The sequence below is a fragment of the Sphaerodactylus townsendi genome, linkage group LG01 (genome assembly GCF_021028975.2).
Source record: "Sphaerodactylus townsendi isolate TG3544 linkage group LG01, MPM_Stown_v2.3, whole genome shotgun sequence".
NCBI lineage: Eukaryota > Metazoa > Chordata > Lepidosauria > Squamata > Sphaerodactylidae > Sphaerodactylus > Sphaerodactylus townsendi.
In genome coordinates this window covers 94666088-94731571 of record NC_059425.1, presented here as the reverse complement: position 1 = coordinate 94731571, position 65484 = coordinate 94666088, and the positions used below count along the sequence as shown (strand labels likewise).

At 44.6% G+C, this 65484-nt stretch overlaps 1 protein-coding gene across 1 annotated transcript; it reads right to left on the bottom strand.

Annotated features, from left to right (window-relative positions):
* Positions 1 to 9592: 9592 nt before the first annotated feature.
* Positions 9593 to 31350, bottom strand: LOC125437574 (solute carrier family 22 member 2-like). Its single transcript, XM_048505278.1, has 11 exons — positions 30934 to 31350; positions 30474 to 30577; positions 28508 to 28662; positions 27553 to 27721; positions 22877 to 22991; positions 21448 to 21554; positions 18159 to 18373; positions 17205 to 17313; positions 13085 to 13197; positions 12226 to 12325; positions 9593 to 9713 (listed from the first exon to the last, which is right to left on the bottom strand). Exons 1-11 carry the CDS (start codon positions 31348 to 31350, stop codon positions 9593 to 9595), a joined length of 1725 nt encoding a protein of 574 aa, XP_048361235.1.
* Positions 31351 to 65484: the final 34134 nt, after the last annotated feature.

Here is a 65484-nt window from a genome sequence, read left to right as displayed (position 1 = left end):
AATGGCACCTTTGACCCAGATGTTTTACGGGCATGGACTTACTGGTTTAAGGAGGAAATTTGGCAAAACTCTAATATTTGTATGTATTTCATATTATGAATCCCAAAACGTTGTGATGAAAATGTTAAGTTAGAAAGCAAAAATGTTGTTTTGAAATCGTCCTCTGAGTGCCAGAGAAAGCCTGATCTGCTTTCACAGTCTGATCCACCTCCCAGTTATACTCTGCAGACAGCTCCTCCGCTACTCTGCACCCTCCCCAACAGGCTCTGCCAGTTCTCACCCTCTGCCCCTCGTGAATGACTCGGCACCTCCATCCAAAGTGTAGGTTGTTGATACGACCCTGAAAACCCCGGTCGAGACTCCTGTTTCCATTTACCCCTTGTTCAGCAAACCACTGTTTTTCCCCCCCCTATGCCTCAAAGGGCTGCTTCCTCATCTGTCAGAACATTTCGCATGAGGCCTGGGACCTTCAAAGATTTCCTAAATTGTCAAAATTAAAGGGCCAGTTTCCAGTCAGCCCTAAAAAGTTATTTCTACACTTAATGTAACTTCTTTGCCATCCACCAGCCAACTTGGGAAGATGTCAAAGCATTAGCCGAGTTGGTGTTTCTTTGTGAAGTAGAAATAACTCAGAAGAACTCTTCCAAGATACCAAAGAGAGCCCTGCACAGTTTCTCCAATGCTTGCAAGATGCCATTAGACAGTTTACCTCTGAAGATCCTGATGGTCCAAACACCCACCCTGCCTAACCCTACCCCCACTGATGGCAACAGCTGTTAATGATTCAGACTGAAGGGCCAAGTACAGTCCACCCTGAGCCCTGGATAAAGTGAGGGTGGCAGATCAACCCATGACCTTTTTTTTAATTGATACTGGAGTAGCTCTCTGCTGTAAAACCTCACCCCTTTCCCATCACTGGAAAATGTAGGATTTTGGTCCAAGGGAGCCACAGGAACACAGTCCACCATTCAGTATCAGCCTGTAGATCTCTCCCAAATTGTGATACCCCCCATTTTGAACTGAATTCTATCTATTTACCTGAAGCTTGTGTGAATCTATTGGGATGAAACTTTTGCATTCTACAAAGGTTGTCATTGAGTTTTTGGGAGATGAGGCACAGACCACCAGAATTCTTTTGAGAACAGGAATAGATTTCATGGCGAGGAAAGACGCCCTCCAGCTCCCTATGTGAAGGAGCTGGCTGATTGGGACTGGTCTAAAGTTGAGCCAGGAGTCTGGGACAATGGAAAGCCAGGATTAGCTGTCACTTGTCCCCCCAGTTGTGGTCAAGCTTCGCCCGAATGTCACCCCAGTGAATATCAGGCAGTACAGGCTGAGGAAGAATTTATTACCTGGTCTAGCAGTGGTCATTGATTGACTCCTTTGAGGGGTGTTCTCCTTCCTCTCCGTGCAGAAGATAGCCCCTAGAACAGTCCTGGATCTTGGCCGCTCAAAACCATCTTAGTGAAGTGAGGATGGTGCATGACCATGCAGCCATAAATGCCTGCCTGTACTGGAAGACTTGTGCAAAACGCTCCTGGATCCTATATCGTTACTCTCCGCCTTATGTTCCAGAACTTATCTACTATACTCGTCCTTTGACCAGAAAGATGCATCTCTCTATGTTCCCCTGCACCCCGATAGCCAGCTCATCTTTGCCTTTACCTACCATTCGAGGGTCAAGAAGCCAGCAGAGCCTGTTGAAGGCGCTCTGCCCCAGGGTTTCAAGAACTCCCCGGTTATTCTTTGGTCAAGGCCAGCCCGAGATCTGCGTGAGTGGGCCTAGACCGGACAGCTGCTTGTCCTGCTGCAGTATGTTGATAACCTCCTTCTGGCAGCTGAGAGTGCGAAGGAGTGCCATGCTGCATCAGTTTCTCTTCTGAATTTTCTCTATGATTGTGGCTATCAGGTCTCCAAAAGAAAGCCCAGTTGGTTCAACAGAAGGTTCGCTTTTAGGTCATGATCTCTGCAACTGGCAGAGATCCTTGGCACCTGAGCGAAGTTGAAGCCATCAACAGGCTCCCAATCACAGTGACTCCTCACTTCTAACTGTGCTCCTTTCTTGGCTTGGCCAGCTATTGCAGATTGTAAATCTGGGACTATAAGAACATTGCAAAATCTCTATAAGATCCTGGACGACAGCAGACCACCAACGACTTCCCTATTTACTCCAACTCGCAAAGTCCAGGACTGGGTAACACAACTGAAGGCAAGACGGCTAGAAGCTCCAGGTCTTCACCTCCCAGACCCAGAGAAGGGTTCGACCTCTACACGCTGGGACGGGTGCCGAAATTGATGGCAAAGAATAGCCTGTAGTGTCCTGACTCAGCCTTCCTCCATGGGACCCTCGGGTGATTGCCTACTTCAACAAGCGCTTTAGATGACACAGCCCTGACTGGCCCGCTTGCTTACAGGCAGCAGCTGCAGCCCTGCTGGCCCACAGGCCCAGAAGTTTCCTTTAGAGAGTCTATCAAGATCCTGTCTCAACACTCCATTAGAACCATTCTTGAAAGTGCATGGACCAGTTTGGCTAACTTCGCCCGCCTGATGAGATACCAAGCAGTTCTCTTGGAACACCCAGAAGTCTACATTAGGAGACCTCTGTTCTAAATATCAATCCAGCTACTTTCCTTCACCCTCTTGGAGCAGAACCTAATGACACCATGAAAGATGCCCCTTCCAAAAAAAAAAAACGCATTGTGTGTTTGTCATTGACTACCAGACAAAAGCCAGACCAGACCTTGAAGATGTTCCCTTATTATATTCAGAGATCCTTTACACTGATGGTTCCAGTTTCATGATGGATGGCTCCCGCCACACAGGATGGGCAGTAGTAAATGAAAATGGCATTCCGGTCAAGTGCTGCTCCCTTCCTGCCAGCTGCTCAGCTCAACGTGTCGGTGCTTCAAGCCATGTTGCAAGCCCTTAAAGTCTCTCAGCTGAAAAAGAAGTCACTCATTTATACAGACAACAAGTATGTCTGAGAGGTCCTGCATGCCTTTGCCAACCTCTGGCGAAAAAAGACTTTCTAGATCAGCCGGATTTCCCATCCGTCATGCTGCTGCAGTCTCCCAACTCTTGGAAACTGTAAGACTTCCAAAGCTGCTATCCATCGTCCATTGTGGGACACCAAAAAGAGAGAGACACTCTAGTGGGCCAAAAAGAAATCGAAGCCGCTGACTTGGCAGCATGCTAAGCAGCCCTTCTGCCCCTCTTAGCCGATGACTCGTGTTGTGGCAACAGTCATCTCCTTCCTGATGATGCCCTGTTCATACAGAAGCTGCTGAGGAGGCACTTGCCGGTTCCCTGGGATAATGCTTGGCTCTATTCATCCTGACACCACGCCACTGGATTCCAGATGCCCTCAGATCGTTCCATCTGTCAACAGTTACACGCGGTTCCATCTTTGGAGAAGACAAACTGATTGAACTATGGAAACAGTACTTCCAGAGTCAAAGTCCTTGTTCGCTTCTTTGTTGCACCCATATTGTTCAAATGTGTCAAACTTGTCAACAGGTCAACCCAGCTCACAATCATCCACACCCCAAGTACTCCCCCCCATTGTCTTGTCCATCATCTGCCTCACACCCCGGAGAGAAAACTTAAATTCTCTCCATTTGAACGTGTGTTCAGTAGACCTTTGGCCCTTAAAGGCACCTGGCAACTCCAGAAAGGCGGGAGTTAAAATTGGAGAGGTATCAGAAAAGAATGGTTATGTCTTTTGTCTCGCCCTGGCCCTGTCGCTTTCTCTCCCCTGCAGGAACGTCCCTTCAACTTAGACGGGTCCACTTCATGATATCAAGCCTGTGCCCAGGATTGGGTGTGGTCACCAAGGTTCCTAGAGCCCGAATTGACCGCATGCCTCTGTTAGATGATTCAGTCAAAGATCTCCAGTTCCTCTTCAAGCGTCAGCCTCCTACAGTTCCTGCTCCTGAAAGTCCTGAGACGCACCTAGGCCGCTCAGGCGAACAACTGCATCCCTCTGAAGTCTCTGCACCTGAAAGCCCTGAGACGCACCTAGGCCGCATCAGGTGAACTTTCGTGACAGCCCCCAGCATCCCTGACTCTTCTAAGATCCCTGAGACGCACTCCAGGCTGCTCTGTAGGTGAACTACTCATCAGCTGAAAAGACTGAACTTCTATGACAGGAGGTCCCATCCAGAACTCACACTTGGGATACCTTTCATGATCCCAATACCTGGGATATTTGTTTATTTAGTAGTGTTCACGTAGACAACCCCATCCCCGTGTTTCTAAATAGCAGGTATTCCCCCATCTCCCACCACGTGCTCCTGTGGGGCCCCCCAACAGAATTCCTGCTAACATTGGGCTAAGTTCTGTGCGACTTTGCACCCTAGAAGCCCCGGTTCTGATCCCAGTGTGCTTGGGAGACATTGCCCTTGGTCTAGTCACTTCTTAGCTCCTTTGGCAGTAAGCTTGTCATGATGACTTACATTTGAATTCAGATCCTACTCTAGCTCTCTTAATTTTCCCTATGACTGAAAGCAGCGCTTCATGCAAGTTTAACCTGTCCAATTGCTGCCCCAGATTGATGAAAGAGACCATGGTAAGGCTATTGAGGAGATCACTGACTGCATAAAGAACTGGCTCCATGTTCCAGTCCGGGTGGGACTGGTGTTCAAGATACGGGGCTAGGAGGTTTCTTGAGGTCTCTGTTCTCAGCAGATTGATAAAAAAAAGATTGCATTTATTGTCTTATGTGCAGGGGCTGGTTTTCTGTTTGTCCCCTGTCTGATTCCCTGTTTCACTCGTCTCATCTCTAGGGTTAAAAAAAAAAAAAAAGATGCAGCTGCATCAGATACCCCCCCCACCTCAGCTACTTCCAAAACTCAAGTGGTTCCAGCTATGGCTCTCAGAAGAGTCCAGAGGTCCTTCAAGCCTCCTCATTCTGATACCATTACCTTAACCCCAGCTCTGTAGGTTACTGCATAACGAGAGTCCTTTGGAGGGGGAATTGTAAGGTGAACCCCAAATTGTGATTTTTTTGAAAGGCCTCTGCTGCTTCCAAACCCACAGAGAAAAAACTTGAAAAGCATTTTATTTTCTGAAAAGCATTCTTTTGCAAACATGCTAAGATGCCCTGGACCAAGAAACTTGCCTTGCAGAGACCAAGCTTATTTATATCCTGTACCTTAGAGGTGTCAAAACCAATGCAGGTTTCTCTTAGGAAATACTCTCTTTAATGTTGTGTTCTTGTGATTCTCAGAAAGCCACCTGCACTCTTCTCCTCCTGACCCCTAGGGAGCCTTGCTTCATGGTTATTTGACATGTAGCTATCTCAAAACTGTTGCTTGAGTCAACAAACTGGTATGGCAACCCCACCATTATGCGGAAAGCACCCAAATTTAGACAAGACATAGACAGGAAGAAAGAGGAGGTGAAATATAAATAGCCAATCATTAATTCAATGCTGCTTGTTGACGTATCATTATAAAAATGAATGTATTGCTAGCAAAATTCGTCCTGGACCCAACTAGATCTAGTTGTAAGAGCTCTGGTAATAAACTTTCACTGATTTTTCAACCATTTGCCTTTTTGCAACTGAATCGCGTGGTCTTGTGACTGACACTCAAGGGGCAGAGTTGTCACATTTACTAAAACCAATAAAATCCATTAAAAATAGCGGTCAGTGCAAAAATATCAGGCGTCCCAAAACCCAATTTATTTAAAGGCCTCCCTAAAAAGAGGGAACGGCCAGACTCCCCTCTAAGAGGGTAGAATAAGATGGTAAAATAACTGTGTAAGGGAGGGCGCACACTCAGCGACTGGACATTCCAAAGGCCCGGTGGAACAACTCGGTCTTACAGGCCCTGCAGAACTCACCAAGGTCCCGCAGGGCCCAGACAGCTGGAGGAAGAGTGTTCCACGCAGGCCGAGGCCAAAGAAACCCGTCAAAGGATCCCACTGGGCCCATGTGGAGGCCAGCCGCATCATTGAGGGGCCAGGGAACCACCAGCAAATTGGCCTCTGCTGAATGCAGAGGCCAAGTAGGGGCATATGGGGTAATGCGGTCTCTAAGGTACGAGGGTCCCAGGCCGCATAAGGCCTTAAAGAGTCAGAACCCACACCTTGAAGATGATTCTGAATTCCACTGGGAGCCAAATGCAGCCTGGCTGGCCAACACACAGGCTTCTGGGATGTATGTATCACGAAGAGGCATCCCCTCGCGAGCAAAGCTGATGCCGCTGCATTTTGGACCAGTTTCAGTTTCCGAATCAAAGTTTACGCCAAGGGAAGGCCCGCATAGAGCCCGGGGAAGTTACAATAGTCCTAGCCTGGAGGTGACCGCTTGCATGGATCACAGTGGCTAAGGGTATCCTGGCCTAGAAAGGAGGAAGGAACGAAAACGCCAGTCACGCCAGGCCTGACGGAGATGGAAAAACGCAGTCCGGGTTACAAGGGCCACCTGGGTCTCCATTGAAAGAGATGAATCCAGGTGGACCCCCAGACTGCGAATGGAGGGGACCGGCGCCAAAATGGTCCCCTCCCACTCCAGATTAGGAGTTAGGGGGCGTCTGTCTGAACTGGCAAGCTTGCAGCAGCCTTGCCAGCCCAGATCGACACTGGTGGTGACTACCTCAGCGGGGGGGGGGGGGGGGCACGTAGACTGGTGACCCCGCAGCCATATTAGGAGTGAGGGGATGGTGGCCAGCAGCTGGCTCACTAGACCAGATTGGGAGCAGGGTGTGGGTGGATGGATGTATGCACTGGCAGGTCCACAGTGGGCTCTCCAATCCTGATTGGGGGTGGTGTTGTGTGTGTGTGGGTGGGTGGGTGGGTGGGTGTGTGTGGGTGGGTGTGTGTGTGGGTGGGTGTGTGTGTGGGTGTGTGGGTGGGTGCCTCAGCTGGATCATAGACTGAATAAGCCCTCTCAAGGGACTGGATCTGACCTCTTTGCTGCATGTTTGACATTCCTGCCTTAATGCTCTGGGATCTGGTATGGTATACAGGGTGTCATGAATACCCTGTCCAGAGGACTGAGGCAGAACCTGAGGATACAGTGCAGCCAGAATTGGCTGCTCCTGGGGAAGACCAGGCAGTCTGATGACATACAGGTGGAGGAGCCTGCAGATCCTCCTAGGGAACCCAGTGATGAGCCAGCTGTGCATAGGAGGCAGAAGCAGAGGCTGCTACTGCAGAAGCACAGAAGGAGTGCTTGTTTGTCAGCAAGATATGGGAGGTGCAAGATATGCATCTGATGTGGATTAACTCCTTGCAGAATTCCAGCCCCTTGGACAAGGCTCTTTATATAAGCCTTGCTGTGAGCTTGCTTCTGCCTGGGTACAAGAGTGTTACCTGTAGCCGCCGTGTGCCTGGTTCTTAGTTGATTTCTAGCCTGCCTTGACTTATTGGACTGTTGGTCTGTTGCCAGGCTTGTGCTTGCCACCTACTTTGCCCTGCAGGGTCAGACCCGGCCACACCCCTGCCTGCTGGCAGCACAGAGGGTTTGTGCCTTTGCTGCTCCACCTAAATTCTGCCTGTGTATTAGTGAATAAAACAAATATTACAATGACACCATAAGACCCCAATGCTCTCTCGCCTCCTTAGGCAAGCAATCCTGGTCAGTGCTAGGCCACAGAACTTTGCGCTGCTCAGAGAAGTGTGGACAAACATAATAGTTAGATGGGGTATTAGATAGACTCAAAAAATTTGCTGTACCAATTGTACACAGTGCATAGTCAAATGGTAACAATTGCTTTGCTTAGTTTTGCTTGTTTTGGCTGACTTAAGCACATTGCAAAAAAGCCTTCCATTTTCACTTCCCATTTTTTTACTGTGGGAGAAATGTTGTAAGAGTGCTGTAATAGCCACATCTGGTCTTCCCTGCTGTTATGTTTGTGTGTATAGGACTATCCTTTGCTGATGTTCTTTTCATAGTCTTTCCTCTAAAAAAAAATGGTCAGAACGATTATCTTTAATTTTCATAAACATCTGACTTTCAGCCATCTTTTCTTTTAGGCCTTTTTTACTATTTTGAACATGAGATTTAAAATTTTGCCATAATGATCTTTCTATAAGGTGAATTATTATTGTTATACTTCTCTGCATTTAAGGCCTGTATTCATGCAGATGTTCTACTGATGGTATCAGAATTACCCTTAAATGTGAAGCTGATTAAACAAGATGTTGGACTGGGAGAAAACAGGGAATCTTAATAGGGCTGCCTGTTCTGGGTGGGGAAATACCTGGAAATTTTGGCATTGGAGCTTTGGGACTGGATAACGTCTGCCCTGAATGGCTTAGACTTAGGCATGTCAGCTTTGGGTTGGGAAATACCTGTAGATTTTGGGGGTGGAGCCTGAGGAGGGGAGGGTTTGGGGAAGGGAGGGATTTCAACAGAGCATAACACTATGAAGTCCATTTTCCAAAGCAGCCATTTTTTCCAGGTGAACCCTGTCAGCTGGAAATCAGTCATAATAGCAGGAGCTCTCCAGCCGCCACCTGGACACTGGCAACCCTAGAATGTCCCCAGGGAGCATAATTTGCCGCATTGGGAGCTTCACATGTGCTGAGGGGTACAAAAAAGTCCCCCAAGTAGGACAAATAGCAACCTACAAGGTTGTTTCAAGTTCTAAGAATGTTAAATGGAAGAAGAGGCTCAAGTCCCTTCTTCCTGCACACCATGGTCCTGATTCTAAAACTGGTCCCACACAGTAGGCAACTTGCAATTGCATGTATTGTGAATCTCATGGCAGATCCAGAACTGACCTGGAAACTGTATATTGTAACTAATCCCTCAACTACCACTGCAGTATTTGATCAAAGCACTTAGAAGCTTGTCATAAGCTCTGGGATAACATCAGGAGGTATTCAGTACAATTCTATTCAGGGGCATAACTGCCTAAAATGGTGCCCAGGGAAAACACAACAGGTCACCTCACTCTGGGCACCACTTGGACAGGTCACATGGGGGTCATATTATCAGCTGCCCCCTCATTCCTTGCAATTGCACCCCTGCTTAAACTCCACATGGAGTTTGGGATCAGGGGTGCAGTTGATTGCTGAGCCAGCCAGCGCAGGCTCTCCCTGCACATGGAATTCAGAGCAGGATGAGCCTGTTTGGTGCTAGGCTTGGCTTGGCCCTACAGCTTCAAGCCTGCAGTTTAAAGCTCGACCCAAGCCACACTGAGTCCAACATTAAACTGAGCAGTTGGGTTGACAGGCTCCGACTTCAAGCCTGCAGTTTAAAGCTGGACCTGGTCAAGCTGAGCCCAGCATTGAACAAGCCAGACCTGCCCTAATCTGAATTCCACATGGAGTTCAAGGCACAGCAAGTCCACACTGGTTGGCTCAATGTTCAACTGTTCCTTTGCTCCCTAACTCCACATGGAATTCAGGAGGGGCTTAGTTGGTGGGCAGCTTGGCACCATGTGCCCCCATGTGACCTGCCCATAAATGGGGGCCCTGCCCCCTCCTTGCACCCCCACTCATTATGCTACTGGTTCTATTCAGCTATGCGTTTTCTGAACAATCACTGCAGTAATGAACAAAGAACCAAAAGGGAATACAGCACCAAAATGGAACAGAACATTTAAATGATTATCACAGTCTACATGTATCCACACTTTCCTCATTTCCCTCTTCTTTTATCATCAAGAGAAGATTCAGGGGACAGCAGCTGTTCCAAGTTAGGCGCTGTATCTGATCTTTGAATCTGGAGATGAATGGTTTTATCTTTGTGCCTTCCTTGCCTGTGGAAGTAAAATGAAAAAGTAAAAAAGAAACAAATCTCTGATAATCAGAGTATATCAAGCTAAATATTCAGTTATCTTATCTTTCAAAGTAGCCAGTACTGATTTTGTGTGTGGGTGCGCTACCAAGACACTGCTGACTTATAATGACCCTGGAGGTTTTCAAGACAAGACACATTCAGAAGTGATTTGCAATTACCTACCTCTACAGCACAACCTTGTTATTCCTTGGAGGTTGTCTGTCGAAACACTAACCGGGGCCAACCCTGCTTAGCTTCTGAGATCTGAAGAGATCATGCTAATCTGGGGCTTTCCAGGAAAGGGCAGCTAACACTGATGCTCAATTTAAAACAAATTGCCACAATAAAGTCAAGGAACCTCATATTTATGTATGAATGTATGACCCTGTTGTGATATCATGATCCCCCAAACAGTCCTGTTGATGAGAAGCTGTATCCTTATTCACTTTCTTCGGTGGGGCACTAATTAGATGTAACACCTTGTTGCTATCAGAAATTCTGCAGCCAGAAATTCTGCAGCCAGAAATTCTAAGCCTCAAGCAATCTTTGGAGCATTGCCCTTTTAAGAAAATCATAGAGACAGGCTGCCCGAGAGGCAGCTTCCCTGAAGCCAAGCCTCAGAGCCTGCAGGGAAAGTAAAGAGTGAGTGAGGGGGACAACGGCTGGCTGGCCAGTGGGCGGCGGCAGCGGTGTCAGCGAGGGGGGGCAGGAGCCTGCTGGGCTCCCCACAGGCGTGTGCCCAACAACATGGGTGGCCCCATGTCGCCATAGGCGGTACGTCTCTGCCTGGAATCCATTCATGGATCTTTCAGCAACTTGACTGTTTGACCAATAGAGAGTCCATGTAAGTCAGGGGGAGGGAAAGAGAATGAGTCAGTTGATGCATAACTGACAGGGAAGTTTTCTAGTCATCGGTGTAATGCATAGATCTTTCCACTGAAAAAGGGTGGCATTGATAGATCTGTCTTTCTAAAGTGTCTGCACCAGTCTCATGGGCTCTTTGCTTTTTTGGCCCAAGGGCTGTAAAAATGTACCATCTATCTGTGAAGATTCAGGTATCTCAGCAAGCAAAATGGAATGGTGGGGTGGGAACAAGGGCTGTACATAGCCAGACACACTTGGAGCAAGCCACACTCCAGCAGTGCTGCCTGCCTCTCATGAATTTGCCTTAGACTTAGCTGTTGACTGTGAAGGTCTTGGAGATGACTGGCACAGGCCATACCTGTTGACTTCTGCCCCACCACTAGTCCCACCAGGGCTTCCAGTGCTTTGATTGCCTGGATGGAGCTCTGGCCCTGGGTGCTAACAGCCACTGTTGCCACATGCACCAGAGAGGTTGCCTACCCCTGTGGTAGATCCTGTTTTTCAAATTTTTCTGTCCTCTGACGTGCTGTCTCCTAGGCACAGGGTTAAACATTTTTCTTGCACAGCCTGCTAGCATTACAAATGAGGGCAGGTAGAAGCAGGAAGATGCTATACTTCACCTACTTGTCCTCCAGCAATAGGTAGTGCTGCATGCTGAGGAGGGGGGATTTTGGAGGCAAACCTTTTGCTTGACTTTCCCAACACAGCTAGGTAAAACCTTGCTGAGGATCTGAGCTCTCTCCGTCTTTAACTGTCCTTAGCAGTTGTCTCTCTCAGTACCCTTCCTTAAAAGCAGCGCTTGAGAAAAAAACTCAATTTGGATCACTACCACTTAAAGTAAATTATCCTCTTGCCCCTCAAAAAGCTCACCTACAAATTTCTGATAGTCTAGTGTTTGGGTGTAAGAAGAAATCTTTAAAATGAGATGACCTCATCCTCCCCCAAACTTGTCCATGCATAGTCATTCCCTTTCTCTCCCCCCCCCTTAATATTTGTCCAGTTCCTTTTTTAAACTCATATGCTGCCATCAGCTACTGTGCTTGGTTGAGAAGAGTGATGTGATGCGGAAAAGTAGGGCTGTTCCATGATTTTTTCAAAAATTGGAACTATTACTCATTTGAGTTTTAATTGATCAATTGCTTAAGGTTGCATAAATGTGCTTATGAATAAAACATTAGTTCTGGAGGAGGAGTCTATATTTTAAAAAGAGGATCCACCCTACAGGCATTTGAAAGGGCGTTTTTTGAATTTCTGTAAGAGGGGAATATTCTTCTAAGATAACACCTGTGACTCTGTACAGTTTCTGACCAAATGGGATATAAGATAAAATCCACAGTTTTACTTTCTATTTAAAAGAATTCTTCTTTTTAAAGTTGCCCAATTAATCAGGGGCAACTTTTTTGGTCTGAAAAAAGTTTTTAATCAATTAATCTACAAAATGTGCAGCTCCACAGGAAATAATTACATTTTATTTGCTTTAAACTGGCTCTCTGGTGCTCCCAACGCTATCTTCCTCTCTCTTTTTAAAACAGTTTCTCCTTCATATATGTGGTTGTGCCCAGTGATATTTAGAACATTTGTTCCTTGTTAATGTACTTCTCTTTAGGATATGTTCTGTAAGTCCATACCTGTGCATATTTTCAGCATCTTCAATAGTTTCTGGTAATTTTTTTCCTTTTGTTTCAGGTAAGAGAAGCACCAAGCCACCATCAATTAGGCCAATAACAGCTTCAAACAAAAAGCACAAAGTTGAAATGAAGACATGCTGTATAGAGTGCACTCTACTAGCTGGCACTAATGTAATTCAACAGTTTATTAATTTTTACAGTGCAATCCTTAGCAGATTATTTCAAAAAGCTGAGCTTTGACAGGTGTAATTCTGCTTAAGTGGTTTGAATCCCCATTCTGCCATGGAAAGTTGCTGACCGACCTTGGGCCAGTCACACATTCTCAGACTAACACATCTCAAAGGGTAATTGTGAGGAGTAAAAATTGAGGATTTAGGCCACCTTAGCTGGGAACAAAAACTGAGTATGAATGAAGTAAATGCATAAAATAAAATTCTACCATACCCACCACTGCTGCTCTGCGAGTAACATTCTAACGTCCATTCTTGTCTATCACTCCAAATGATCCGCCATTTGCATATTAAGTATTGATTAAATTGGGTTAACAATATAGAATAATATAAATTTATGACAATGGGATTTAGGGAGGAACTTTAACTGAAGAAATCTAAATAAATTATTGGACTGTAATATACGTACTTCTGAGGTAAAAGAAGACAGGAGTAGACTTGCTGTTAAATCAACAACTTGTCTGCTTGAATATTCACCTGCTGTGGAGGAGCCAATTCCTGTGTGAACCTATTCACCACAATGTATACCTATACCTGCAGTTTCTACAGCACAGTGTCCTATAACAAATTATCTGTATATGTATTTTTGGTACGTTCAGTCAACCTTCAGAACAATATAAGATTCTTACCAAAAACAACAAGTGGCAACTCATGCCAGACATCTGCCAGTCGATAGACAAGGAATGGGGTTATAATTCCACCAAAATCACACATGGAAGAGCAGACGAGAACTCCCAAATTCCTGAAATGTTCATGTGTAATTTATATACTATTCAGTGCCAAAAGGAGATAAACAGTGAAATCCTATGCAATAACTTCAGTCTATTTATTTCAGTGGGCAAAAATTGAAGCAATTCTGCATAGATCACGCTATTAGTCCTCCTGTTACATTATAACCCATCTTTCAACCAACCTGCCCCTCTCTGGTCTATAGAAGCTGCTCAAGAAATTCCCCAGAAAGCACTGGCGTAATGCCCATTGGGCAAGGTGGGCAGCTGCCCAGGGCATCACCTTGTGGGGGGCATCAAACTGCTGGGTTCGTTTTTGGGTATTTTAGTGGTTTTCCATCTTTGGCCTGCAGGGGGCGCAGTTTTTAGGCTAGCGGCACCAAAATTTCAGCGTATCATCAGAGTTACCAGTGCAGCTAACAAATGAAAAACATACATAATAAAATCATATCTTTAAAGCCATTGAAATGCATTATTAAAACTATTGACACCTAAGTTAAAATACACATACTAAAACATTTTTAAAAAAACAATTTGAACACAGACGGAATGTATGTATCGAGCATTACGTCAAATAGGGCTTTAGACACTGATTGTACCGTCCCGCGGCTTCTTTTCATATCCGGTGAAAACCGAAGATTCTTAGAGCTACAGCATCTTATTACTGATGATATCCTGAACTCCTCGACGATAATCCTCAAGATCGCCCATATGATGTAGACGTTAAAGGAGAATCAGGAAAGAGAGGGAACTTAGAATTCGGAGTCTGCCTCAGCATAGAAATAACTTGTTATGGTACTGACTGGGAACACTCAAGCCCTTTTCCTTCCTATTACCTTCCTTCGCGTTCAGAAGCCCCCCTCCCTTTACTTGCCAGTCCCATACTGCCCACTTCTATCCTCTTTCCTCATAATACAGTCATCCCATCCTCCATTAGCTCTGTCTACTCTTCATGTCTCTCACTCAAAGGACCCATAGCCTATCCCTTTGCTATGTCCCATCTCTCCCCTCAACATCCTTTTCTCTGCAGCTTTGCTTCAACACCCAAATATCTTTTCCCTGTCCCCATCTGACTCCTTCCTCAGCTCACCATCTGGAAGTGGCTTTCTGGCAGGGGTGTCGAGGCGGTCTCTGTTGGCAAGCTGTAGCCCTAGACCCGGAAATCCTACAGAGTTGGATGCCCCCCTCCCCATGGGCGGCCACTCCACCACGACCAATTTTTTGCACCAGGGCATTGGTGCCTGCAGGAAGTGCATTCCTTTTAGATATAATCAGCACTTAAAATCTGAAGCGCCATAAATGCATCAGAGACTGTCCTCCAGCGGCACTCCCCATGTTTGGTGAGGTTTGAGTTTCAGGGGGTCTGAAAGATATAGGATCCCAAAGAGGGGTTCCTCTATCTCCCATTAGCACTAATGGAAGGCCCAGATGGGGCCGGAACTACAGTTTCAATGAGGGTCTGAATGCTTTGAAACCTGCAAATGGAACTACCAACTGCAACGCAAACTTGGGGGGGTATCATTTCGACTAGGCAGTCTCCTCTAAATGATTTAGGGCGTGCCCTGAAATTTGAGACTGTTGCCTGTTCTTCGTGGCAAAAATGCCCCCCCGAACATGCTAGAAACTTGCCCAAGGATTCTTGGGCAGCAATTTTCAGGGATTGCAGAACAAGGATTCTTGGGCAAATTTCTAGGATGGGGGGGTACAGGGGTGATCTATTTTTGATGTATCAGTCTCAAAACTTTCAGGGAATCATCTGGAGACTGCCCTAATGATACCCCCCAAGTTTGGTGCAGTTTGGTTCAGGGAGGCCAAAGTTATGGACCCTCAAAACTGTAGCCCCCATCTATTAGCTCCCATTGAAAACAATGGGGGATAGGGGCACCCCCTTTGGGAGTCCATATCTTTGGACCCCCTGAACCAAACCTCACCAAACATGGGGAGTAGCATAAGGACAGTCTCCTGATGATATGCTGAGATTTTGGTGCTGATATGTCTAAAAGTGCACCCCCTGCAGGCACCAATGCCCTGGTGCAAAAAAATTGGTCGTGGTGGAGTGGCCGCCCATGGGGAGGGGGGCATCCAACTCAGGTTTTGCCCAGGGCTACCAGTTTGCCCAGGGCTGCCTCGTTACACCCCTGCCAGAAAGCCACTTCCAGATGGTGAGCTGAGGAAGGAGTCAGATGGGGACAGGGAAAAGATATTGAGGGGAGAGATGGGACATAGCAAAGGGATAGGCTATGGGTCCTTTGAGTGAGAGACATGAAGAGTAGACAGAGCTAATGGAGGATGGGATGACTGTATTATGAGGAAAGAGGATAGAAGTGGGCAGTAGAAGGGACAAGTAAAGGAGGGGTTTGAATAAGAAGGAAGGTAATAGGAAGGAAAAGGGCTTGAGTGTTCCCAGTCAGTACCATAACAAGTTATTTCTATGCTGAGGCAGACTCCGAATTCTAAGTTCCCTCTCTTTCCTGGTTCTCCTTTAACGTCTACATCATATGACTGAGGATTATTAGAGGGTTCAGGATATCATCAGTATGCAGATGCTGTAGCTCTACACCTGGTTTTCACTGGATATGAAGAAGTCATGGGATTGGCACAATCAGTGTCTAAAGCCCTATTTGGATTGTGACAAACATACATACCCTATGGTTCAATTGTTTTTTTAAAAATGTTTTAGTATGTGTATTTTAACTTAGGTGTCAATAGTTTTAATAATGCATTTCAATGGCTTTAAAGATATGATTTTATTATGTATGTTTTTCATTTGTTAGCTGCACTGGTAACTCTGATGAAGGCAGAAAGGTGGGGTATAAATTCTGGAAATGAATAAAGGCAGTTAAGATAGATGAAGGTAAGGATCGTTTCAATAAAGAGGTGCTAGTGGTTGGTGGGTTCAGCTGTTGTGTCGTTCCATCTGTTTTTCTGGAAGGCTATGCTCCCCTGAAGACTTTGGTTTGCAGTCTGGGTATACTCTCTGACCAGGACTTGCTTCTGAATAGGGTTGGCACTAGTAACCAGGTGTGTGTTTTACTATAGTCTGTCTCACAAAAAGATATTAGTAGAGTTGTATATTCCTCCACCACAGAACTCAACATGCTGGACCTTCTTTGTTGTAGAATGCTCCATCTGGGTCCTAGTGCCTACCTAGTCCTGATTCCTCCTCGATATCCATTTGATAGTAGTTTGATGAACTATAAATGCTCTTATATCAAAGTACTATGTTCAATAAAGCACAAAAGAATGGTTTTGATAAAGGCAGTGCATAAAAACGAATGATAATTCTCGTATTTATTTGGGACTATATTCTAATGTGGAAGCATACAATTTTCATGGCAGCTGCACCTCAACTGACAGTACTAACATCTTTTTCTGAGACAGAGTATAGCTCCGGATATTATTCAGCTGTAGCCTAGCTCCCTTTCCCCCTAAGTTGTAAGAGAATCAGGAACAGAAAGCATTTGGATTAAGTTGATTCATTATTCTGTCGGGTGATATTTTAATGGGCTTCTCTGTTTACTCTGTTGCTGGTCAATTGTGTATTTATATTAATTGCTGCTGTTTTTAGATCGCAGGGAATCATTCCTACGTTTTGCTGGTTTATGGCTTTTGTAAGTTGCTTTGGAGCCATCTTTGTAGTAAAAAATGGTGTGTCTTCCTCAAAGCTGTTTCTCTTTTTAAAAGCCCCATTATCAGGGCTCTCCCAAGAGCCCCTAAGCAAACTTATAGCTTTTGAATTGCCTTCTATAAAACAGTTAGTTTTAAACTTATTTCATATTGAAAAGAACACGTACATTCCCTTGATGCATCATTACCTTATGTGAGTCCTATTGTCCCACTGATCATACTACCATTGGAAATGTCCGACCAATTGTATAACTGTCCTTTAACAAATACACGGTGAACAACAGCTCATAATAAAGAATGTATGATATCAGACTAGAACTCTGCTTGAGTAGCAACTTGCACTTTGACAAAGAGCACTATTCCATTCAAGAATATTTGAAGATGGTTCACTCACCTGAGGAATGTTGGGTATAGTTCTGCATTGACTAAGCAAACCATTTCGTAGCACATTGTTATGCCCATCCTGCCTAAGCAAGCTGCAGTAATTTTAAGCCAATGGAGATCTGAAAAGACACGACGTTAAGTTGGTGAAGGCTTGCATGGTGTCCTAACATTTTCTGTGTAAAACTGATAGTATCATTTATGTCTTGTTAGGAATTTTAGTTTACAGTGCAATTTTGCTCTCCATGCAGATTTTTTGCTGATATGGCATGGGATATTTGTCAAGAGGTTTAAAAAAAGGAATTGAAAAATTCACAGAAACACACGTGCTACGACCATATGTTTGCCAGATAAAAGTTGTTGCAGCCCAATTTGTACTATAAAATTGTAATAGCCCAATTTGTACTATATTTCAAGAAGATTGTGTGATCCAGTTGACTAAAATCCTCTAAGGATTTCTTATGCTAATGTAGCATGTACAGGATTAAAGAGAACATGCCCCAAATCTCATGGCTCTGGCTCCAGTCACAATTAGCCTTTTCTATAGATTGTAGACGAGTGCAGAATATTCAGTCTATATTAATACACAATGTACCAGCTTTGAATGACATTTGCATTTAAGTGGATGAGTTTCTGCAATATATACAAGCAAAAACCTTTCCCCCCTAATGCCACTTCTATTGACAAAGTGGGGAAATCATACATGTGTCCTTTATAATTGATACTGCACTCTAAACACTGCTGTAAAGACTCCCCTGTCTCTCTGGATTTGAGGGGAAAGTTGGTGGCTTGTATTAACAGTGATCTTTGGATCCAAGACAGTGATCTTTGGATCCAAGATATTAGCTCCAATTCTATGTGCACGAGTGGTACATGCCAGAAAAAGACAAGTATGATCAGAAAGACAACTGTGTAGCTTTTAAATGTAGAGGATGGGTAAGTGAAGAAAGTGCTGCGAAAAACTCACCCTCAGGGACCAGGGCTGTAATAAGGCAAGCAGTTCCTGCTGTCAGATTTGCTACAGCCCAGGGATAGCGACGACCTATGCGATCAATTGTGAGTATCAGTATGAGGGCAGATGGAAATTCAACAAGAGCTGAGTAGAAAAAGTCCAAATAAATGTTGCCACCAGCAATTCCCATGTGCATGATGAGGCCCTGGTATAGCACAGAGCTTGTAAACCTATACAAAGAACAAAGGGCAAAGAAAGAAAGCTTTTCAGCCAAGCAGTAATTCATTCAGAACCCTCAGCAAGTCTTACTGCTAACCAGGTTCCCAAAGTAGGGGACAGTTTAAAAACAATGAGGCAAGATCTGAAAAAGAGGAGCACGTACAACCCTGAGAAGAAGGATCTCTACTGGGTGAATACACATACACTGCAAGTACACATGGGTCTCCCAGTTATTAGTTATTTAGTACAATGTTGTCCCATCCTTTCCCCCAGGAACTCAAGGGAGCATATATCATTCTCTGCTCTTTTATCATTTTAATTTCACACCACTCATATGAGGTAAGTTAGCCGAGAGGGACCAAGGTCTTCCAGCAAACTTCGTGTCCAAGTAGAGATTTGATCCTGGATTTTCTAGTTCTCCGTTCAACACGCTTACTTCTTTCTCATGAATATGGCTTAGGAACAGCAGGACTATACCTGGCAATATCAGGAATTTTGGGGCGCAGGACATGGGGAAAGCGATGTCACGAGATGTATCAACATACGTTTGGGTAAAGATCTGGAAGTGATATCACCATTTCAAACAACGATCTAAGAATTTTCATTATCTCTATGGTAAAAAAAACCTAGGGAAATTCCTAGAGGCTTCTCAACACACCAATGATACTAATGGGTCTTCATCTGGGAATTAAGTCAGCATATCATTTGAAGTTGCTCCCCCCCTCACCCCCCTCACCCCTGCTGCTCCATTGAGTAAGGAAAAGGGATAAGGAGCAACTGTGGGCATTGCCCACCAATAATGGGTAAATTACAACCCTAATCTGACTCTTTACAAAATGCTATACCCTGCTTTACATTTCTTTAACTCTTTAAGCTCATTAATTCCGAAGACTGTATGCTCTGCTGATCTGATTTTTTTGACTAGAAGGGCCAACAATGGCTAATCCTTCCTGACACTGTGAGGTAGGTTATGCTGAGAGAGAGCACAACTTCTGAGGCCCACACTTGGCATTAAATACTTTCAATGCTGCCAGAACATATGGATGACCTGATTTGTGAAGCACAGAATTGCTGAAGCACTATTATTGGCTGCAGCAAGTGCCAGTTGTCTGTGTACTGCCCAGCTAAGATTGCTAGTAAAAATAATGCCCAGATATTGAAACTGTTTAACTTGCTCTATAGATTTATTGTTAATAGTCCACATATGTCTAGTGAATCGTCTGGAGAACACCAGTATTTTGGATTTCTCATAATTGATTTCAAGTTCATTTGTCTTACAATATTCAGCACAGTGATCTAGGAGACGAGTAAGGCCAACTTTAGTGCATGAAAGGAGAATGGTGTCATCTGCATAAAGTAGAGCAGGCACATGTTTAGAGGTCAATTTAGGTGCATGCCCATTGACCTTTAGAAGGGCTGGCACTAGGTTGCTGAGGAAGATGTTGAACAAAATAGGGGCCAGTGTACAGCCTTGTTTGACTCCCCTAGTAGTAAGGATGTTGGGTGTAAGGGGCCCATTTGTGGCACCTCTAATTTTACAGTTAGTGCCAGTTTACAGTTGTTTTATTAAAAAGAATAATCTAGGGTCAATGTTCAGGGCAGAAAAATTACTCCAAAGTAGTTCTCTTAAGACTGAGTCAAATGCCCCTTTTAGATCTAGAAAGGCAACAAAAAGTTTGTGGTTAACATGAGTTATATATTTATTGGCTAAGTGTGATAGAACAGATGCATGATCAAGTGTTGATTTATTTTTTGGTGAAACCAATTTGCTCCAGACCAATTGCTTTTGTTTGTCTAATCCAATCCTCAAGTTTCAAATAAAGTAATGTGGCATATAATTTACCTGTAACTGAGAGGAGACTGATAGGACGATAGTTCGAAGGTTTAGTAATGTCTACCTTTTAATATATAGGAACAATTATAGCTGTTAGCCACTCCCTTGGAATGAGGCCTGTGTTGTTAACGTAGGTAAATAGGGAGGCCAAGAGAGTAGCCCACCATTCTGGAGAGGATTTTAAAATTTCAGGTATTATAGCATCTGGACTGGAAGCTTTGCCTCTTTTTAGACCATTTCAGAGAGCACAACTGATACAAGTTGGGTTGCCAGCTGTGGGGTCAGAAATACCTGGAGATTTGTGGGGTGGATCCTGAGGAGGGCAAAATTAAGGGAGGAATTTAATGGAACATTATGCCATAGAGTCCACCATCCGAAGTGGTCATTTTTTCTGTTGCCGGGAAATTCAATCTAGATCAAACCAAGTTTGAAAATAAATTGCACCTTTTCATCGAGGTTTGAACCTCCCCATCGCAGCATGTTTCCAGTGAAGACATCTGGGCCTATCTCAGATTCAAGAAATGTAACAATCCCCACTACCACGTGATCGGCTTGACGTGTCTCTTCTGATTGGCTGTTGTGCTGTGTTGGGGAGGGACCTTTTTTTGTTCTCCCGCAAAAATGTGCTGACATTATGACATCAGAACGTCAGCATGTCATCACGTCTCCCCCACCCAAGTTTCTGGTTGGTTCTTGTTCTCTTGTGATCTCGCGAGAACAGCACCGCATGCACTGATTGGTTGTAAGGCATTTGCATCACACTCCACAGCGGGAAATTTGAACCAAGATTAGACCCCCAATCCTCCCCTCCAAACTGGATTGAAGATGTATTTTTTTTAAAGTAGTACTTTCAAGCACGTTCTGCAAAGCCGCGGGATAAGGGGGAGAATGAGCACCAGAACCAGGATGAATCCTTGTTTGTCGATCAGGCAGTGGGAGTTCTTCCTGAATCCTTGATATTTCGCGTGAGTATCATGCGATTAATTGATCAAGGGGAATCGGTCAATTTGTTATAATAGCTAGAAATCTCCAGCTTCCACCTGGAGGCTGGCAAACCTAGATTTAGGGTGCTTCTCTGAATCATCAGATACTTTATGGTATTTATGGCAATACTTGAACACATTCTACTGAAGAAATGGGGAGAGAACAGAAGAGCTCCACTGAGACCCAGAGAGAGACTTGTTCCATGAGATGAATCATGCTCATGGAGGATAATGATTTATTTTAAAGTTTTCTATGAATGTCTCTTACCAAGTGTACATTAAAATGAATGTATGTTTCCTTATCTGTGGTGTCCTCACCAGATCTAGAAATGAAGGACCTAGTTTTTCACTAACTTCTTGATCAGACTGAAGATTCTAGGATAAACAAAGTAAGGTTCAGTATCATGTGTACATGTAGGAGGGTGGGAATTGGAGAGATTTTTGAGTCATGGTATCAGGCATTCCCATAAAACCTTATAAAAAATTCATATAGTAACTTTTTCAAAAGCTACATGGAAAATTAAAAAAAACTACTAGCAAGGGTTGATATTGCAATTGTGTGCGTGCATATGCTGTTTAGTCACAGCTGACATAACAACTCTGTAGAATTTTCAAGGCAAGAGATGATTGGAGGTGGTTTTCCATTTGCCTGCCTCCCCATGGGCTGAGAGAGTTCTGAGAGAACTATGACTGGCCCAAGATCACCCAGCAGGCTTCATGTGGAGGAGTGGGGAATTGAATCCAGTTCTCCACATTGGAATCCATTGCTCTTAACCACTATACCATGTTGACTTTCTAAAATGTTGACATTACCTTTACCTTTAATGACTCAGGGATTTTGCATACTTTGTGTGCACACATGTGCAATACCCTATACCTCTTCCAAGTATCTTTAGCCCTTTTACTTTATGCAGTACTTTTTTAAAGGCACCAGGCAACATGTTTCTAACTAGTTGCTTAACAAGAAATTGATTTGCTCCTGGATTCCAGTATAATTATGGTAAAAAGATTCAACAGTACCAAAATGAGAGATAGGCAGGCATTTGCATTCTGGCATACTGAGAAAATCCAGAAACAACTTTGATGTGCTTGGCTCAGATCTGGACTGATTATGCTTTTAAAGCATTTCACTGGTCCTGCAAACATCTTAAAGTACAGCATGTTTCTCTGAGCTGAAAGGACAATTACTCTTACATGAAGTGATTTGAAGACTTCCTGTTGTGCTGCTCTGCTTGCTAAATCAGTCTGACTGAGACAATATTTAGTTGTCATATCAAACTTCATTTTATTTGTGATGGATGCAAATGGGGGTTGTCTGTCATATTTTCATTCTCATTCCCACTTTTCCCTTTTATGTCCAGAGCACAACTAAAAGCTTGGGAACTCTTGAATCAAACTCCAATTTGTCATGTTAGATGCCCAGTCAAATTGGAGTTTGTTTCCACTACACAAAATGGAGATTCTGTATCACAATTTAGAATCTCTGTTTCTAAGAAAAAATATGATGGAAAGAAGCCTTCCCAAACCTGGCACCTTTCAATCGTGCTCTGCTGCACACAGGAGGAACAGGGAGTGAATGTGTGAGCATGACAAACTATCCATGTTCATGCCTGTTCCATAGAGGTCTGTTGTGATGCCTTACATGTGTAGCCTAATATTCAAACTGTGGCTTAGTGCTCAGTTTGTAAGCCGATTACCTCCATAGATGTAGGCAATTTTTTCTTGTTTCCATTGGCAATACGCTTAATTATTTTCAGAGCTTTGTCACTTTCCTTCTGGGCTATCAACCATCTTGGGGACTCTGGAAGACACCTGAAAAATCAAGAAATTGGGCATCATTAGAAAACATGGCACTTTCAAGTGACAACTTAAGTGTCACAAAAAGAGATATTTCATTTAAGCATCTATATCCCCACACTCACAACACAGCATTAATCAGGGGTGGGGGGCTGACAGTGCCCAGGGAGCCAACTAGTCGTTATACTGGGATACCTCGGAGATGCCCCACCAGGAGTTATACCAGCGCAGAGTCCCAGTGCTTCCCCTGGCCACTGTCACAGACCTGTGGCAGCTGCCCATCTCTGGGCTGGTGGCATAGGCCCTTGTACCAATATGGAAATTGGTAGCAGGAGTTAGTTCCCTCCCTAAGCCACTTCAGTCTGGGAATGCCTCCTATCAGCAACAAAAAGTTGCTCCAGCAAAAAGCACAGAATAGCCCATAGGCACCCATGTGACCCAAAAACATAAATCTCCACATTACCCCCCTCCCCCCAGCATGGTCCTGTTCATGCTAACTACAGGCACAACTAATTACCCCTTTCCCCTGTGGTGGCCAAACCCTCTCCTGAGCACCCAATTGCTCCCCCCCCCCGCCCTACAAAAATCCCGGCCAGGATGTCCCATAACTCATTAGGTAGAGTGCTCAGCACAGGACTCCGTCTTAATCTACCTGCTATGTGAAGTTAGAGAGACCAGCAGGGCACTCTAGCGGTAGACAAAGCACAATGAGACCACTTATCCCTGCTGAACAAGCACTGAGTACAAACCCTCATGAGGGAGAGCAAAGTCCATGCTTTGTGACTAACATGTCTCACTGCAGAACCCTAACAGGTATCTTCTCCTTTAGAGGCTTAACCCAAAGGAGCAACTGCACACTGACAGGTGAGCAAGAGCCAGGCATCCAGACTTGCTTCCCAGTTCCCCTCACATCAGGCTGGGTGCTACCCTGGCAATGCAGACTCCCACAAGCAAGCCCAGCATTGCCTTCATGCAGGGGTGGCCATAGTCACTACCTCCCAATGTCAAGGACCCCATCATGCATTGGGGAAAGATCTCAGGAAAGCTTACTGGGAGAAATTCTGGGGGGATGCCTTCAGTCTTGCACTAGGCTGTGAACTCATTCCTTTGCCAGGATTCCCCACCAGTGGCAGATTGGGATCTGTGGTGATTTGTGGTATCTGGCAGCTGTACCACTTTTATCTTGGTAGGTTAGTTTGCTGAACAGCCCTGGAACATATTTGCTTACAAGATCAGGGCCCTGTGCAGCAGCTGCAGGTGGAAGTGCAGCAATGGAGTAATCAGGATGGGTAAGTATAGTTTGGATGGCACTTGCAACTGCTTCAGGAAGGGCTCCAGGTGAATTCCCTCATGGGACTGGAACTGCAGACCCTGCTAGGACACCACAGACATGGCTGTGCCCAGGACAGAGTCTCTGCTGTTTGCCATCACTGTGCATATCTCTATTTTGATTTTTGTGCAAAGGCTATTTCAACAGGCTAGAACACAAGACCATAACAGTTTTCCCCCTCCCCCACTCATTGTGTCCTTCCAGTCAACCTCCTGACGTGTCCTGCCTTGGATAGCTTCTATCCTGGATGGTCACCTCACTCAGAAGAAAGCTGCACCAGGGATGGCTCAGCCTTTCTCTTCATGGCCTCCCCATGGGCAACTTGATTTATGAGACCCCTCCATGAAATTGCAGTTCAGTAAAGATTCTGTTGTTCCATAACTTTCTCCCTGTTGGTTTGTTCATGAGGAGATACTAGCTTCACTCAGCTCACTGTCCCACTCCCCCTCTCCACATCTGTGACCTCTCTTTAGGGCTGCCCCTTCACAGGTCCCAGAGTGAGGGCTATGAGCCAGGGATGCTCATGCTGGGTTGTCTGCAGTTAGTTTCCCAGGTGCCTATATACATCTGTATTGTTTAGCTGCCCAACATAGCAGGAGTCCAGTAGCACCTTGGGAGCTGACATCACACACAGGTCCTTGGCCACTCCCACTCCCACAACTTTGCTGGCTGATGGGTCTAGGGTGCACCTGGTGGGCAATCAGATGGAGGGGGGGCAGAGCCAACAGGATAAAGCTAGAGCCAACAACCCCCATGCTCCATCTGAGCCTGGCCTTAGCCAGGCTTGGGTCAAGCTCTAAGCTGCCATATGGAGATACTAACAGGTATACCAGGCATCCAAAATCAGATGCAGGCCCAGGAGAAGAGAGAGTCAGTGCCATAGAAAGCATCCTGTCCACCTTAGAGGCATGGGCTACTGAGATCCTGGTGGCCAGTCACCCCCCCCCCCCGACCATTTCATTGTGCCAAGTCCAGAAGAGATGGAGTTCAGTAATGGGGTGATTGTCCTCAGTGTCCAGGGTGTGGAGCAAGGGACCAGAAAAGTGAGGTGGTTATCAGTAGGCTACAGTCATGGGGCCACCTAGTACAACCAGACTCAACAATTCAGCCACTGCCCTCTGCTTCCCTCCAAGCCTCTTTGCCCTGACATTCACTGCTAATGTTGTGGACCATCTTCTCATGCTGACCCTCTTTGTGATGAGTTGTGGTGGTTAGGACTGACATCCTCTGGTTCCCTCTGGTATTGCTTGGTCCCCAGAGCAAGTGGCCTCCTCAGGTCCTATTGCTGTTTGTCATGGGGTGAGTAGGTATGGTGCAGACATGGCCTATCAGTCTATAGCCCTCCCCTCCATGTCCTTCAGCTGTGACATGCGAAGGGTCTGGTCCCTAGTCCTACCCGTGTGCAGTTGATTCTGTCCATCACAGCCTTTCTGCAGCAATTCATATCCTATTTAGGTTGCAACAACAGAGTTTCTCAGGGCACTGGTGTGGTGGTGGCCCATGCAGCCCTGCTTCTCAATCTTTTGATTGTCTCCCAGCCTCTGCTGGAACCCATTAGAGAGTCGACTAGTGCCATCACAGGTGTGTCGGCAGCTGCCCACTGTGACAGATGCAGCCCTCAGGATTGTGCTGCCCATATCTGACCTGTTCTGTTTGCCTTCCTTTGCAAAGTAAAATGACATTTTGGAGACTAATGTTGTTAAATAGACGTTTGCATTCAGATAATGACTAACCAAAGAATGAGCTGAGCATTCCCTGTTTGTTATCTTTGGAAGGACAAGCTAATCTTGAAGAAATTTCCTCTGACTTTTGGACTTGCACTGACTAGGCCAGGTTTGACCCTTCTTCTGGTGAACTATAAAATCTGTGGCCAAATTCCACTTTATCTTCTCCTTTCCCAGTGGTACCTTTTAAGTTTTGTTTTCCTGGGACAGTGATAGGCCAGGAATAGGAAACAAGGGAACAGAGTGGATTGGGAAATACATGCCTGACAGGCTTGTTGGCCATAGTGTCACCCCTGACTGAAATTTCTATACACAGACCTCTCCCCACATACACTGGCGGCAGAGTGAGGACTGTAACAATCAAGAGATATCCAATCTACAGAAAAGCCTGGAGCCTCTCAGAAAAGAGGCAAAAGCTCCTCCTTAGATTCTCTGTAAGGTAGAAAGAGCTGATTCGCCCCTTCAGAGGGGAGCACAACAGCCAGAGGGCACAGCCTGCCTTGCTTTTCAGCTAAAGGTCTTTTTTGCCTCTTCCTCTTATACAATAAATCACACAGCTCCACAACACCAAGCCCTGGAAAAAGCCTTTTACTCCAAAGTTGTGCAGGCATAGGAGAGCATGCCGATACAGTAGGGGGCAGACTGGGATCATTCCTAGGGGTGGAGCCAACTTTAGCTGGCTTCCACCAGGGTTTCAGCCCAGCAACACCCCTCTCCCCAGTCATAGACTTATGCCACTGAAAAGTGTGGCATAAGTCCTTTTGTGCAATGGGATTTTTCCAGGCAACCAGGGGTGTATGTGTGTGTGCTTTGTTTCTTGGACTTCCCGTGTCACCTGAAACCTCTTTGGAGACGGCATGGAAGCAGCACCATCCCTGTTTGATGCGTACTCTGACTTGGACTGTAAAATATTCCTCTGTAACAAGTTCACCACTTTCTTCTTTCTCTGTACAGTTTGGAAGGAAGACTCCTTTGGGTGAATGATGGAAGACCTGAACATTTCATCCAGATTTAAGAAGGGCGAGGAGCTTCAACTGAGAGTTAAACAACTGCCCAGTTGTGCAATGATCCTGAAAACATGCCTTGAATATTTCTGTGCACATTCCTATTGTCCAGGCTCAAATTATACATCATCTAACGGCCATTTTACATATTTAAAACACACTATTATACAGCGATGAAGGGAGGGGGGAACGGTGCCTGGGGCATGAACTGCCTGCGTGCGCCCTCCCCTCCCCTCCCTGCCCTGCTCCCGACATGCTCCTGCCTCCCCACGAGACTGCAATGGCGGCACCCATGACAAGCTGCTCCAGATGTCCCCATTGCAGCTACGCACATGCTATTATATCCCTATGAGTTCAGGTTTAGGATATATGACATATGGATCAAAGTTCAATGCCGTGGGAGTATGACCTTTCTGGCAAAAAAAATATGATGTTCAATTTCTGGTTGCAGTTATAGATTTGTATAAACTTTCTCATACCAATACTAATTTGAGGGATGTAAGAGATATCTGGTTTACCAGTAATAGAGCAAGAAAAGGAAGTTTGGTAATGTCACTGCAAGTTGTAGCCATCTCCAGTGGGGAACTGCGTAAGCTATAGCAGCAAGTACAAGGAGTCCAATTGTAAAGGCCACTTGGTAAACAATGCCAACCGTTCTTCTGTAGCTTAAACCAACAAATTCTGTAACTTTAGAAAGGCAGAGAAATATCATCAACACAATGCAATAAACAGGAAACAAATGACCCCTATGAACTTACAATACGGGGCTAGATCAAGTAAGATTTTTTGCCAATATGGAAATCTATTGATCGTTCAAAATTATGCTTCTACAAAGTGATGCAGAGTATCTCTTTAGTAAGAAATCACTCAAATTCAACAGTTTCGTCCTGTTTCATGATCCAATCCCAAGCAATTGAAAACATAGAATTCAAATCGATCCATCTGGAGCTCAGAAACAAGTTTGAAGATGCCTTGTATATTTTCTACCTCTCAAAGCTTATTAATGCTGGGCCTGACCTACACCTAAATGGGAAACCTCTGAGAACTTACCATTTATGGTACTCTGAGCTTCTTAAAGTAAGGGGAACATATTTCACTTTTAATATATTAAAGGGAATACAGTATATGCAAAGTGATGAATGAAGCAGCTATAGACTGTGGTTAATGGTGGCAGTTTAAACAAATAAAAAATAAATAAAAGCTCCCCATTCTCCCTCCGGCTGCCGCATAAGTCTCCCCTTAGAGAGTTGTCCAGCTGCACTGTAGTTGCGCTGCAGCTAGCCACAGCATAAATCCCAGGCTCAGGATTGTAACCTAGTTACTTAGAGTACTTAGTCTGCATGAATGAATGAAGTTTCATTTATTTTTCCTTGCATTATCCATCTGATCTCATAATTTCCTACGCTCAGAGTTGTCAGATCAAAGCTACTAAGTGATTTCTTTAAAAGATCATACAACTTTAAACAGCCTTACTCAGAATATAGCCTGTTAACCAGCCCCCTTTGCTGACCAGTCCTTGTATCAACCGGAAGATTACCATCCACGTGTAGTTAGGTGCAAGTGCCATGAGAACACCTGAGACCGAATTGACAAGTATGGTAATCAACAGGCACCGTTTACGGCCAAATCTGCAGAGAGAAAAAAGGCACCTGCCATTACGATACACATAATTTTTTCTTACCCCCCCAAAAAAGTTTGGAGTCTTTTTCCCATTTACATTTCCCAACTATTTTAGTTACCTTCCTCCTGCTTGTTTGAGATGACAAACCTGTGTCTGCTGGTCTCCATCATAATTCCAGCAGCAGGCTTGGCTATCATTTGACTCCATATGTTGCTAGCTATGTGCCACAGTATATCCTTTTTCTTTTCTTTTTTTTTTGGCTGGATGACATTTTTCAGAGAATGGGAGATGAAATGCTAGAGCACATTGAACTGCTTTACTGAATCAGATGGTCTATCAGGAGCAGCACTATAGGCTTTGTCTGAAAGTAGTTTTTTAGGTTCTCAGGCAGACTCCACTCATATCACCTGCTGCCTGATCCTTTCAACTAGAGATGGCAGGAGTTGAAGCTGTGGCCTTCAATGTGGAAATCTGGCACTTATCCCAGCCATCATCCCATTAATTTCACTTGCATATCTATTAACTGATCTTCCAGACTTTCCTGGGATTCAAAAAAACCTGAAAGACCTATTTTACAGAGATGACAAGGTAACAAAAGAAATAACTGTATACCTTATGGTATAGCATACGGAGCAGCAGTGGCGTAGGAGGTTAAGAGCTCGTGTATCTAATCTGGAGGAACCGGGTTTGATTCCCCGCTCTGCCGCTTGAGCTGTGGAGGCTTATCTGGGGAATTCAGATTAGCCTGTGCACTCCCACACACGCCAGCTGGGTGACCTTGGGCTAGGGTCCCACAGCTCTTTACTGCGAGCTCTCTCCAGCCCCCCACCCACCTCACAGGAGTGTTTGTTGTGAGGGGGGAAGGGCAAGGAGACTTATAAGCCCCTTTGAGTCTCCTGCAGGAGAGAAAGGGGGGATATAAATCCAAACTCTTCTTCTTCTTCTTCTTCTTCTTCTTCTTCTTCTTCTTCTTCTTCTTCTTCTTCTTCTTCTTCTTCTTCTTCTTCTTCTTCTTCTTCTTCTTCTTCTTCTTCTTCTTCTTCTCCTCCTCCTCCTCCTCCTCCTCCTCCTCCTCCTCCTCCTCCTCCTCCTCCTCCTCCTCCTCCTCCTCCTCCTCTAAGGCCACTTTGGCACTCTTAAAACATAATCCTGTATTCTCCATCTCTTACATTGTACGAATCTTTTCTCTTAATGGATGGACAAGCCTTGAATTGTGATGGTGGAAAGTGTTATCAAGTCACAGCTGACTTATGGCAATCCTGTAGGATTTTCAAGGTTAAGTGACATTTGGAGGTGGTTTGCCATTGCCTGCTTCTGTATGGGTTGAGACAGTTCTGGGAGAATTGTGACTGGCCTGAGGTCACCCAACAGACTTCATGTGGAGGAGTGAGGAATCGAACTCTGCTGCTTTAACCACTACACCTGCCAGCTTACATCCTTGAATTGGGCCACCTATTAGTAGTGGGAGTCTACAAATATTCAAGGAACCAGACATGATGGAAAAGTAAGCAGTTCTTAGAGAGCAAAGCGATGCCAATATTTTACCCACTCCATAGTGTCTTAATCAAAAATCAGTTGCAAGCAATTTTTTCCAGCATTAAATTTATTTCTTTGGGAAAAGTCCCTGGAGGATATCTAGTTTCATCCTATGAAAGAAAGAAAGAAAGAAAGAAAGAAAGAAAGAAAGAAAGAAAGAAAGAAAGAAAGAAAGAAAGAAAGAAAGAAAGAAAGAAAGAAAGAAAGAAAGAAAGAAAGAAAGAAAGAAAGAAAGAAAGAAAGAAAGAAATACCCCACTTGGACATAAAAAGCCTGACCTACCTGTCTGCCATGTATCCAATGCATATGGAGCCAAAGAAAAATCCTACATTCACACATGATTGAAATAGATCCAGCTTCCAGGCATCCTCACACACCAGATTAAACTAAAGAAACATACATCAATGTTAGAAAATAATACATGAAAGTTTATCCCTGTCCTATTATTTTGCCCAATCACAGTTTTCATCCTTAGCTTGGAGATGCTATCAACATATTCTTTCTGCTCAGGTTGAGCAAGATTTTAATAAATGTGAAGCAATATTTTAATAAATGTGAAGTTTTTCAGAATCTTTCAGGGGGATCTCTCTATCTTTCTAAGCATGTTCCAACTTCTTTCATATCAGTCCCTGATATTTGGTCTTTATGGGCATTAATTTTTTCTCTGAAGAATATGGGGCTCCTTGGTTTGGAGATGTATTGTCTGCAAACACATAGATAATTTTTCCCTCAAGTTCCTTACCTCGCTTACAATGGATGATCCTGAGAAGTCATAAAACCAGCCATCTTGGCAAGCTGTAAGAGGAATATTGCTTTTGTTCCCATAAATCGTGAATGCATCCAGTGGATTTGTGCAGTGCAGGTCAGTTTTATTCCAGTCCACATCATACCTCCGGCAATGACTCATGAAACTATCCCCATGGATCTCTCCTTTTGGGAGCGTATAATTCCATTCCTCTTCAAGACTCCAACCACATCTGCTACTTAATTTGGCAACTCCAGGGCTCTGACAGTGGTGCTCCGGTATAAAACCTAGGAAGACAATACCTACATAGATGGGTGTGAAGGCAGCAGAAAGCAAGCACAGGACGAAAAAAGCTCTTTTTTGGTATAACTCAAACTCCCCAATGTGCTCTAGAATGTCATCTAAGGTTGGCATTCTTGCCTTTGAAGCAACTCATTAAGAAACATAAGTGCATGTGCTCTCTTCATAGCCGCACTCTGCATTTCACTGGCAGCTAAGTTGTTTAAGTAACAGCATGGAATCAGACCAAAAGTCAAAGTAAAAATGTTAATTCACTTTGTAAATTGACAAACCATGTGTAACTCTTCAGGTATGCATGCAGTTACAAAACAGAGGTGTGGGAATTCTCATCCCTGCCCCCATAGGTTAAATAGATTTGAGCATGTTAAGCATCCATAGCATTCTCAAGTGGGCTAGCAGTTCAGCCTGGCCCAAGGAAGAAGAACAGGGGGGTGCAAAAGGCCTATGCTTGGGGCGGGGAGGGGCATGATGTCCCGGGCGGAGCTGTGGCGGAGGCATGGCTGGACTGTGGAGGGGGTGTTCCAGAAGCGTTCCGGGGCAGGGCGGGGGTGGGTGATGCCGCAGCAGGGGCACAGGGTGCGCACGTGCCCAAGGTGCAGTTTCCCCTCGCTCCGCCCCTGCCTATGCATCCTTTGTTAATTAGAGACTGCTTTTCAATAACTGGAGAGTTGGGGAGAGGTCTTGGAAAGGAAGGCTTTGGGGCAGACCCATAGCCAAGGTGGTGCAAAAGGGGCGGTGCCCCATCGATCATTTGTCATGCCCCTCCAATCAGCACTACGGTGTGAAATCTGTCACAGATCTCCAGAAGAAAAATTGGTCTGTAAATAGTGATGAATGCCCCCCCTCTCCAATATACTCCCAATAGTGATGGATGCCCAGCCCTAATAATTTTCTTCTGGCTATGGGCCAGGTTTGGGGAGAGGAGGACCTCAGCAAGATATAATGCCATAGAGTTCACCTTTCAAAGCAGCCCTTTTCTCAGGAGGAATTTATCTATGTTGTCTGGAGATCAGTTGTAATCCCAGAAAATTTCCAGGATCCACCTGGATACTGGTAACCCAAGTCTTAGGCCTCTTCCACACAGCACAGGCAGAGCAAGTTGCAGTCAGGATAAAGTAACCCACTCTTCTATTTTCGCGTTTGCATGCCTCTGTGCAGGCAGCTAACAGAGCCTGTAGAAACAATGTGGGTTGTTGTCGTCCCTCTGCTGCATAGCTATGGGGGCAGGCAGGCATGGACCCCCACAGCCATGCTGACATCACGAGACGTCCCTGTGACCCTGCATGGCCATGCAGTTTAAGAAAAAGGAAAGAGTGGTCAATTACAGCACCTCCTGGCCAGCTGTTCGCTCGTGAGTGGATAGCACAATTCTCAAAAAACTCATTTTGGGGGAGTTAACCAGGGGCAGCCTTGCTTTAGGGGTGGGATCCGTGCAAAGTCCCCCCCCCAAATGATTTTTTCCCATCCCAACCCCGGGTTTATTGGCCCATGCGGAAGGGGCCTTAATGATTCATTGGTGTGGTGGATATACGTATATACTCAAGTATAAGCCGACTTTTTCAGCACATTTTTATGCTGAAAAAGCCCCCCTCGGCTTATACTCGAGTATATACGGTAATTCCAAGATAGCAGCTGGAGCTGGGGCTGCTGTGGGGAAACCGAGGCATTTCCCTCCTAAGAGTTATTGGTGTGTTGCATTCTAGATTAATACAATTCTTCATACAGTAGTTTACTGCCAAATACTGATGTTGCAGAAGACAAAGACTTTCTTTGGAGCAAAGTTTAGGCTGGCATGGCTATGAATCCCAGAATTATTCTACATTTGGAGGAAAACAGTGGTTCATTTGTGTTCCTAGAGTGCTGGAAAGCTGCTCATCCCTAATGCAAACTCTGTTAAGCAACTCTATCTCATCTTGCTCCCCAGTCTTCTGTTTTTAGCTGCTACTGAATCAAGTTCGAAGGCTTATACTCGAGTCAATAAGTTTCCCAGTTTTTTGTGGTAAAATTAGGTACCTTGGCTTATATTCGGGTCGGTTTATACTTGAGTATATACGGTACATATTTTAAAAATTAGGTGGCTCGGCTTATATTAGGTGCCTAGGCTTATAAAAAAATTAGATGCCTCGGCTTATATTTGGGTCGACTTATACTCGAGTATATATGGTACATATTTTTAAAAGGTTTTGTAATATAATTATTAGCATGATATGTGTGGTAGCTGTATCCAAGATCTTACCAGTTCAGCCTAGCCAGAAAGAGAGCAACAGACCGCAACTGTGGGAATGGGTAAAACAAATTGTCTGGGCGTGGCCGTGGCTCCCGGCACCAAGCCCGGACTTGCATGGGTGGTTGGGTCGCCCGGGGCCCGGGCGACCGACACGGACGTCACTATGGTGGGGGGGGGGGAAATCTGGAGACGGGATGCAGCGCATCCCAGTCAAAGCGGCGTCGGATGGATCGGGAGGAGACCCGAACAGGCAAACAGAGGAGGCGGAGCAGAGCCCTAGGCTCGGCCACGCTCGGTTCTCAGCTGGGCAAAGACGTAACGATGCAAAGGGGATTCAGCTGGGGAGGGGGAGGAATATAGGTGCCGGAAAGGGATATAAGGGGAAAAGTAGCAGCACTCGGGAGCTGCCGCTGCAGCGGGGACCTGGAAGGGGGAACGAAGGAACAGGCGAGGGAGAAGGGCGAGTGCTGGAAGGGCGTGGAGGGGGTTTGCATGGCCAAGGGAGGGAAGGGAGAGAGCTAAGCTTCCCCAGCCAGCAGGCCCTCACTCCGGTGAAGTAACCGGGCAAATGGGGGGAGTACCTCTGTGAGCCCTTGGGCCCCGCTGTCAGTGAGGCAACTGCAGCGGACCCAAGGCCGGCTCCTGACCTGTGCAGGAACAGGGATGGGAAGAGAAGGCTGTGAGGCCAGGGAAGGGCTGTCACGCCAGCAGGCGCCCTGTGAGCTAAACTGTTTCTTGGCCCCTTGGGTCAATTGGAGAAGACCTCTGGGGAGACCAACCCCCAGGACAGGGAGGGAGGGAAGGCACCACAGCCCAGGAGCCCCGGGCGGGGAGGAGAAGCCCCACACAATTTTTTTGTTTCAAAAGCTTTCTTTTGAATAAGTGTAGGATTTAAGAATCAAGAAAGGACTTTGTGGTTTGAGGGACCTTGTGGTTTGAAGGACTATGTATAGCTTGAACATCTCATTTACAAGCATCTGGAAGCCCTTTTGTGTACCCAGACTGGATTAGAGCACTAAATACTTCAGCAACAGGTAGACAGATAGTGCTGTTTTTCATACTTTTGGGTGCTAAAGAGATTTATACATTTCATTGTGATATATTACTGTGGCTACAAGATTCATATTGCAATATTGGAGAGATAAATGCCCACCACCAGTAATCTAGTGAATTGAAGTCCTTATAACCTTATCAGCCATGTGTCATACATTCAGGCACATAGATGATAACTGTGCATGAACATATTTTTAAATATTTGGAATTTTTTATAAATGTTTATCTGTACGCATACCACCATTGTTGTTATATTTTATTTTTTATTTCTTTCTGATTAGGGTTGAAATACTTTAAACATTAAAATAATTTTTTAAAAGGTATATATGTTAACGGGCAGGAGAGATGAATATTCTGCAAATATAGACCGAGTGGAGACATTTAGGGATTCATTATTATACAATTTAATGGTGTAAGCTATTTAGGGGCTTAGTTTGAGGCAGAGAAGCACACATTAACTGGTTTATTAATTTGGTTTATTAAATTGTTTGTGTTATAACTAGGGTAGGTTTTGTCTTTTTAAAATTTTGTTTTTGTGGACACATTGTAAAAAGAAGAAGAGTTTGGATTTATATCCTCCCTTTCTCTCCTGCAGGAGACTCAAAGGGGCTCACAATCTCCTTGCCCTTCCCCCCTCACAACAAACACCCTGTGAGGTAGGTGGGGCTGAGAGAGCTCCAAGAAGCTTGACTAGCCCAAGGTCACCCAGCTGGCGTGTGTGGGAGTGTACAGGCTAATCTGAATTCCCCAGATAAGCCTCCACAGCTCAGGTGGGAGAGCTGGGAATCAAACCTGGTTCCTCCAGATTAGATACACGAGCTCTTAACCTCCTACGCCACTGTAAGAGGTCTAAATGTTAAAATACAAGCGTGACTCTTACATAAGAACATAAGAACAAGCCAGCTGGATCAGACCAGAGTCCATCTAGTCCAGCTCTCTGCTACTCGCAGTGGCCCACCAGGTGCCTTTGGGAGTTCACATGTAGGATGTGAAAGCAATGGCCTTTCATGCAGTTGCTCCCCGAAAGCACCTTGGACTGGAAGTTAAAGGCATTTGCAATCTCAAAGATCAAGAGAGGTAATCAAGATTGAAAATTTAGCCATAGACTCTACTTCTCCTCCATAAATCTTTGGTCCAAGCCCCCCTTTTAAAGCTATCCAGGTTAGTGGCCATCCACCACCCTCCTGTGGTAGCAGCATATTCCAAACACCAATCACACGCTATGAAGAAGTGTTTTCCTTTTATTTAGTTCTAATTCTTTCCCCCCCAGCATTTTTCAATGAGAATTGCCCTGGTTCCTAGTATTATTGTGAGAAAGAGAGAAAAATTTCTCCTCTGTCAACATTTTCTACTCCCACATGCATAATTTTTATAGACTTGCAATCATATCCCCCCTCAGACGTCTCCTCTCCAGAACTAAAAAAGGAGTCTCCAAACGCTGCAGTAGCTTTTCCTCATAAGGAAAGGTGCTCCAGTCCCCTCAATGCATCCTCTGTTGCCCTTCTCTGCACTTCTTTTTCTATCTCTTCAATATCCTTTTTTTTGAGATGTGGGTGACCAGAGACTGAACACAAGTACTCCAAGTGTGAGAATTCAGCATCTCACTTTTCGCTTTATATAAAGGGCATGACAATCTTTGCAGTTTTATTATCAGATTCCTTCGCTCCTGATTATCCCCAGCATAGAGTTTGCCTTTTTCACAGCTGCCATACATTGAGTTGACATTCCCATGGAACTATCAACAATTAAGATGCCCAAAATCCCTTCCCTGCCTGGTCTGTGACTGATAGCACTGGACCCCTTGTAAGCGTGTATGTGAAGTTTGGATTTTTTTTTTTTTGCCCCTATGTGCACTCTCACTTTGCATTTTGCTACATTGAACTGCATTTGCCATATTTCTTAGCCCACTGCAACCCTGAATTCTTATCATAGGTCCGCTTTGAGCTCCTCGCAATCCTTTGTGGTTTCTCACTCACCTTACATGAATTTGGTATCATCCACCACTTGAAACTTGGCCACCACGCTTCACCCACCCCCCTACTACTTCCACAGGCTACATTTTATGGAATAGGTTAAAGGGAGGCACTGGTCCCACATACGGATCCTTGGGGGGACACTCACTCCCACATCTCTCCATTGTGAGAATTTCCCATTTACACCCACCTCTTTTGCTTCCCTGTTTCCTCAACCAGTTTTTTGTAATCCATAGGAGGACTTCCCCTCTTATTCCTTCATTGCTGAGTTTTTCTCAATAGTCTCTGGTGAGGAACTTTTGAAAATCAAAAGCCTTTTAGGAAATCTAAGTAGACAATGTCCACTGGTTCCCCCCTTATCCACATGCTCTATTTACATCCCTCAAAAGAACTCTAGTAAGTTTGTAAGACAGGATTTGCCTCCTGCAAAAGCCATGCCGACTCTTCTCTCAGCAGGCTCTTTGCTTCTTTGTACATATAAGCTTTTATAATTTTCATCTTTTAAATGACAGATTCTACTAATTTTACTACAGGAACAGGATGTCAAACCATTTGATCATTTGTAATTTCCTGGGTCCCTAGATCCTTTCTTTTAAAGATTGAGGTGTGACATTCAGGCCATCTTCCAGTCTCTTCGAGGGATGGGAGCCCTGATTTCAAAAGGATAAGTTGCATATTAAAAGTGAGAAGATCAGTAACTCTTTGGCGCATGGCTTGAGCTCTTTAAAAGAACTCTTGGGTGAATGCAATCTGGGCCAGGGGATTTGGTAGCATTTCTTAGCTTTATCAATGGCTGCCAGGAAACTTCTCTCCCTTGTCTACCACTATCTTCGTTAGTTCCTCGGATTCGCCTCCTAAGAAGCTTGGTTCAGGTGCAGGAATTTTCCTCACCTCCTCTTGGGTGAAGACAGATGCAAAGAATTCATTCAGCTTTTCTGCAATCTCCCTGTCATCTTTTAGCACACCCTTTGTTCCTTTGTCATCTAACGGGCCTACTGCTTCCCTTGCTGGCTTCCTGCTTTTGATGTACATGAAGAACTGTTTGTTGCTGGTTTTGATGTTCACAGCCATGCGTTCCTCATAATCCTTTTTTGCCTCCCTTACAGCTAACTTGCTTCTCTTTTGCCACCATTTGTGTTCTCTCTGGTATTCTTTATCAGTTAAGTTGGACTTCCATTTTCTAAAAGACATCTTTTTTTCCCTAATAATTTCCTCAACGTCCCTTGTTAACCATGGTGGCTTTCTTTTGGACTGGGCGCTGCCTTTCCTAACCTGTGGAACACATTCCAGTTGAGCTTTTAAGACTGTGTTTTTAAATAACCTCCAAGCATCTTGGACATTTTTGACTCTCTTGATTTTCCCTTTCAGCTTCCTGCGCACTATCCCCCTCATCTTTGAGAAATTTCCCTTTCTGAAGGCGAATGTAACTACATTAGTAGTTTTGTTACAGTTTTGTTTTTATGGAAAAATCATGCTTTAATTTTTGCTGACATAAAAACTGTATAATAGTACACAGCAATAAGCAAGAAATAAAGTTTTATACTAAGCACTGAGATAAAATCCCAGTTATTGCAATGCAGCCAGGACTTCAGCTGCTAGTCTTAGTAGATTAAGACACATATGGTGGCGGGGGTGGGGATATTGATGATAGCAAAGGCAGAGTATAAATAATTTTGCAAATCAATATTCAGACAGGGTGCTCCCAACCCGAGATCTTAGCAGTCTTTTTTTTGCGGGGGTGGGTGGGGGTGGGGGTGGGAGCTTCTTCTACTTTTGTATAATCAGTAATCCCATTAAATTTATAAAGTGGCACAATCTCACATTTGTGTGAACTATGTGCCAGCATAAAAATGCAAATAAGGACTCCTGTACTTTGAACTCCTGATGCTAAACCAGGAAAGTAGGAGCTTTACATGATGTATGAGTTGCTGGGCTATTTCATGTCAGTCAACATGGTAAATGTTTCAGATTCTCACTGTATAAAATCCTCTCTGTACATACAAATAAGCGAACAGTTTTAATGGTAACTATTGGATACTTCTACCCTTTGCCAAGAAATGTAGCTGTGGTAGTTCCTGTGATGTCTTAAAGAGAAGAAAATGTGCCAAGTGCATTGCTTTTATTATTTTTATATTTATATCCCACTTTTCTCCTTAAGGGGAACCCAAAGCAGCTTACAACATTGTTCTCTTCTCCTCCATTTTATCCTCATGACAAGAGGTCCGTGAGGTAAGTTAGTTTGACAGTGACTAGCCCAAGATCACCCAGAAAAGGAGAGACCATCTTGACAGTGTTAATGTAAAGGATTCAATAGTGTTGATGGTGTAGTAACCTTGAGTGCATTCCACAGCCCGGGCGATGGGCCAGCTTCATCGGCGGAAACTTTATCTTTGCGCGGGAGATGAAGACTCCGTTCCCATGGGAAGCAGGAGGGGGGATGGGGTGAATGGTGTTATAACCTGTGCTTCTGGCGGGAAGTGTCATTCCTGCCACTACGTGTACGTGAGCTTTCTAAGATGTCTTAATAAACGGACTTTTACACCCAAAAGCCTTTTATTTCTGCTTCTATGGAATTCCTTACATTGTGGCAGGAATCCTTAATTCATCTATATTCCTAGTGCAGTGGACCTCTGGTGTCTTGACATGGAGAGGTTGAATGTTACTGCGGAGCTGCGCGTAGCTCCCCAAAGAGGGTTCCCGACCTTTCCCTTCTGGATCTGGAGGAACCGGCAGGAGAGAACGGGCCTCGCTGGTGGCTCTTTTCCCCGGGCCCTCAGACGTTAACGGTCTTCCTCTTACTCCGCTGGAACGAGGGACGTGACGACCACCATGGGGACTTCATAGGAGCCGCTTTGGGGCTTGTCTATGGATCGAGCCTGTGGATCGATCTCTACCCGCTGCAGGGATTACAAACCTCAGATGCAACCTGTCATGGAGGGAGACGGGGTCGGGACCACCTTTCATGGCAAACCCAGGAATCCATTGAACGCATTCCTGGACTCGTATTTTGGTGATGCTCCCAAAGAACCACCGTGGCACAGCACTGGGGCCCGTCCGAAGGATACTGGGACTAAACCTGGGATTGGGAGGGGTATCCGTACCGCCTTCCAGAACTTCCAGATCAGGAAGCCCCAAGTTGGAGTTTATGCTGTTACTGACCACGCCGGCGCCAGGGGGGCCACGTACCTGGGTCCTGCCACCCAAACGCCAGCGGCACCGCCAGTGCCCCCGATTCCGCCCCCCCCGTACAACAGCTGCCTGCCCAACCTGCTCAACCCACGCAACCACCGCCCCAGCAGGCTTAAGAGCCGTGGAACGGGCTACCATCGGCCCCGATACCAGCCCGCTTTGATGGGACCGCCTAAACTTCCCTACTTCATTTTGCAACTCAATGCCCACTTGGAAGACTATGATGATTTATACCGGCTGAGCGCTTAAAAAATACGTGGACATCGCTCAGTCCTGGATGGGGCAGCAGCCGATTGGTTCGCTGGACTCTTTGGATTTGCAGACGAAGACTCTCGCATCGGGTGCCCGTGATTCCTCCAAGCCTTTAAGAGCTGGGCTTCCAAGATCCAGGGCGCCGAATGAAGCTATCCGCACTATCAAAACTATCCAGCAAGGCAACCGCCCGCTTGCAGAATTTGCCCGTGGAATTTGCAAAGCGGCGGCTGCTCGACTTCCTCCTGAGGGCTCTGGAACGCATGAAATGCTAATACTTCTCGGATGCTGTGGACGGGTAAGCTGCGCGGAAACGGTGTTTCTTAAATTCGGGTTCCTCCTACTATTGCAGATTGGATCCAGTTGGGGTCCCAGGTATGCCTTCGCTTGGAATAATGCGTGCGGAGGTCATGCACTTCAAAACCCGCCATCACTGTGCCTGCCAGCCAAGCCCAGCCGCCCCTACCGAAACCACCTCTGAACGCCGCCGCCGACTGGGGTTGTGTCTTTACTCGCGGAGGGCCAGGTCATCTAGCCGCCAACTGTCCTAAGAAACAAAACCAACTCGCTTCCAGCTACTAAGCACTCCATCTGCCAAGCCACCACGCAGATCGGGCCCGACGGGTTCCGTCTAAAGCGGTCGGTTGGGCGCACTCCAGAGGAGGGGAAGCAAAGGTTTGCCTTTCTTCAGCCCCTATGGACATGGGCCCGACTCTGATGCGGTGAGTGAAGGCAGCCCCATTACTGTCCAAGCGCTTGGCCAACCCCGCTTAAAACACACTCGCATTATAGCCTCGGCCCTTGTGGATTCTGGCTGCTCCTAATTGTTTAATGCGGCCCCAGGTGGCAGAGGAGCCAGGTCTGGACCAAATTCCCTTGGCTAAGCTCCATAATTATTCACCCAAATGGATTCGGTAGCCCTCGGGAACGTAAGGACCGCCCAGTTCAAAACACAGTCGGGTTCCCTCCTCCGCGTACCACCATTGGGAGAAAATTAGTTTTTATTTTTGGCTTGCCAGTGGCCAAACACTCCATAGCCTTTGGGCATGCCATGGTTATTGTTACATGAACCAAAGTTCATTTGGAAAGAACGGATCTTAGAATTCACTGACCCTCCCTGCGGTGAACACATGAATTGGGGAAACCCAACTTCTCCCACACACCCCCCTCCCCTGGCTTCTTCAGCTGCATTGCTCCCGATTCTATTGGCATCCCACCCGCGTATCATGATTTAGCCAGAGTTTTTCAGGGAGCAGGAATGCGACCAGTTGCCACCCCACAGAGACACTGACTGCAAAATCGTTATACAACCAGGGGCTTAACTGCCCAAAGGTAGAATCTACCGCATGAGTCCCAATGAGGAGAAGGAACTCCGTGCCTTCTTGGACAAGAACCTCAGCCATGGGTTCATACGGGCGGGCTACCAAACACACACACGCTGCTCCCGCTTTTGTTTGTAAAAGAAAGATGGGTCTTTACGGGCTTTGCACAGATTATCGAGGAGTCTCAATGCGGTCTCTCTGTCCAATAAATATCCTTTGCCTTTGATCAAGGACCTTTTAGATGCACTCGGCAAAGGGCGCATTTTTACTAAATTGGACTTAGAGAAGCTTACTACAGGGTCAGAATTGCTGAAGGCTATGAACACTTGATCATGCTTAACACAAAGTTTGGACAGTTTGAATACTTGATAATGCCATTCGGTTAAGTGGGCCCCGGCTTTTGTATGGCGGCCCTTATCAACGAAGTTCTCCATGATTTATTGTACAAGGGAGTTGTGGTATACTTAGGATGACGCTTTTGATTTACCTACAAACCATAGAAGAACATGAAACATTGGTTCGGAGAGGTATTGAAACGCTTTGCTCTATTAACAATTCTCTCTTTACAAACTCTCCAAATGCTGTTTTCAGACCTCCATTGACTATTTGGGTTACCGGCTCTCACCGAGGGCTTGAAAATGGATCCTGCTAAAATTGACGCAGTCCTCCAATGGCCTGCCCCCACCCACCGCAAAGAACTCCAGTCTTTCTTGGTTTTGCTCATTTCTATCGTGACTTTATACCCCAATTAAGCTGAACTAACTCTCCCTCTCACAGACCTCTTACGCACTAAAGGTAAAGATCCACTGTCCGCCAAGCCCGGGCCCCTTTCCTGGTCCGAGTGTCAAACAGCCTTTCAAACTCTTTAAAGTCTGGCGCTTACCACCTAACCTATCCTAAAAGCACCCTGACCCAGATCTCCTGCTTGTGGTTCATCGATGCCTCGGGATGTTTAATTTTACGCAGCCCTGTTGCAGAAAAAATAAAGATGGCAGGTTGGTTCCGTGCTTATTTGTCTAAGAGATTCTCTGGTGCTGTTCTGGACTGGGCTGGAGGGGGTACAGAGACTGCTGCCATTAAAGTAGCACTCTCCACTTGGCGCCACTGGCTGGAGGGGCTAAACACCCTTTCAGGTTTGGTGGGATCACAAAACCTGGCAGCTCTTTCACCCCCCCCTCAAGATGTCCGCGAAAACAACTTGGGCAATATTTCTTTCTCGTTTCTCTTTACAGTCCATTTTTCCTCGAAAACCAATAACTGGTTGACGCGCCACCGAGGGTGGAGCTGCCTTTACTTAGACATTCCACGCACTGTTCTCTCCTCCCAGTTGGGGCTGGCTGTCACCCGATCTCAAACGTCCACTCCTCCTTCACCCCCATTCCTAGTCTGCCTCTCCTTTCCTGCGCGAACTCGAGGAGGCGGGCTGCACGAGCCTCCAGCGGAAGAAGGTGACTCCCAATTGCGCTTGGAAAGCCATGGAGGAGGGGGAATGTTGGCACAAGTGCCTCCCAAGCAGGTTCTTGAAGTTTCGCCACCATGCCCGGGCCGGCTGGACATTTTGGCTTTCTTGAAAACTCTGCATTTGGGTCTGGCCATTAGTTCTGTATGCTACATGCTATGACATTGAGGCATACTGCTAAGGGCTGCTCGGTTTTGTGCAGAAGCTAAAACTATCCCGGGAAAGCCCCATGGACTGTTGAAACCTCTCCCGGTGGCCTCCTGCCCTTGGGAAGTCATCTCCATGGATTTTATTACGGATTTGCCCGAAAAGTCATGGCAACCACGGGTTTTGTGGGTGGTGGTGGACTCATTTTCTAAACAAGCCCATTTTATTCCATGTGCTTCCATCCCTCCGGCTCCCTAAGTTAGTAATGACTGTTCATTCAACATGTTTACCGCCTCCATTCTCCGCCTCAAGTATAAGGTGGTCTCCGACCCGCCCCCACCATTTCAAAGTTCTGGAAGGCGCTTTTGGGGTTGTTGGGGTCAGTCGTCACTTCTACCACGCTCAAAGTGACGGCTAGACGGAGAGAACGTAACAGAACCCTAGAGCAGTATTTACGCGAAGTTACACCAACTACCACTCAAGACAATTGGTGCGAAGCTTATTCACGGCGGAGTACGCCATAACAATGCGGGTTCATAGCAGTACAAAGAAACCCCTTTGAAATCGTCTGGTCACCCTTCCCGCTACAACTACCAGCTGCTTGACCCCAGAGTTTCAACAATGGATTTCATCCCTAGCCGAGGGATGGAAAACGGTCCAGACCGCCTTACAACAAGCTAAGGACTCCAAAAGCTGTGCTGATAAACACCGCTTGATTTCCCTGCAGTGGGCTCTTGGGTGTATTTATCTACAAAAAAATCTTAGAGACGTGCATAAATTCTTCCAAACTTGGCAAAGATCTGGACCTTTTCAGATTACTAAAGTGATTAATGATGTCACTGCCAGCTAGATTTGCCTAACTCTCTTAGTAACATTCATCCTGTCTTCCATTCCAGCTTGCTCAAGGAGGCTCCCTGCCTGATGCCTGGCACACCAGCTGAGAGGCTTCTCCCACCGACTATTATTGATGGTCACAAGCACTACGAATTGACGCTATCCTGGATCTCCGCTTTAATCAGCAAACGCCAGTAATATTTAGTCTCGCAGGGATATTCCTCTGGGTATAATCAATGGGTTTATTCCGGTAAATATTGACGCCCTACCCCTTATTTCTGCTTTCCACCGCTCTTCCTGCGATAAAACCTGGGGGAGGGGTCTTCTTTAAGGGAGGCAGAGGTGTAAAAGGATTCAATAGTGTTGATGGTGTAGTAACCTTGAGTGCATTCCACAGCCCGGGCGATGGGCCAGCTTCATCGGCGGAAACTTTATCTTTGCGCGGGAGATGAAGACTCCGTTCCCATGGGAAGCAGGAGGGGGGATGGGGTGAATGGTGTTATAACCTGTGCTTCTGGCGGGAAGTGTCATTCCTGCCACTACGTGTACGTGAGCTTTCTAAGATGTCTTAATAAACGGACTTTTACACCCAAAAAGCCTTTTATTTCTGCTTCTATGGAATTCCTTACAGTTAAAAGAAGCATTTTGGGGAGGAATTCCATTCAGCTCCCTCCCCCCAAATGTCCTCAGGACATTTTATTTTTGTGCATGCCTGAGAGGTGGAAAATTGCCCCTGCTCCCTCCCCCGTGCACCCCCATGGCTCCCCCTCCCCCCCCCACTTACCTTAGTTTAAGGCAGCCTGGTGGGAACTACACTTCCCAGGAGGCCGGGACTTACAAAGTCTCCTGGGAAGTGTAGTTCCCCCCAGGCCATTTTTTTACACCAGGAAGTGTAGTTCCCACCAGGCTGCTTTAAACTAAGGTAAGTGGGAGGGGGGAGGGAAAAGGGGAGGGGCAAGGGGCACAGGGGTGACTCTGCATAACCAGCGAGTGATTTTAACAGTTAATTAAAGAGTTGCAAAATTTACCAGGGGTCAAGTCTATCACTGACATTACAACTGAAGAAATAAAGAGAATGTGCAAATTTCACTTTCAGCAAGACTGTGACCAGTGGCGTATCTGCGTAGGGATAAGGGGGGATGTGCAGGTCCATTTGTGGTTTTTTTGTATTTTTAAGTTTTCTGCCTGCAGGGAGCGCAGTTTTTAGGCTAGCAGCACCAAAATTTCAGGAATGTTTTGGCAGTCTCTCCTGATGATACCACCCAGGTTTGGTGAAGTTTGGTTCACAGGGTCCAAAGGTATGGACTCCCAAAGGGGGTGCCCATCCCCCATTGTTTCCAATGGGAGCCAATAGGAGATGGGGCTACACCTTTGAGGGTCCATAAACCAAACTTCACCAAAACTGGGTGGTATCATCAAGAGAGTCTCCTAAAAATACCCTGAAATTTTGGTGCTGCTAGCTTAACAATTGCACCTCTGACAGCAGGCACCCCCCAAATTTCTCCAGATTCTCCTTTTAAATTCACCCCCTTCAGCAGGGGTTTAAAGGGATAATCTGAGGTCCCCAGTTTAAACATTGAAAGTGATGTTGTTTCAAGTGGGGGAGAATCTACCCCAAAACAGCATCACTTTGGTTCTCAACCTTCCTAATGCCATGACCCTTTAACACAGTTTCTCATGTTGTGGTAAACCATAAAATTGGTATATATAAAATATAAAAAGACCATTTTCCAATGGTCTTAGGTGACCTGTGTGAAAGGGTCATTAAGAACCGCTGCACTAAGGGAACAGTTTGGCCACTGGTGTAACAGAATGTTGGCCTCAAGAGATTAATTTAATACAACAGGTTCTTCTTACATTCATGAATTCTAAGGCCTTAGCAATTTCTCTTTAGGCGGTTGTGAGTTTTCCAGGCTGTGTGGCCATGGTTTGATAACTTTTTGCCCTCATCTATGGCCATGTAGCCCAGAAAACCCACAACAGTCAGTTGATTCCAGACCTGAAAGCCTCTGACAATACAATTTCACTCTATTTCATTCTCCAGAAAGAAAAAACGCTAAGCATCAAGACAAATTAACAGCCATTGCTTCTGAACTGGCGACCTTCTTCTCCAACTCTGTAGTCACAGAGGTTGACTACAATTACTCAGTTCTCAAAAAAAGACATATTGCATAGATTGACAGACAGGATCCCTTTATAAGTTTCAAGGGCTGCAACCTGGCACAGAAAATAACTCCTGAGTGCCAACTTGTGAAAGCCAAGGGATAGCCACCAACTAAAGTGCACTTAGCTTGGAGTTCAACCCTATCAAGCTGGATTGAAGTGCCATTTCTCATAACCCATGTGTGTTTTGCTGGGGGTGGGGGGTGATTTGTGAGAAATGATGCTGATAAATCACCCACCCCCCACCCCCAGCAAAATATACATGGCTCTCTCCCCACCAACTCTCTTTCCTAATTACCAAATCATGTAGGGTGGTGAAAACCACAAAGGATTGTGAAGAGCTCCGAGCGGATCGTGATAAATTAGGTGTGTGGCTAAGAAATGGCAAATGCAGTTCAATGTAGCAAAATGCAAAGTGATGCACATAGGGGCAAAAAATCCAAATTTCACATACACGCTACAGGGGTCAGTGCTTCTATAGCTCCCATTCGACATATTGTTTCACCTAGATCCCTTGGGGCTCCTTTGTCCGGTGAGGAGAATCATGATGTTTCTCCCCAATTCATGTCCAAATCCTTGGAAGAGAAGGTCTTTACAGGGTTTCAGGACCTCCCAAGTTCAGAACAAAAAGCCGTCATTGCTAATCTAGGCTCTATTACCTCCAAACTAATTCAGCTAATGCAGTCTTCATCCTCGGCTCTAGAGGGTCAGGCCTCAGCATCCTGCTCTGCGCCTGAGTGTCCTGTTGCACCAATAAGTCCTTCTAATTCGTGCCCTCCAGAGATCACCTTGGTTGAGAACTTTATGCCGAAGTCGAGACCCTTGGCACTGCCCCCTATCACAAGGACAGCCATACCCTCCAAAAATGGCTGCCTCCTCCCTGACATTCCTGGAATCACGGACTTAGAGCACACGAATGATGCCAACCACCAGCTTGCCTTTCCATCCTATCATGGAATACTTCAGGATGGGGGAACAAACTCAGAAACCCTCCCTTCTATGACTACCTTAGAGGCTGATGTGATTCTCCTTCAGGAAACATGGGCCAATTACCATATTTGCTTTATGAGCTATAAGTCATTCTGCCTTCCAGCAACCAAATTGTCTAGGTCTGATCGCAATTCCGGTGGCCTTTGCATTCTAGTTTCACAGTCAATCCAGGCACAGGCTCTTCCCTCCTTCGCTCAGACAGCTCAGGCTGTTCAAATTCTTTGGGAGAGTCTCTCTCTAGTCCTTGTTAATGTTTATGTTCCTCCTGGTCTTCAGAAAGCTACCTTGTGTAAAATTTGAAATAACCTATCCATTTATATCGAGGAGCTTGAATGTAGTCATCCCTTCTCTGAGATTGTTCTAATGGGGGACTTTAATGCAAGAGTAGGTGCTAATTTAGCTTCCCTTCTTGAGCAGGAAGGTTTTGATTGATATAAAAAGTATAAAGTTGCAAGACCACTGTTGAGAAATATTCATAGCTGAAAATACATTTTGTGGTTGCACTCAGGAAATCAGTGACTGAGTGCTACTGGAACCGCCACATTTGCTATTTTGCAAGAACCAGCAGATACTTGCTTATGAGTGAAAGAGCAACAGTGAGCACTGACCTAGGGGTTTGAAGCATATGGAGATGGTTCACCCAACTGGTTAGCCTTTTTGCTGATCACGCTTGCTGGACAGAAAATATACGTAGCCCCACACGTAACCAAGTCAGATGATGCTGAATGTATTCTTTTAAAAATGTATCATGGAATGTGCTGATTTGCAACAAGTCAAGATTGTGAGCCTGCATGGACAGCCGGCCAGGATTGGCCAGAAGTGGTCAGGAGGGTCTGTTCAGAAATGTCTTAAAATGAGCTGTATTGCAATGCAGGCTTCAGAGAGTTGGTACCACGGTATTAGTCTCTCCATGTCTGCAGACATGTCAATAAATCTAGCTTGCTATTAGCCATCCTTGTGTGGAGTTTTTAATGGGTAAAAACTTCCATAACATGATGATGAACCCTACCACTCACTCTTACTTCCTGCCCTTCGTGACTCCAAGGATACTCACTCCAATGCTGCTGGTAGGAAACTCATTCACTTGGCCATCAAGCACAACAAACTTTGGCTTAATGTCTTAAAGTGCTACGCCCACGCTCAAGATTATACCTTTGTTTCTCCTCATGGCTGCAGTGTCATTGACTATCCCCTCACTTCCCCGAAGTTGAGTTCATCTGTTTTATCCTTCCAGATTGGATATCTTCTGCTGGGTGATCATCTTCCCCTTAGACTTGTTTTATCACATCAAGAGGCCAGACATGTAGCTTCCTCACCACCAAATGAACTGCCCCCCAGACTATTTTGGACACCCAAACTGGCCTTAGCCACTCAAAACTTACTCATTTCCCCTAGCTTAGCCAGCCTTAAATCCTCTGCCCTCACTGCAGATTCCCCCCAGGAGACTATTACCAGGTTTGAAGATCTTCTTAAACAAATTGTGCCTGGTGTTTCGACGTCCACTGTGGGGAAACCCAGCAAAAACAGAAAGAGAACACCTTGGTTTGATAGAGAGTGCATGGAGCACAATAGTCAAATTAGCTCCTTATATCGGAACTTTAGGGCTTCAGGAAACCAGGATCTCCTCGTCCTACTAATAAATTGTAGGAACAACTTTCACCAGTTAATTAGGAAGAACGAAATGGAACATGTCATCACTCAATGGGAACATCTCCACTCTGCATTAACTTCTAACAATTCCAAGCTACTCTGGGATGTCCTAAATAATTTTAACCGAAGCAAGCCTCCTACCCCTACCTGTATGACCCCTGATATTTGACACGACTATTTTAGCAAACTTTTTAATGATGATATTTTAAGCAATGGATCTCCTTCACCCAGTGGCGAAGCTCCCAGGGGGCAGGGGATGTGCCACGCACCAGGCGCACAGATTTTGGTCACGTGGGGGGCGCAAAATTTCCCCTGGCCCCTCCCCCTTCCCCCGTATCCCTTCCTGTTCTGGTGGGAGCTACATTTCCCAGGGTCTCCTGGGAAATGTAGTTCCCACACAGGATGGCCTGTTCTGCAGCCTGCTTGGTTTCCTAAAGTAAATGTGGGGGGATGCCGTGGGATGGGGCGCTGAAGGGGTGTGTGTGATTTCCTCCCCACAGTGCCCCCCCCCACTTACTTTAGGAAACCAAGCAGGCTGCAGAACAGGCCTGCCTGTGTGGGAACTACATTTCCCAGAATACCCTGGGAAATGTAGTTCCCACCAGAACAGGCCTCCAGCCTGCTTGATTTCCTAAAGTAAATGGTGGGTGGGGGGCACCATTGGGGGGGCGAAAAAGCCAGAGTGCTCACTGGGCGCACTCTGGTCCAGCTACGCCTCTGCCTTCACCTATTCCTTTAGATTTGCCAAGTTGGCCTCTTGTCTCATCTCAAGAAGTAGTTGAGCTGTTAGAGGACCTCAAAGGAAGGAAAGCCCCTGGCCCGGATGCTATAATCCCAGAGATTCTGAAATTTCATACTGGTTGGCCCTATCCTGGCCACTCTTTTTACCCAAGTAAACAGCTCAGGTATGCTACCCAAGACTTGGCTGTCTGCGACTGTGTTTCCCATTCATAAAAAAGGAAGCCATTCAGAGCCTGCTAACTTCTGCCCCATCAGCCTCCTCTCAGTGATAGGGAAGATTTATGCTAAATTGCTACTGAAGAAACTTCAGCTGTGGCTTTCCCACTCTGGTGTAGTGGGGGCTGAACAAATAGGCTTTCATAAGGGGAAATCTCCTCTGGACCATGCCTTGGTGCTATTACACCTAGCCAGTAAATACTCAGTCAAAGCAGATAACAAACTCTGCACTGCCTTTATTGATTTAAAGGCTGCCTTTGACTCTGTGCTGAGAGTACTTCTCTGGGCAAAACTGGCTGCCCTCAACATTGATGCCAGACTCCTGTTCTTAATTAGGCAACTGCACACAAATACCAGTTGCAGGATCAAGTGTTCCCACGAAGGCCTTTTGACAGACAGTATTTCAATTTCCAAAGGGGTCAAACAGGGCTGCGTCCTGGCCTCCACTCTCTTCAATCTTTTTTTAAGTGACCTCCCCTCTGCTCTCTCAGCAGTGAACAGCCATGCCCCAAAACTGGGTACATCTCGTGTATCAATTCTGCTCTATGTAGAAGACGCTGTCCTTCTCTCTTGATCCAGAGTTGGCCTCAGACGCTAATGAAGTTCTGTGTGGATTACTGTGAATCCAACAGACTGACAATTAATTATGATTTATGGAGGAGAAGTCGATCTATGGCTACCAATCTTGATCCTCCTTGATCTAAAGTTGCAAATGCCTTGGCAGACCAGGTGCTCGGGAGCAGCAGCAGCAGCAGCAGCAGGCCATTGCTTTCACATCCTGCACGTGAGCTCCCAAAGGCACCTGGTGGGCCACTGTGAGTAGCAGAGTGCTGGACTAGATGGGCTGTGGCCTGATCCAGCAGGCTCTTTCTTATGTTCTTATGTTATTTGGTAAATGTTTTGCTGGGGGTGATTTGTGAGAGATTTACATGCTTGATACCCACTTGCACTGGCTTGGAGCTGTTTTTCAGGCTAACAACTACCTCATAAGGTTGGTATGAGGACAAAATTAGGAAAGAGTTGGTGAGGAGAGAGCCATGTATGTTTTGCTGGGGATGGGAGGTGTTTTGTGAGCTGGTGCATTGTTTGGTCATGGTGGGGGAGGGTGGCTGCCCATATGGGGGGGGCGCCAAACTCAGGTTTTATCCCAGGCTCCAGTTTGCCTAGATACGCCTCTGTCTGTGACAAAAAAGAAAAATGAAATAGGAGCCAGGTCATCTAATTTTGGCAACATTTTCCAAAAAGACTTTTGTAGAGCAAGTAGGTTCAAGACTGCTTCTGAATTTAGAGTTTCTAACTCCAGTTTGGGACTGCATCTCCCATCAGAGTTTAGGATGGGGAGGGGGCTCAGCTGAGATGTGATATTGATTGACAAGAACCAAAAAGCCTTCTTCTTAAATTTGTAATAGATACATTAAATGCTTAGGCAAGCAAGTGCAGGAATAGCTGTGAAATTGAGGTCTAGAATGTCAGAGGGGGAATTACAGTGTGATGTTGTGGCTTATGGCCTGGTATTTCAGAAGAACAATACATCTTTCTTAAGAGTTTCAAGGCTGTTGCTATGGAGATGTGGTCGAGCAGTCCAGCCACCCAAATAAGGCAAAAGTTTTCACATGGGATGGATAGATAGCTTCATAAGGCTGTTCTGTACATATACGAATATAACTCACTGCTTTATATAAAAGGTCTGGTCCCCAGAGATGGATCCCCCCCTTTTGCATGCTGGAGTTCTCTTTATTTGAACCTTTTTGACCTTCCTCCTGAGTGGCACAGGAGCACACCCAGAAACAGCCCAATTTGGCTGTCAATACAACAAAGTCAAGTACTCTGAAGATCCATTTTCTCCGGGGGAACTGATCGCTGCAGTCTGGAGAGCATTTATAATTCTCGAGGACTCCAGGCTCCTTGAGGTTGGTAACCATATTTGAATCCAAAGTCAGGTTCATATGGACAGCCTTCTGACAGACTTCCATTAAAAAAATTAGCTGGAAGACAGTTTCAGTAGCAAATGAAGGAATTAAATCTGACAAGGAATCTGATAAAGCAATTTTTCTGTCAACTATGATCGATTCCCCACTTACCATTGGACCACCCTTTGCTGCGCGCTACTCTTAGCGCGTGTCATTTCTGGCGCGTTCCTGGGCTTCCCCACGACCCCACACTCTGCGTGGGGTCATCAAAAGGCGCCGTTTTGAGTAGTGCCACGAATGATGCATGCTGAGGGGCGCGAAATGTTGAGCTGGCAGCATTGAGGCTGACTTTCGCGTTGTTACAAGCCACCCCTAGTAGTGGGGAGTGCAGCGGTTGACCCTGGGCAGCTACTTGGCGAGTGAAAGAAGCATGGCAGCAGATGGTAAGTGGGGAATTGACCTATATCCAATCTAATTACAAAGGGAAGTCATTTGTCTCCTATTTACACTTTTCGTTTAGCCTAAACTGGAATAAATCTTGCCATCCCTGATTTTGTATTTTTCTATTTAATGTTTAGTTTTAAATGAACTATGACCCAACATTGCTTCCTGCACAACTGTACTTTCACATGTGAAGAAACTTGGCCCATCTCTGAAGGAAAGAACTCTCTTTCATTACTGAACCTTGTTTTGACTAATTATTGAAGCCTGTAGTAGGTTCTAAGAGTCCTTATTCTTTCACAGAATAATCCCGCTGTGCTTTCTATAATAAATTTTGTTCGTGTACATGGTCTTTCTTTCTTCAAACTATATTTGGTAGCTCTTTATCAGGCCTCAATTAAGCCCTGTCCCCACTGAATTCATAGCAAGTTGTGCTAGTCTCATATACTCTTTTGCAACATGTTATACAAAAGAGTCTGTGAACTTTTGGGGACTTTTGTCCTAGCAGTTAAGAGTTGTGATTCCTCGCCAAGAAGGATTGTTTGCAGCTACCTGAATCCAATTAGAATGTTCCCTTCTGCAGTCAGCTTAATTGGACATCTAGCAACAGGCCAAATCCTTCTTTTCAAAACTGAGTTTGTTGTGAAAAAGTAATATATCAGGAGGATGAGAAGGAAAATACTTTCAATGTTTCCCTTTGAACATTTGCCTGCTCTTGGTTTTTGTTTGCTGTTTAATAGGGTTGTCTCATTTTTAGTGTTTTTGCCACTCAACGACTGCCTTGCAAAATGCACCACTGTTTGCTCTCAGCAACTTCTGTGAGTAGCATTGTAAGTAGGGCTAACCTAAAATTATTTGTGTTTGTCAAATTCATTTTTTGCTTACACTGAAAAATTGCTTCTCCTCAAAAAAGTTTTGAAAACTCCCAAATGTTTACTTTAATACAAAATTTTAATGAACAGCAAGGCATTCATTTAGTGACTGTTATGACTAGAACCAAAATATAAATCTGATTACTATATTGGCCAGATTATTCTGTTTATTTTTCAGTTTCGTAAACATTATTATTTATATAGTCCCCAACATATTGTATGGTGATATTGGTACCCAGTAATATCTGGGATTTTTCTGTCCCTTTTATGTATCTTTACATTATTATGACTAGTCTTGTCCAAGAAGCTCAGGGTTGTGCACATGGTTCCCGCTTCTTTCCTCACAAAATCCACACGAGATAGGTTAGGCTGTGAGAAAGAGTGACTAGCCCAAGGTCACTCATCAAGCCTCATGGCAGTGTAGAGATTTGAACCCAGTTCTCCCAGGTACTAGTCTGATTCACTAACCCCAACATCCCACTGGCTCTTATTACTCCCACATGCCATAACCTCTTTGAAGTAAAAAAAAAAAGGCTGGTTAGGCCCATATTTATTAAGTAGGAATCAAACTTCCATAAATGAAGCAAGTAAGTATCCCACTGCATATCAATAGATTTTCAGAAACTGAATAATTAGCTTGCTGTCTACCTGAGCTGACTTGTACTTTGATCTTCAGTCTTAGTTTATTGATAGGCAGACCCATACAACTAGAGTGGCGTAAATCCATAGAGCCCAATGGAGGGCTCTCCAGCTGTGGAAGGGGGAGGTTCTTCGTTGTTTGCTTCACCACGCCGCCAGAAAGCACTTTTGTGTCGTACTGCCAGAGCTTTGGATGAACAGCTTTGGGGCTGTAAAGATGACCATGTGAACTCCCTCCATTAAAAAGTATTACATTTGAGATGTCAAGTTATTTAAAAACTCTTCTCTAGACCTGATCTGTGATGGCAAGTGTGCCACTATAAAAATGTGCTGTATGAGATGATGCTAGCGTGTTGTGCACTGTAATCTATCTATATATATAAAAATGTATCAGTGCGTTTTTCTGCTGACAGGTAATCTCCCAAACTACTGGACCGATTGCTTTGAAATTTTCACACAACATCGCATTCACGTGCGACCAGGTTTCCATACTGTTTCCACACCTCCTGTTGTGTACATGTCACAACTGTGCCAGTTATTGTGTACATGCCACACCTGTGACAGTTGGAACCACAGTTCTGTTCCGCAACAGGGCCATCTGCTGGCCCTCAAAGCAACACCCTCTGATACAAGGAAACAACCATGCCTTCCTTGAAAACCACTGCCTTATGGAATGGGGCCTGTAATCTGGACATGACCCACCCACCCTAGCGGAGGAAGGGGAAGGTGAGGGAGGGTCCAGGAGTTTGCTGGACCAAACCCTCTGAAATTTGAGCACAACATCACTCATACCTCCCAGCTTGTTTTACGCTAGATCAGGGGTAGGGAACCTGCGGCTCTCCAGATGTTCAAGAACTACAATTCCCATCAGCCCCTACCAGCATGGCCAATTGGCCATGCTGACAGAGGCTGATGGGAATTGTAGTTCCTGAACATCTGGAGAGCCGCAGGTTCCCTACCCCTGCGCTAGATAATCCGCCTGCAAGGGAAGGAAGTGAAAGGGACAGGATCAGCCACCTGCACATGGCCCACCCACCCTAGCAGAGGAAGGAGAATGTTAGGGAGGGACCGGCCAGGTTGCCATGCAAGGGAACGGGAGAGAGGGAGGAGAGGGAGGGGCCCCTTGCCCCTCCCCTCCCTTGCAAGCATTGTGCAATGACACATGTTCGAACCGTTCGCTTCCCCTTTTCTTTCTTTTCCACTTCACCAGACTCAACCACAGCAACGCGTGGCCAGGCCCGCTAGTATATATATAGAATCATAGACTCACAGTGTTGGAAGGGGGCATTCAAGCCATCTTGTCCACCCCTTGCCCAATGCAAGAACAGCTAGAGGATCTCTGCCGTATGTTCTCTGACTGCTGCCTAAAGACAGCCAGTGAGGGGGAGTTCACTACCTCCCTAGACAGCCAATTCCACTGTTTAACAACTCCTACTGTAATCTTTTCCCTTAATAGCCAGATGATACCTTTCTACCTGTAATTTAAACCCACAATTGCAAGTATATCTTCTGCTGCCAACAGCAACAGCTCCACACCCTCCTCTAAGTGACAGCCCTTCAAATACTTAAAGAGAGCAATCATTTCTTGATTGCTGTGTGGAGATCAGGAAACATTTTAGGAGCAGCAGTGGTGTAGTGGCTAAGAGCAGGTTCACTCTGATCTGGAGGAACCAGGTTTGATTCCCAGCTCTGCCACTTGAGTTGTGGAGGCTTATCTGGGGAATTCAGATTAGCCTGTGCACTCCCATACATGCCAGCTGGGTGACCTTGGGCTAGTCACAGCTTCTTGGAGCTCTCAAAACCCCACCCACCTCACAGGGTGTTTGTTGTGAGGGAGGAAGGGAAAGGAGATTGTAAGCCCCTTTGAGTCTCCTGCAGGAGAGAAAGGGGGGATATAAATCCAAACTCCTCCTCCTCCTCCCCCCTCCTCCTCTACTACTACTACTACTACTACTACTACTACTTCTACTTCTTCTTCTTCTTCTTCTTCTTCTTCTTCTTCTTCTTCTTCTTCTTCTTCTTCTTCTTCTTCTTCTTCTTCTTCTTCTTCTTCTTCTTCTTCTTCTTCTTCTTCTTCTGCCCAGTTTTGGAGGTCTCATTTTTGTTTCTCTGGCATCTGCCATTTTTTGCTGCTTCAGTGATCTCTGTGCTGTCTGCCATTTGCTGAGGTTTCCTTTGGACATTTTCTCATCTGGTATGGCTGCCAACCATTTCTGTTGTTACTGTACACGAATAAATTCATTTTTGCCTGCCAGTTATGCAAACGTTCCATTTTTCCTTTTTAATTTTTGTGTGTGTGTTATAGTTTCAATGCTACATAGATACAACATCCAAATTGGCAAGGCGTCTTGGCAAGATTTCAGGTCTCTGTAGCTTCAAAGATCTCTCTCTCTCTCTCTCTCTCTCTCTCTCTCTCTCTCTCTCTTTTATAAAAAGAACCATTTTCACCTGAAACAGTTTATTTTCTGGGCTATATAGGCAAAACCCACAAAAACAATTCTTTTCAAAATGTTTCCGAAACATTTGGCAAGCATTTTAAATACTTTGTGTGGAAACAGTCTTCAACAAACAAAAATATACAGTGAGGGCATTGTATGAGTATGGCGAATGATGTTGAAACATCAGCTATGTCCCCCAGTTTCCCTCCCACTACTCACCAAAGTAAGGGCAGGCAAGAAGAATGGGTTTGGGAGTTCTCCCACCTTCAGCAGATATCTAGCATCTTAGGATGGGGTAGCAAGGAATCAAACTACAGACCCTCCTCATGGGGTGTATGGTCTAAGGGACAACTGATATTCACCATGCCTAAACTGAATTTACAGAAAGGATTAGAGGGAAATAAACATGGGGCTTGGCTAGGCAGTCCCATATTTAATTTTTTTTAACTATGTAGTTTTTGCAAACTTTACAAAGAGTCCACTTGCCTACGTAGTCTTACACAATACACTTCGTTAAGTTCTTTGATGTTTGTGAAAGGGGGAATATAAACTGAACAAATGCACGTAAAATACCTTTCAGTTCAAGTCCTTTTTGCTTGTGGTATTTCTCCTGCAGAGCTGGAAACAGCATGATTGAGTGTTTTTGGACAGGGAAGGGCATTCTCAGAGAAAGCCATTCAGGGACACGCAAGATTTATAAATGAGCACTAAATCTTATCCAACCCTTCCCATGAATGCCCTTGTATGTGTGTCCACATGTGCTATTTTATACACAGACAGGGCATATCTGACCCTTAGACTTCAGCAATTTAAATATGTGAAGCTCACTTATCTATTCCCTATCAATTAGCAATGACTAAGGATGCTTTCCAGTTAATTTGTAGTAATAGCCATCTATGATTTTAGCAGAAAGGGAAAAACCCTGCTTTGCCACCTATTCACAGTTTCAGTCTGATGGTGCATGGAACTGTAAGTGTAAACTTTCAAGGATCACATATAAATGTCTCCAGAAACACGTTCTCACTCCCCAAGGATTGTTACCTTTTATTAAACCTTAACAGTTTTCTTAGACTGTAACTTTTGTACAGTGTGAGGATATATAGCATTTCCCCATTGTTTGGCTATGAAATAGTGAGTGTTCAAGGATCCTTGCTGGACAGAATAGAATGGTTCATTGGATCATTACAATGATCAGGAAAGATAGATAGACTGATGCTAAGCCAAATATGCTCTTTCCCCCACACCATTGCCTTCTCAGTCAGAGTCTCTGCAGCTGGACAGCTTGACTGTAGTGCTCAACACAAATCTAAACAAAATTTATCCTTTGCGCCTTAGAGAAATAGTATCTTTTTCCAGAATCAATAAACTGTTTTGTTTTTTTAAAACAAAACAGGAATGTAATGTAGCAAGCACAGGGCCCAAATGCAGTTACGAGAAAACAAAATGCAAGTGATTATTAAGGTCTTTATTGATTAGTAACTCCCCATTTGTCACTTGAGTTAAAATAACTATAGATAGTGGGGATGGAAAGTGCTGTCAAATTACAGCTGATTTATGGCAACCCTGTAGAGTTTTCAAGGGAAGAGGCGTTCAGAGGTGATTTGCCATTGCCTGCCTCTGGATTTCCTTGGTGGTCTCCCATCCAAATATCAACCAAGGCAGATCCTGCCTAGATTCTGATATCTGATGACATTGGGCAAATCTAAGCTGTTGAAGTTAGGGCACCTATTGCCACTGCTATCTACTATAGGTCGGATCCAGAAACACTAGCACAGTAATTTATTGTATGATGGGTGGGGTGGCAGTCTTTCTGCTCATTTGATCTTTTCTTTCTTTTCACAATGTACAGGAGTGTTCCAGAACTGAAGAGAAATACAGAACAAAAGGAATAAAAATGACTTAATGAGGGAATTACAGCAGGTTAGGAACAGGGAGTAATAAAGTGAATAGGAAGTGTTTAAGTGATACTGAAAATATACAAAAACGTGCCAAGATGGTGAAAGCAACTACTAATAGAATCTGGTAATCATAAGAAGTCTGAGATTTTAATAGCAATAATCAGTGGGATGCACAGATAATTTCGTTTCAAAGAGTAGCCATGTGGTCTGCAGTAGAAGAGCTAAATTCAAGTCCAGTATCACCTTGGAGACCAATATTACTTTTGGAGATAGAAGCTTTCAAGAGTCAAAGCTCCTTTCATCTGATACTACTAGCAGGAATGGAGATCCCTGAGTCCTTGTATCTCAGTAAGAAGTTGGAAGAGGTACTGCAAAGAAACGAGTTAGGATACAAAGGTACAATGTAGAATGTGATCTGCTAGATTAGAGCAGGGCAGAAATTAAGTATGGTATTTCTATTAAGGGAACCTCAGAATGAAGTACCATAAAATCCTTTTAAATGTATGGCTTGATATCAGTATCACCAATATTGTCAGTTCATAGTACCAAAGGAGCAATTTGACAATATGCATTCAGAACAAGATGTGAAACTTGCAAAATAATCACCACAGTCCCTAGTAGGCTGTTGCAGATGATGGAATATACAACTGAAACTAATAGTGCAAATCCAAAATATGTATTCAAAATAATCACTTCCAGTTTTTTAAGATACACTCCTTAGTATTACACAATTAAATGCTGCAATATAATATCCTGGAAAATCTTCAACATAATTCCAAATGCCCCTTTGGGTACCAGTCAACAGTTCCCTTCCACAGATTCTTATTCATGAGCATCCATTAATCAATACACTAAACACAAGATTCTTGTATGAAGCAGCATGACAGTTCATAATCTTTCACTAGCTTCCTTGTAAAAAAACAAAAGCCTTCCTAAAACAACCTGGCTGGTGTTTGTTAGGCTTGTTCATCTGGTGTGGTCCCCACCCACACAATTTTAAAAGGTTTTAGGGACATTCTTTTTGAAGTGGTAGTGAGGAGCATTAAATTCTTCAAAAGTCAAAAATAAACTTGTAACAGTCTTTTCAGAATGGTATGGGCACAGTGTCAGGGTGGCCTGAGTACTGGGGGATGGGAATTCTGGTCTGTGTGAATCTGCTGTGTGAAACTATTCTTCTGCTTCTTCCTGACTGCTTATCTCTCCTCCGCTCAGCTGGTGAAGGCCAAATACTTTGGTCTGCAGCGCAGCTGTGGGATGATTGTATGGTGGGCAGGGGGAATGAGTATGCTGGTTGCCTTAAAATAGATACGTCCTGACTGGAGCAACCAAAAACGTCTTTGTACTGTACTGTACTAATCTTACTTGCAATAAAGAAAACATTGTTCACCAACAAATGTTTCAATTGACTGGTTTAAGGATGTTCTGACACACAGGAAGATGTGAAAGGACATGAACGTGCTATGTAACATAAAAGGGAGAGGGCCAACCCCATCCCCTTGCACACTTACACAGCTCTTTAAAAATGAGTTGTTGCCAGTACACCTTGCCTTTTATATAATAGTATTATCTAGTGGTGGAACGATCTGTTATTTTGCTCTCTCAAATCAATGCCACTAAATTTACAATTCTCACAATCACATGAAGACTTTGTCCACTGATATAAAGGTATTCTTTTTCACCTGGATGATATTAGAAAGATAAAATCAGATAGTGACTATATTTGTTACAGCAGAACTGGATGTGCTGACCCTTAATACCCGCTGGTATACTTGGTACATTCCTGACTGTTGACAAGTGATGCTTCAAACCAGCCTGAACTTTCAGGAATGAGAATGTTCAAAAAGTGTTCCTGTTTAAGTGGGAACATGCTGTTTCACTACAGTTACCAATGTCAGAATGTCTAGCGAGCTGACACTGTAGCTAACTGAACTAGACTAGGGCAGTCATGATTCTGGATTCCTGAGCCAAAGTCTGGGATGGGGCCCTAAAATCCAACACCAGAGCCAAGCAAAGAGTGACTGTCACCTCATGCAAGGGAGGTGGGAGTGACTACTGCCACCAGATGCCAACTAACTGCCTCCAACGGGGCAGGTGCAAGTGGCAGCAGGAATGTGCTCTTCTTTTCTCCCCTCCTCTGAGGGGGCAGGGCTGTGGGCAGTTGTCTAGTTCCTTCAGGCATATGGCTCAGATCAGCTTCCCTTGCTGCCCATTGTCTAAGACAACCTGAGCTGGACATGTCTGGAGCTCTTAATACTTTGTGATTTACACAAGATTGTTTACCTTCAATGGATTATTTTTCTTCTGCTGAAAACAACCCCATGAAAATCCATAGCTTCTACTGTCTCAAAGGTATATTCTACTGTTTCAAGGGTATAAGGAAAACTTGACATGTCCTGTCTGTGAGAAGTGTTAAAAAGTGATTCTGTTCAAAGAATGATTCTGTTGGAAGAATGAAAAAACAAGACAAATGCAAATTACTCACACAAGCTAAGTTCCTGAAAAATTTACTTCCGTGTTTTTGAATTTTCCTTGAAGTTTGCCCAGAACTGTATTTTGGATGCCTCATTCTTTTGGATGAATGCACTGGAAACTTTGTAATGTGCCATGGTAACAATACCAGATTAGACAACATTCTGACTCCATCCCCTTCAGAAAACCAGGAGGTCTCAACTTGAGTAAAGTGAAGCAAAAGTAACCAGCCTGTCAAGGGAGTTTACAGAAAAGTTTGTATCAGTTTTACAAGCATTTTTAGCAGACACATCCAAAACAATGATGCTTTCCATTTTGAGTTATTTGGCAGCAAGCCTGGAGGCCCTGGATTAGGATAACTGGCATGCCTCCAAGCAACAGATAGCCAGACAGTGTGCTCCTCTTATTTAACTAGATTTATAAATTACTTATAACTAACAATATGAGTAACAGTTTCCCTATCACATTCAATCCTGTGAAGTTCATTTTCATCATTCCTCTTTTTACAGGAAGAAGAAGTTTGGATTTGTATTCCCCCTTTCTCTCCTGTATGGAGACTCAAAGGGGCTTACAATCTCCTTTCCCTTACCCTCTCCCACAACAAACACCCTGTGAGGTTGGTGGGGCTGAGAGAGCTCTGAAGAACTGTGACTAGCCCAAGATCACCCAGCTGGCATGTGTTGGAGTGCACAGGCAAATCTAGTTCACCAGATAAGCTCCACATCTCGAGTGGCAGAGCGGGGAATCAAACCCGGTTCTCCAGATTAGAGTGCACCTGCTCTTAACCACTATACCACCATGCTGGGACTTCCAATGAGCAATGACATTAAGCTCTTTCACATACATTTCAACAAATGGTGAGGCGTGGAGATCTCTTGGAACTACAACTTACAACAATACAACAATACAAAGACCTTTATTAGGCATATTTGTGCAACATAAAATTACAATAAGAAAAAGGTACAACGTATGCTGTTAATTCACTGTTAGCGACATGACCTGCAACAAGTAGTGAGCTGTTTTCCCTAAAATCAGAGAATCATTACTATTAAATTGTTTTACCATGCAAACTTTGGGAGATAATAGAGCTTCACTCTGTGAGTTATATTTTGGACTGTAACATACAATATGCTCCAATGTTTCCACTGCAGTAGGACAATGTGGGCATACTCTGTCTGATAGAGAAAGCTTCTCAGTCCGACCTTGTAAAAGGGCAGGGGAGAAGACATTGCAACTGGCTCTAGTCAGAACCCAGCATTGTTTGGGATCTGGAATTTGTAATGGATAATTGGCCATCTTACCCATGTTGGGATTGATACCCAGGTGTAATGGGGAGCATGATGTTGTCGCATGGCTGATTAAATATTGTTGCTCCTGATCAAGTAGTCTAGTTTTAATTAGACTGTATATTTCTTGGGGGGCCCTCATTGCTAACTCCTCCAGGGAAAAACCTAACAAGGGGAATTACAACTTATCTTTACACTATGGAGATGAGTTTCCCTGTAGGAAATGGAAGCTTTGGAGGGTGGACTTCACAGCATTATACCCTGCGGAGGTCCCTCCCCTTCCCAAACCTCAAAAATATCCAGCAATTCCACAACCCAGAGTGGGGAACCCGAGTTCCAGCTATTCCTTTTTTTTGTATCTGTGATTCTCCCTAACAGATTTTGTGTAATTTGGTTTGTCCTAATAAAAGGTATTACAGACATTTTTGCTTTGTTTGAATTTTACATGGTCCTGGGTGGCTGTTTACAACATTTTCCTACTTATCAGGGACCATGCACATTTTCTGATACCCATCCCTGGGAAATCAGTATTCAGATTTTGCCTTTGAAGAATGCCTCTTAAAAATATTTAACATGTACGCAGGTACAACACCCACAACTGCACTTCTATATTTTGCTCAACTTGCAGAAAGGCACTTTTTTCCCCAGGATCTGGATAATCATGTTGTATTTGTGAAGGATTGGCATGAAGAACAGCTTGCATGGGGGATTCCAGTTTAAACAATGTCAGAGGATGGCTGGGTCAAACTCACTTCAAGATCTGAAGTTCCAGTTCGTGGCTTTAAAGACAGCCACATGCATCTCCAGACCAATAGAGAGCAGGGGAACGCCTGACACACTCCTGGCACAATCTCCCCTGGAGCAGGACTGTGCAGAAACTCAAACTCAAGCCATTATATCCAAGCTGTGCTACCTCTCATTAATGGAGTAAAGAAGGAAAAAGAGATTTAAAAGAGAAGCCCAAAATCCACTGCAGATATTGGCAGGAAGAATTTGAAGACTTCTTTAGAAGGCATGGAAGATGCAGGAAACTTAAAATTATGAAATATAAACAAATCTACAATTGGAGAGTGATCGCTGCTTGGCAACTATTTAAGAAAACTGATCTGATGGTCTCTTGCATTGGCAAATTGCCAGAATAATACCAGAAAAGAAATGCCGTTAATATAAACGTCATTCTATAAAAGAGGGAGGCAAGAGAGGTTCCAGAGAGAATGTACTGCTGTTTGACGGGACTATTGTGCAGTGACATCTAGTGGCCATTAAAGAGATTGAATATATTTTTGTTGCCAATATATTTTCATGGGTATACTTGACTTAAATGGGAGGGCTTTCTTTTTACACAGAATGGTCAACAATGAAGAATCACCACTACAGGAAGTGCTAATGATTTTTTAAAAAGAAGAACAATAAGGATCTTTGTTAAAAACATCTAGCTATTGAAGTATCAAATTATTTATTGGAAGTTAATAAAATAAATTAAAATTTTAGATATGAATGTAATAGAGAAACATCAGATATGAGTTTTAATCATACAAAATGGTCGGTGAGATGTTTAAAGAGGGATGAAGAATTATTTTATATAAGTTTTCAATTCTTGAATTAAGTTAGGGAGATAAGGTTATTATGTAAATACGTTAGTATTTGTCTTGTCTTTTTAAAGAAATTGAATCTTTTTAGAAATGGAATCTTTGTAAAATTAAAGTATTTACAATATTTTAAAGCTTTCTGGGTTTTGATATTAATGGAAAGTTACTATAATATGGATAATTTCTGTAGTGGGTGATGGGTGGGAAGTCAAAATAGTAATTTATAGTATTTAGCTATGTAGTTTAATTAATGTAGGGTGACTTTTGTGTATTCATTGTTAATTTTCTGGTAGTTTTGTTGTGGTTGTTATAAAATGGATACAAATTATTTAAAATGAGGGGGGAAAGAATAGTTGTACACTGAGGCAATCTTGCTCTTCAACCTTTTTCTTATTTTCTACCAATTCCATGACAATGCACCAAGTAGCCTCCTCTTCATCTGTATGAGAAGGGGACTTTTTTCCCCCAGGTATCTCTCACTGATTTTTATTTGTTAAATTTAATTATATTCTTCATTGGTTTAAATGATAGCATTTAAAGTGTTATTTGTGCAGGATATTAAATGCAATAATAATGATAATAATACTAAATTGTTATTAATATTAAAATTTTGCCGCTTTAAAGTGAATGAGAAGCACTTTGAACAAGGGAAAGTAAGGAAATTTAACTTCTAATGATTACTAATATCTTTAAATCAAAACAACTGCAACTGGAACAAAGAAAATTTACAGATGTTAAAGAGTTAGGGTACATACTCCTGTATGCATGGGGTAAAGGTATTTGATTTGGCAGTTCCAGATAGGTCTCTGTTTCTATTAATAGACTGTTGTGTTAAACAACTGATGATGAACAGCAGTGGTATAAAATAACCATGTAATGGCAGAGAGAAAAACAAGAACTACTTTATAAATAGTCTGTTGTTATGTTTATGTTTCCAAAAACATTATACAAGGAGATTAAACACAGGTGTTAGAGGGAATCTAGAATTTCAGAAGTTAAATTTGGAGTTCTTTGATGATAGCTGATTCCTGGTATTGTAATCCTTCCTCAGTCAGTGGAAGGCCAATATATCATATTTCAGGTTCTTTCTTGGTGAAGAAAGTGTGGGCAATTACTTGATACCTTCACTGTGTTAATTTTAACATTTTTGCACTTTTTCCCAAATGCGCTATTTAACAATAATATCTCATGTCCTTTAGCGGAGGAATTGTGAACTGCAGAATTTTAAACACCCATCATTTTATTTATTTGTTTGTTTGTTCAATTTGCATACTGCCTTCCCCCAAGGGGCTCATCCTTGCCTTTACTCAATTTTGTTTAAAATACTCTTCCTTCTTCTTCTAGTTATAAGGGTGGAAGATTGGGAGGGACCTCACAAGTGGAATAGCCTAGGGTCTCTCTCCATCTAAGTCTCAAAAAGCCCTCTGGTGGCATGGCAGGGAAAATAGCAGCTACATATGTGGAAAAGGTTAATTTTGCTGTAATGCATTGTTAGGAAGGAATGCAGAGAAGTAATCTGCCAGATGGTCACAAGTGCAGTGGCGTTCCTGCCTAGGGACAGGGGGTACCCTTTGTCCCCGGGCGCCCCCATTTGGTCACATGGGGGGGCGCCAACATTTCAGGGTCGTTTGTGTATTTTTTAATGTTTTAAGTGTTTTTTCACGTTCTGGCCTGCAGGGGGCGCATTTTTAAGGCTAGTGGCACCAAAATTTCAGGGTACCATCCAGAGACTGCCCTGATGATACCACCCAAATTTGGTAATGTTTGCTTCAGGGGTAGCAAAGTTATGGACCCCCAAAGGGGGTGCCCCATCCCAATTGTTTTCAATGGGAGCTAACCTGAGATGGGGGCTACCCATTTGAGGGACCATAACTTTGGTCCCCCTGAACATAACTTCACCAAACTTGGGTGGCATCATAAGAATAGTTAACAGATGATACCCTGAACATTTGGTGTCACTAGCTTTAAAAATACACCCCTTCCAGGCACCCCAAGAAATTTGCCCAAGATTCTTTGTTTTGCAGTGACTTTGCTCCATTGTAGCCAATGGGGAATTTCTGAGTGTGTAGGCAGGTTGCACATTTTTGAAGATAGAGGCACCAGACTTTCAGGGTGGCTCCAGGAGGGCCTCCTGGTAATAGCATCCAGGTTTGGAAACCTTTGCTTCTGGGGGTTCAATTTTATGGGCCCCCAAAAGGCTTGTTTCCCCGCTCCTGCATATGAAAGCCTGTGGGCTGAGTTCTCTCAGAACTCTCTCAACCCCCCCCCCCCACTCCAGAAGAAAAGCTCACCAAGCTTGGATGCTATTACTCAAGGCCTCTTGGAGCCACCTTGAAAGTCTGGCACCTCTATCTTCAAAAATGTGCAGCCTGCCTCAGAAATTCCTCATTAGCTACAATGGAGCAAAGTCACTACAAAACAAAGAATCTTGGGCAAATTTCTTGGGGTGCCTGGAAGGGGTGTATTTTTAAAGCTAGTGTCACCAAAATT

Bases quoted from the DNA above. Each gene is read 5' to 3' on its own strand.
- LOC125437574 (XM_048505278.1), bottom strand. From the start codon at position 31,350: ATGCCAACCTTAGATGACATTCTAGAGCACATTGGGGAGTTTGAGTTA. The intron at 17,314-18,158 runs GTGAGTTTTTCG...GTGTCTTTTCAG, and splicing joins TACAGCCCTGGTCCCTGAGG to ATCTCCATTGGCTTAAAATT. The intron at 12,326-13,084 runs GTAAGAATCTTA...TTTTGTTTGAAG, and splicing joins GTTGCCACTTGTTGTTTTTG to CTGTTATTGGCCTAATTGAT.